We start from the raw sequence: 64677 nt of genomic DNA, 5'->3' as shown, positions 1-64677 counted from the left end.
GAAAGAAACGCAACGTCTGAGCTTGGTGAGTCGTCGAAGGGGCTTCCACCCAAGGAAGAGGTGAGTTTGTCGTCTAACTTAGCGGATAAAGTTGCGATGAAAACAGTGAAGCTGGGACCAATGAGGCTCAAGTTGAGTGAAGTATCAGAGTTAGCCGAGTCATCGACAAGGCTTCCACCTATGGGAAAGGTAGGTGGTGCATCAGACTTTAAAGGAAAAGAAGCGATGCATGTGGGACAGTTGACCAGAGTAAATGCGACGAGCAGGACGGCTCGAGTTAATAAGCGACAGAAGCCGAGGCAAGAATCCCAAAGAAAGGGAAAGGCTAAGGCGACGAGACGAGACCGAGGCGAATCAAGTCAGTGTCATTCAGAAGTCGCAACGAGGGCGTTGCGAGAATGTGTGGGGGAGAATGTCACGGACCGCAGTTCAAAGCCCGTGACAAGCGCACCAAATGCATCCAATGGAGGTCTGTTGCTCAGATGGGGATCATTTGGCCTACGAGAACTGGCCCGATTCAAAGAGCTGTTGGACAGGCCTGTCACATTGAAGCCTGATGGACCCGATAATGAAGATAGGACTAAGTAGTCTTAGAAGTTCTAATTGTACACAACTTCTAATTCTGTAAAGTTAGAGTCCTAATTGAATACAGCTTTTAATTGTAGCCATCGGTTTTGGGGGAGCTCAACTATAAATAGAGAGCCTCCCCCTCATTTGTACTGACTCCTGAATTGTTTCATTATTCTTTGTGAATAAGAATTGAGAGCATTTACTCAAACTTTTCTCTCAAGCGTTCTTGCTTTTGTTCATCTTTCAAAGATCGTTCTTAATTCGTTCTTCCGCTGTTCTTCGTGAAAACTTTAAGGGAATTCTGCTGAATCCTTTATTGTTGCGAGTTGAGCTGACTTAGGCGTTTTTACGGTTGAATCCATTATCGGTGGAAGTTAGGCTGACTTAGGCGTTTTTAAGCCAAGAAACTGCCTAAGGCCGCACGGATGGGTGGGAAAACTCCAGGTTCGTGACACATGCACATAGATAAAAATGAGAACATGCATGCATGCATGCATAATTTACGTGGTTGATTGGTTGTTTTTGCTGTTGGGATAATCATATGTTTGCAGGATAGATGTATAACCGAACTAGTTAAGTCATTGGTTAGTCAATTTAAACGATTAAATTAAAAAATAAATAAATAAAAATATATTAAAAAAATAACTAACCGTAAGTTTAATTGATTTTTTAACTTGTTCAATTAGTTGGTATTGAATTCCGATTTAATCATTTCAGTGTTATTCTCCGAAATGATACTTCAATTAATTTTGATCTGACCAACTAATCCGATTCAATTCAAATATTATTAATGTTTAGTTGTTGAATTTACTATAACTTGGGTAATTAATTCTTCGTTAATACAAGCTGTATAGTACTGCTGTTGATTGTACTCCAAGATACCAAGTTGAACATCATAAAAATCAAATATATAATAATGTTTAGATTTGATCCCATTATTGCGAATTGATCCGCAAATTTATAAATATAGGTTCCTGGCGGATATCTATTGGTGGAATCGTAGCAGATGGTTATGGGTCGTCAACTGCCAACTGCTTTCTTTTCTTGAAAGTAACAGCCCGGAATTCTGCTGTCCCTAAAAAAGATAGCCATACCATTTTTGAATATGATATAATATTGTAGTAGTAGTAGTAGTATCATTATGTGTTCGACTATAAGTTAGGTCTTCCATCTTCAAGCTTCATTATTGTTCGAAAAGAAAATCTTCAATCTTCGTTTAATATTTGAAGGATATATATTTATTTAAACAAGAGTGTAAATTTAAAAAATAAAGTAAAAAGTTAATTTTCAAAAATAAAAATGTTGAATAATATTTAATTACTTGAATGAATCTAAATTATATATATATATATATTTTAGAGTTTGTGTTATCCAAATCCTGTCACTTACTGAAAAAATAAATACAATAAAAACGAAGTGACGTGTAGGGATAAAGCCCCCACGATACGGACCATACAACACAAGTTGAATCAACTATTCTTCTTTTATCTAACTTTGATTAGAACAGGGTTTTTCAACCCTTTAAATAGATGTAGTCAAAACTCCTCTTGTATATCATTCATTTTTTAACATTAGTGAATTTCTCCTATTTTGTCCATAATTTTTTTCCCAAAAATGTTTTCATATAAAATTTGTATGTTCTTATTCTTTTTTCTTTTTTATTGATTTACGATCATTTTACTGCCATTATAAACGTTTATTATTATACTTTTTATTATTAAACAAATTCCAAAAGTTGAAGCAAAAATTGAGGGTTACTCTCAGTCTAAGTAAATACAAAAAAAAAAAATTAACTAAAACTGAAATTAAATTCGATGCGAGCACCTCTGATTTATGCGATGTGCCTTTTTTGGTCATATTGTCTGTAAATATAACACTGTAAATTTCGGTGTGGCAGAGATTGCAAGCTTCCATGCGACTAAAATAAACTTTTGTATGAAATTGTGAACAAATAGTGAATGATCATATTATTATCAATAGATGGCGTCCAATATAATCAATTGATGCTCGGATTTTGTTTCCGTCGTCGTTACTATAACCGATGTTACGTTTTCTAGATTTTAATTAGTCTAAGTTTAATTGTATGTATTAGTTTAATTATTTTTATTATTATTTTATTTTTTAAAAGAATCTATAATATTTTAAAAATAACATGATTAATAAATTAAACCATAACAATATATGTTTAATTTTAATTTTAATTTTTTTATAGTTGATATTAGAATGATTTTGGAATTTAAATTTTTACAAAAAGTACAAAACAACACCCATGAAAAAATAAAATGTTACACCAACTATTTATAATAATGTAAATGAAAAAAATACAATTATTTAAAAATTAAATTGATTCTAAATTATATTAATTTCAAAAGTAGATGAAAATATCATTTATTATAATTAATAGTTACTCTTCATTTTCATTTTCATTTTAATTATAAGCTCGATTCTATTAACTTATTCTTAAAAATTTTTATGTACAGAAGTAGAGATAAGTGGTTACATAAAAATTTAAAATTTCAATCTAAAAATAAAATAAAACAATAATTTAAAAAATTATTTAAAATAATATATAATAATAATTTATAGAAGGTACTTACATCTAAATCTAATCATGGTTTGTGTCACTCGTTCAAGCTCAAAAATTCATTCAAAAAGTAAGAAGGTTTGAGCAAAAATATAGGCCCGAATTATAAATTTGGACAAAAAATAAGGCCTGCTTTCCAAATGAGTCGATCCTTGAGTAAGACTTTTTGGCTCGAGCCCAGCTCAACCCGAATTTGCCTATTTTTTTTTATTTTTATTTGTTGTTGTTTGTTGTCATTTTGTTATTATATTACTAATGTTTTGTTGTTATTGTTCGAATATTATTTAACTCTTATTTTATTGTTAATTTTATTACTATTTTAGAGACATTTGTTTGCTAAGTTTTTGTTACTATCTTAAAAACATTTAATTATTAAATTACAACTATCTTAATATTTAACCATTTTCTGCTACTTTACACTTTAAGAAACCAAATGAAGGACATTTATTTTTTTTGGTAAACTGGAAATTAACCCTATTCAATTCCTATTGTTATTCTTCATTGGACTTATGTTTAAAATATTAAATATATTTTACATATAATCATATTTAAAATATAATTTTACAAAAATAAAAAAATAAAACAACAAATCATTATTGATTCATGTTGTTCGTCTTCATTGAACTAATGTGGACATGAAGTTACCAAAGTATTTTGAGGGGATTGATTCTGTGAAATCAAATGGTGAGCTAATAGTACTGAGAATTACATTTTCATCCTTGTTTGATATTTAAATTCTATTGATTGTTGGTGTAATGGTTAAAAATGGTATCATATTCTTCAGAAAACATCTACAATGAGGGAAATAAATATGCTATCGGCAGTGGATATCCGGTTTAGACAAAAAAAATAATCCGATGTTATATATTAAATAGAATTGGTGGTGCTTAACAGCTAACATATTTTTCGGTCTAACAATATCATTCAGTAATCACATGAATAATTAAACTAAAATTCATTTTCCTTCCCAAAATAAAACTAATATATATTTGAATAATTCTGATACAACTGTTAAATTTAGAACCGCAAAGTTATTAATAGAATTTTTTCTAGTAGGTTTTTCTTTTTTATTGAAAGTGTGTCAAGTACAGTTAAAATACAAATAAAAATATATGTTTAAATAATCGCAAGTATCAAATTATTATAACACATGTTATTTAATGAATCACAAAATAGAATAAAACTATTACAACACGACTAAACTAATAACTAGTTAAGTTAAAACTAAAGTCAATAAACTGAATTAACTAGACTAAACCCATACATAATGATGTCCACGAAACTAACTAAAAATCATACTAAGGCAAGTGCACTTATCAATTAATAGTATAGTTATAGTAAGCACAGATATCATTCCCACGAAGACTAAAAGTACTAGTAATTACTGTCTTTCTATTATTTAACAGATAAATTTGAGTGATTGATTAAAATTAAAATTAACTAAATTAATGAACTACGAACATGGCAATGAACAAAACAAGTAAATAAATGGTTAACAACCAAGAAGCAAAACAATATTTAGGAAAAAAATTCACCTAGATTCCATCTGTCATTATCAATCTAAATTATGCAATTTCTTTACTTAGTATTTTCATCCATATAAATCCTTAAATTATGCTAATATCTCTTTCGAGAGTAAGAGCAACTGACTCTATGTTGATTAATTGAAATTTATTTCTAATTAAAACCCATATTATCGTATTAACTCGTGCTATGGATTCTCCTATTAGATTTATATCGTCCTATTTCTAAGATTGTATATAACTTCACTTAATTATGCAAGATCTACCCTTAAACAAATAACTATTCCTCCTCTTATTTTAGCAAATCAAATATGAATTAATAGTCTAGAAATATGAAACTAATGATTAAGCAGACATAATTGAGAACAATATCTAAGTATTTATTACGTAAAATAAAAATTAGATATTTAAAAAATTAGTTTATACTTGCAAATAAAAACATCACAGAGACAATATAATTGAAAAAAATAAATAAACTCATGATGGCTTACTAAGAAATCAACCAGGAGTATTCAATCTTGATGTAAATATGTTTCAGAATCGGCTTCGATGGTATTTTTTGAGTTGTTTTCTTGAGTATTCTATGACAGATCACTCATATCTTCTTGTTTTTGTCATATATACGTCTTAAAATACCAGAAGAACCTGAAAATTGTGTTTTCCCGCAGTTTAGAGTGTCAATTCGCAAAATCGATACCGCCTGCCACATGGCCGTGTGGCTTACAAGGTCATGTGGAATGAGTCAGCCCATGTGGCTCCTATATCTTACTCTGATTTTTCGGTTTTCACTCTCAAATGCTCTCTTAAGTATAAAGATATGAAATTAAAGAATTAAGAGCATAAAATTCACTATTAACATCAAATAACCACCAAAAAACGAATTAAAAATGAGATCAAAACATAATACTTTTAACACTTATCACATAACAATTACTAATAATAAAATTTCGAGACATAAACATAAAATTACAAATAATAAATCTTAAATTTGATACTTAAAAATCAATAAATCTAATTTAACCAAATCAAAACCTCATTAACTTTTTCTGGGTTGTCATCAATCAAAGTATTGTATATTTATATAAATTCAATACGTGAATAATTTATATTACATGGAACTTAATTTATGTATCAAGTGCTTTAATAATAAATTTTATGGCATGAAATTGAATCTTTGGTTGCAGTGGTGGGCGTGTGAAATGAGCATTACCAAGTGGACTCGAAAGAGAGTGTTATGGTTCCAGTTGCAACACTGCACTTTTTGTTTCAGCAAAGACAGAAACCTCTAGGAGAAACACATACCATATACATTCAGGGAAGAGTACAAATTTCGAATTTCGATGGCCTTTTATGGGGGGGGGGGGAGGGGGGAATTTACATTTCATGTATTTGATGAAAATTTGTATAAAGTAAGATAGTCAACAATTTATTGATAGATAGAACTACTATTTGTATTTTTGTCATCATCGATATTTAGAAAGTATTATAAAACTCTAGTCAATTTATGTTTTATTTTATCCACTAAAAGATAAGTAAATTAGTCATTATATATTAAATTTAAAAAATTAAAATTTTAATTAAATTTTATTATTAAAAATTAATGTAATTAACAGAATAATCAAATAATTACAGTTGATATACCACGTATATCTTATATTGATATCCATGAATTGATTTTTAATAGTAAAAGTTGATGAAATTTTCAACTAAAAATTTAATTGATGCCTCTGTCATTCTTTTGCTTTAAAATTCGCGTGTTTTGAATTCGATACATCATTCTAAGTTATAGGTAAAAAAATGCATCATTTAAAAAAACAGAAAAATTATCATTGAATAAAATTTTAAGAATTAGTTAATACAAATACTGACTTAACTTTGGTTTTTACAAATATACCTACAGTAAATAAGTGTAGTTAGACATATATATGTATATATGAACGTGGCTATAAAATTTTGAATTTTTAGGAGCGGTCCACCTCCCCCACTTTTTATTTTAAAATTTTAAATAAAATCAAATTTTAATGGTTATTGACAATTTTTATAACCTTACTTATGCAAAAATAAATAAATAAATAATACAACCTTATACATATTATTATTTTAACCTTTTAAGTCATCCTTTTCCCAAAATTTTATAAGATAACTTCAAAAATTAAAAGATTAAAGTTACACCATTTAAAAAAAAAGCTTTGCCAAATGAATCAAATTCATTTTATGAGAAATAATTATTGGGAAAATGTGTCCTACCCATTCAATAATTTGGGGTGTTAAAAAGAATGATGATGCCATTGCCTTATCACATGTTGAAGATATCCATACCATACCTTCTACCACTACTTTTCAACCTAATTTATTATTTATTCTGTGCTCTTTTTAGGATTTGTTTTTATAAAATCAAATGACAACTAAGCATATATTAGAAAAATTAATTGGAGAATAATAATATTAGAACTGTTCATAGATAGTATTTTGTATTTTATCTTAGTTACTCAATTATTTTTATTTTTATTTATTCATTTAATTTTTTAAAATTAAATATTTTAATCATTTTTTGTTAGTTAAGTTGAGAGATAGAAAGTTAATGTGAGTTTTTTTTTTTGGCCTATTAACATTTTTAACTTTCTAATATTTACACATCCTAGTAATGTGATATCACATTTAAAAAATCAATAAATTTTATTAAAAAAACAAATGGACCCTCTCTTCACTGATCTTATTAAACTTAGGATCAAGTTAATAGAATATGTAAATATTGGAGTGCTAAATTTGTTACTAAGCCAATAAAAAGTCTCTATCAACTTTCCATCCATTAACTAAAATATTTAATTTCAAAAAATTGAATAATTAAATAAAAATAAAAATAATTAAATAATTAAATAATGGTTATTGTCGTAATTTACCCCTCTTTTCTTTTGTTCACGCGACTTATAACCTCTAAATCCAATACAAGATTTGTATGAATTGAAATGGCATTCAGCCATCCCCTTTAAATAGAATAACTTCAAATTTGAATTTTGTAATTGATTTTGAAAAAGATAAGATTTTATTTACATGCAATCAATTAGTTTTATTTCTAACAAAACATTTGAGAAATATGCTAATTGATATCCAAAAAGTCAACAAAGCGCAATTCAAAACCTCAACTTCTTAATATTATTGGAATAAATTAAATAAATGTCTGTTATATTTTCTTTAACGTACAACAAAGACGTTGCTTCACTCAGATACGCGTTTATAGTTTGAAATATGAACCGCCTACTTATAATTAATGAGTTTTAATTCAATTCAAATAAGCTATTTATTATAAAGTATCAAATTTGACTTTAATAACCTATGAAGTTATTTTTGCAAAGATTTAATAATACGCAATTATAACTAAAATTCATTCAACCTAAAAAATATGTAAATCTACATAAAAAAACAAATTTGGATATAAAAGTTAAATTAAAAAAAAATAGTATAAGAAAGAATCAAATTATGATAGTAAGCATAAATAAAATTTAAACTTAAAGTGGAAATATATATTAATGTTTGAAGTACATAGAAAGGTAAGTTATAAAAATGTACTACTTACACATGGTAAATTTCATTTTATGCTTAAATGGAAAGGTAAAAAAAATTAAGTTTAAAAGATTTTGATTTCTTCATTTAAATTCTTAATCTGTTGACTTTTAATAAAAAGAATAGAATAAAAAAAGGAAACACAAAAATGCCAAATGACTGCTGCCTCATTCCATTTCATTTGTCAGTGATGAGTAAATTATAAACTCCCAACGATGGCAGCCAAGCCGAGCTGAACCAAAGTACGATTGTGTCTAAAATCAAGCATTCCTAAGCTATTGCCACATGTCGGTCGAATTTCAATGGTCAAACACTCGTAAAGTTTTGCAATCTAACGGTTGTGAGCTTCCACCATTAATGGTACCGGCCAAACCAATGTCACATTGATCATGTGATGGGTACCCGCATCCTGAGCTCTGGAACCGTCCGATAAATCACCAAATGTGAAACCAGTGTGTGTACTGTGTACTGAATCAGTGCGAGAAAAGTAGGCCCTTTTTTTATTTTACTTGCCAGCACCTATCCAATAGGATAAAAGTTTTATTGAGAACTGAGAGTGAAAATAGTCTCACCATCCAAAGGAAAAACAAGAGAGACATATATCGGTGAATTAAAAAACCCCCACTCTGTTTAAAAGCGTGGAATCCACTTCCTTTAGCTGATACGATTCATAGAATACGTAAGTAGAGCGATGATTTACGGTCGGGACCCATTCCTTCCATCACTACAGAGTCCAAATATTTACACTCACACGGAGCAATCGAAGTAGTAGCTATCATCAAAATTAACAAATCCCACGCGCTTCCAATCGAGCGTTCAAAACAACAGAACAGGCAAGCAAAAGTTAAAAGAAAAGAAAGACAAGCGCTTCTTTTTTTTTTTTTAATTTTCAGTTTACCAATATGAAGAAAAAATTATTAGAAAATAAAACGCTTTTCCCACCACTACCAGTCGCCAGCAAAGCCATATGCTCACTTATCTCTCTCCTGTTTCTAGTTCAACTCTATTTTTTCTTTTTTCGTTTTTCTTTATTCTCGTGATACCTTAGAAAACCACACTGTTCTCCTTCCGATTTTTCATTTTTTCTTTTATGGGTTCTCACCGGAAAATCGTACTTGGGTCTCACCGGCCGCCTAGAAAAACAAAGCAAATATAGAGCGAAAACCGACTATTTTTCCTCATTTCTTTCTTGTGTTCCATTTTTTCAAGTGAAATCCCAAAATGGTTGTAAATTTTAGCTTTGTTTTTTTAGTTTCGGTCCTGATATTGTGTTTGGGAGTGAACTCAGAGCCAGTTCAAGACAAGCAAGCTCTCCTTGCGTTCCTTTCAAGGACCAGACACTCGAACCGGATCCAATGGAACTCATCAACTTCAGCCTGCGATTGGGTCGGTGTCCAATGCGATGCGAACCGCTCTTTTGTTTATACTCTTAGGCTCCCAGCTGTGGGTCTCGTTGGCTCGATTCCGCCTAACACCATCGGTCGGTTAAACCAACTCCGAGTTTTGAGTCTCCGAACTAACGGTTTATTCGGTGAGATCCCTGCCGACTTCTCCAATTTGACTCTCCTCCGTAGCCTTTATTTGCAAGATAACGCCTTTACAGGCCCGTTCCCACCCAGTTTGACCGGTTTAACTCGTTTGTCACGGCTTGATCTTTCTTCCAATAATTTCACGGGTCCAATCCCTTTTGGGGTCAACAATTTGACTCAGCTGACAGGGTTATTCTTGCAAAACAACAGATTTTCCGGTTCTCTTCCGAGCATTAACTCCGACGGTTTGAATGAGTTCAATGTTGCTAATAACAGCTTAAACGGTTCCATTCCCGATACGCTATCTAAATACCCTTCGTCTTCATTCGCCGGAAACCTTGGCCTTTGCGGTGGTCCACTCCCGCCTTGTAACCCATTTTTCCCTTCGCCGGCCCCATCTCCTTCCGAGCCCATTTCGCCCACAACATCTGGTAAAAAGTCTAGAAACCTTTCCACCGGCGCCATTATTGGTATTGCCGTGGGGTCGGCATTCGCAGTGTTACTATTACTGTTATTCCTCATTCTTTGCCTGCGGAAGCGGCAACGGCAGCCGTCGAAGCAGCAGAAGCCGGTTGCGGCAGGCACAAGGGCGGTTCCGCCGGCGGAGGCGGGAACCTCCTCGTCGAAAGATGATATCACCGGAGCATCAACAGAAGGGGAAAGGAATAAGCTGGTGTTCTTCGAAGGTGGGGTTTATAGCTTCGATCTGGAGGATTTGTTAAGGGCTTCAGCTGAAGTATTGGGAAAAGGTAGTGTCGGAACATCGTACAAGGCGGTGTTAGAAGAAGGGACGACGGTGGTCGTTAAACGGTTAAAAGACGTTGCCGTGAGTAAAAAGGAGTTCGAAATGCAAATGGAAACATTGGGCAAAATCAGGCATGAAAACGTGGTTCCTTTAAGAGCATTTTATTACTCCAAAGATGAAAAATTGCTCGTTTCCGATTTCATGCGCGACGGTAGCTTGTCTGCCCTGCTTCACGGTAACTTTTCTCGGTTTCATTTCATTATTTCATTCTTTTATTTACTTGACTTTTTCTGGGTTTCCCTCCCTTAAACAGCCTAATAATTCATTCAAATTTATGCTTAATATTATTTTTGTGGGGACATTTTGGAATGTTGTTGGGATAATATAATATTTAATTGGTTGAGGTTACAGTGGTGAATTTAATAATGGAAAGGTTCTTAATCATTGAAGAAAATGTTTAAGTTTTCCAATTTAATAACCAGAGTAAAGTCCGGGTTATGGGTTTCTTTGTACAATTCCCCCACTTTCTCTGCAAACATTCTTACAAGAGTATGTATTACGCTTGTAATGGCTGTCTTTTTTGTCTTCATTTGTATTCAACCACCAGCATTGTGACATGCAGTCTCATGATTCATCGATGGATCCACCGACATTATTTCATTGCCCCCCCCCTTTTTTTGCCACTAAATTTGCTCTGCATCCTTGAATTCATACGTTTAAGTGCCAATTATAACGCTTACTGCTTTGTAATAATCAAAACTCTTTTCTGGGTTATTTGTTAACTTTTCAATTCAAGGAAGCTACACGTCTTTTTTGGCTTGTGCTTAGTATTAGGGTTTTGGACATTAGGTTTATTTTGACTAATCATGAAAATTACAGGCTCACGTGGGCAAATTACTTTTTGTTTTTGATAACGATGTGAAGGGTTTTGTGATAATATGCTGCAGGTAGTAGAGGCTCAGGCCGAACTCCGTTAGGTTGGGACAACAGGATGAGAATAGCGTTGAGCACGGCTAGGGGTTTAGCCCATCTCCATGTTTCCGGGAAGGTGGTGCACGGCAACATCAAGGCCTCCAACGTCCTTCTCCGACCAGACCAAGATGCTTGCATCTCTGACTTCGGCCTCAATCCTTTGTTCGGCAACACCACCCCACCTAGTCGTGTTGCAGGCTACCGAGCACCTGAAGTGCTTGAAACCCGAAAAGTTGCTTTCAAGTCTGATGTGTATAGCTTTGGAGTGTTGTTGCTAGAGTTATTAACCGGCAAAGCACCTAATCAAGCATCGTTAGGCGAAGAAGGGATCGATCTTCCTCGTTGGGTCCAATCCGTGGTTCGGGAAGAATGGACGGCCGAAGTTTTCGACGTGGAATTGATGAGATATCACAGCATCGAAGAGGAAATGGTGCAACTATTACAAATCGCGATGACTTGTGTGTCAACGGTGCCAGATCAAAGACCCTCCATGCAAGAAGTGGTACGCATGATTGAAGAAATGAATAGAGTGGAAACAGACGACGGATTACGACAATCATCTGATGATCCTTCGAAAGGATCAGACGGTCAAACTCCTCCCACAGAATCAAGGACCACACCTCGCTCCACCACTCCTTGAGCGTGCGTGATATCAACAACGAAAGGAAAAGAAAAAAAAAAGAAGTAAATCGAAAAAGTGAAAGGAGAGTGTGTGTGGGGATGGGGGTGTTAAAGTGTGCACAAAGCGTAAGTAAAAGAGTGATAAAGTGCGCATTTGATTGGGGGAAGTAATTAATGCTTGCCCCTAAATTTGTGTCTTTTTTTTTTTTGCTATTTTTTTTAAATTTCGTTATCCTGGGGTTTATTCTTTTCCTTAATTTTTAATTTGCAATTATTTTTATAGATGGAGTTGAGAAAAGGGAGGGGGGATTTGAAATGTTTTTGAAAGATGGGGGAGTTCCATGAACTTTTTGGAATTTGACCATTTGATGAATTAGATGATTTTCTTTTTCTTTCTCCTAATCTATTTTACTGCAATGGCCATGTGACAAGCCAATGACGTAGTTGAAAATTCCTTGTAAAAGTGTAAGGAGAAAGTAGAAGTTGAATAGAGCATGTTCAAGTAAAATGAGGAAGAAAAACAAACCATTTTGGTCATTTGGTTATTATTTCTAGAATTTCTCACGCCACAATTTGAATTAAAAAGTAACGAGGTGGATGGTTTCCTTAAATTTCCTTATTGAATATTTTGTCACATAACTTAAATTTTATTTTGATTTTGATTCCGGATAGAAAATTGAAATGTAGGCATTGGTTGGTGCCTCTCCATACGCCCCACATGGAAGCCTATTTAAACGGTCTGAAGCTCATAATAAAACGGGATTAGAAGCGTAGTTAAATGATGGAATGGAGAACCGAACTGGAATCGGAGGGACTAGAGGCATGACACGTGTAGCTTAGAAGTACTAATAATGATGATTGGGCAGATTTGGAGATATGATATTTTCACCGGGGGAGAGAACTTTTGTCTGTTCATGGATTGGCACGCAAAAGCCAAGAGTGGGGAACAGCCTGGCCGGCTGTCCTTTTCTTTTTCCCTAGACAAATGAATAAAAATAAAATAATGGAATTTTTTTTCATTTTTCATCAAAAATGGTTAAACATTATGTTTGACGTGGCTAAGCTGGTAACGTTGATTTGTTTGATCGGACCCACTCAGTCTATCAACTTCATTTTTCCCGCATTCAATTTCGGCCTTGGACAAGCAAATACAAATGGTCAAAAATAGGCAGGGAGGGGGCCAACTGTTTTGGGTTTAATATAAAGAAAAATAATTGGAAGTACGTATCGGAATTCGGGTAATGTGTAGGTATTGGCTGTCCAGCGAATCACAGTAAACACCAAATATTAATCCCAAAACGATTCGTTCCGAATGAATTTTTATTTTTGGAAAATAGAAGTGGGGTAAAGTGGATGTTCAGTTTTGATTAGGATAGTGAATAAAGAGCGATTATATTAATTATTTGTCTCGGCTCGATTTATTTTATTTTGTAAAATTATCATTTTATTTATATATATATTATTAAAAAATTAAAAATATAATAATAAAATATGAAAAATTTATATATTTTATGTTTAAATATATTTTTAAAGAATTATGTTCAAATATTTACTTAACTTTAAAAAAAATTGAAAATATTAAAAATAAAAAGTAAAATTTTCCATGAAGGTAATAATAATTTTTAAAATTATACATTTATAGTAGAATAAGATGAGTGATGGAGCTAACCATACCAATTGTGGAGCGATAATGGGTTAATAATATTTGTCCCTGTCTCGCTTCATTGCCACCTGCCCATTGCTTATCTCTAATGTCTCTATGCTTGTATAATTTATTATTAACTTTTAAAACAAAATAGTATTTAATCTGTCATTTTAATATTTTTTTATAATCACGTGTTTTATCATCTGTAATTTAAGCTTAATCCTATTCAAGTAGGGAATGATATTCAAGTGAAACTCTCTTAAATATGTTGATTTTAAAATTTGAATTTAGTCCAAATATTGCAGGAGAAAAAAATTAACTTTCATTTTAACTATTTTACGAAATTAAACAGTCATTCTTTAATTATATAATTTATATTGGCAAAATCTTAATTGATACATAAAATATTATAATATATGATAGGTGGTTAAAATATAGTATAGGTTCCTGTATTTTTCATAAATTTAAAATTTGGTCCTTTATTTTAATTTTTAAAATTCAAATTTAATTATTAACTGTATTAAATTTATTAGTGTATCATTTTAAAATTAAAAGAAAACTCATTTAATAGCGGTGCAACAAAAAAATGATATTATCATAAAATTGAGTTTAATAAAAATAATATTAACTATTAGATTTAAAAATAAAAGTATAACACGAAGAATTAACCTTGATAGGTAAACAAAGAGGGCAGTTGCCGGAGAAAGCAAAGTTTTTGGTGCACCGAAAGTGTGTAGTTTGCCAAAATAAAAAAGATAGAAAAAGAAAAAAAAAATCTCTAACACATTGTCTGGTTTTTATTGTTTGACCTAATATTCGATTATTCTTAATTAAACCCTACATCAGGTTGTCTTCTCCATACTGTTTTTTCATTTCAAAAAGAAGAAAAAGGATTAATGAAGAAGAATAACAAGGTGTGGGTCACATATGTATGGTGTTTTGAACGAAGTCTTAGCTTGTTATTAAAGGACCCACCCCTATTATATCACATCATCAATATCTTCACTTTTTGTTTTCAATTAAGTCTTGATAACAGAGATCAAACCCTTTAGAATATTAAGTTGTAGTGGTTGAAATTCCCTGGACATAATCAAATTGTATAACACCATGAATGATTATGGCGACAGATCATTTGCATAAGATGCAAGGCTAAGAATATTTTTACATTTCTTTTTCTTTCTTTTTGTAAATTAAAACTAGTCCCATTTATAATCAACAAAAAATTCTTCTTTAAATAATTCATTATCAACTTAATTGAATTAATTTGAATCTTAACATACGCCATCTTCATTAAGAGTGAGCATTCGATCGAATCAAGTTAATTGAATTGACAAGTTTTATTTTATCATCTTAATTCCATTTTAAATTTTTTCGAACCGAGTCGAGTAAAATAAAATTTAAGTCGAGTAGAACCGAGTGAAATTGTTCGAGTATATGTCAAATTAAAATCTTATTACAGTACAACTAATTCCACGTTAGAGCACATAACTATGAAACCATATATATTTGAAAACATTTTCAAAGCCAAAAAAAAATGATAAACTTGAATAATTAATTTATTCATTTAGGTCCAAAATTATTAATTTTTAAAAATTTTAAATTTCTTTATATATTCTTTAGAATTTTTTTTTTGAATTTTTTGTAATTTTTTAAAATACATATTTTGAAATTTAAAAATTATTTTGAATTATTTTTATAATTTTTGTTGAAAGAAAGACCCATTTACTTATTTTTAAGATTGATAGAGACCAAAAGTATATTTACACCAATCTATTATTCAAATTATTTAAATTGTAAAATTTAACTTGACTTGAACTCAAAACTTGTATTACTTATTTAAATTGACTAAAAAAATCAAATAACTTAAATAATTAAATTCAATTAACTTGAAATTTAAATTTATTTTCAAACTTTTTGAATTAAATCAAAATTTGCTCACACTTAATCTCTATTGTTCGAAGAACCAAAGAGATGGAAAAGGACCCTAGCCCCATTGGGCATTAGCAGTTTACATCAATTATTTAGTGGTTCATGAACCTGGATTGATATAATAAAGACACCAAGAAAGCAATAAAAAAAATCAAAACCAGAAAAATAAAATCTGTCTCACTTCTCTAGTTTTATCTGATGATAGTAAAAAAAATTGACCTAAAAAACAAATAAAAAGAATGTTAATATAAATCTTTTTTATCATAAAAACACTTAAAAAAGGAAATAGCCAAATAGGCACTTTTGTTTTTTTTTTTGTTGTTGTTTTTTGGGGGGGGGGGGGCATTGGATTCTTCATTCATCAATGCATATTTACAACACTACTGTTTATCACTTAATTTTACAGGTCATGTTTAGCTTTATTTTACAATGATGAGTAATCCAGGTTGACCTAATCTTCTTTATTTTCCCTCACAAAATACAGTTCAGCTAAACTTTTTTACCCTATTCATTAAGTCCTTTTATGGGTCTTTTAAGGTGCCTTTAATTAGCTCATCTTATTTTTTTCAAAGACCTTTTTTTGGAGTTTGGCCGATAATAATAATGCAAATGTATTATGGTTATCTTAAACCCTAAGCTAACCAGTTTCTTACCTTCTAAGTTCATCTTTGAATCCATATATATATATATATGAAAAGCTGCCATTTGGAAATGGAATTGCTTTTTGCCATTTTACTTGTATGACAGTCAAAAACCATAATCATCCCTTGATTTTTAATGTTAGTTGGATCAGACAAGATGACCTCAATTGTCTCTCAAGGTTTCTAATGTTCTCATAAAATTTTCATTCATTAGACAAAAAAACACCTCCATTGAAATCTCACCAACTTGAAAGGCCTCATATGTTGGATGTAAGTAAGTGAATGCCAATTCATTTAAATCACATCAAAACTAATGAATTAATTGAATAATCATAATAAATATAATAAGGTGAAGTGCACAATCAAAGAAGGTAGTTGCAGAAACAATCTAATTCATAATAAATAGTTAAAATATATAAAAATTACATCTCAAAGTCTATAAGTTTAATGATTGTTAACTACTTTATGGAACATAATTAACTTTAGTTTTGATGTGATGCCTTGTGAAAAGCAACTTGTTCCATTTGTGGGCTTCGCTTGCCCATGAAACATGGGGCAGTGCTAGAGAGGGGTGGTTGCTAATGACGCAAAAAATGCCTTCTTTTTCTTTCACCGAAGACTAAGGACCTGGGGAAAAAAATTTAAATTTGTATAACAGCCTAGTAAACCATTGAATGTTAATCCTCTTCATGCTTTATATCGATTGTTTGAGGTGTTTGAAGAAGCTTACTATAATGTTGTTCCATTGCAGACCACAGGTTGATTGGTCCCCATGGATTTGCATTGGATATTGTACTTTGTGCACATGTGATGTGAGTAGAAAAGTAAAACCAAACGAAGCAAGTGCAGGAAAAAGAGAAAAGAAAAAAGAGAGGAGAAAATACCCTTCATTGGAACCTTGGAAAAGGCATAAACATAAAAGATGGTGCCCGAAGTTTGGGCTTCGGCTATTAGCTGCATGAGAAACCTCAACCGGTAAAAACTACCGGCTTATGTTACTCGGATTCTTCACCTATACTCGTATTTATGTACATCCAAATTTGTATAAGGTGTACACAAATCCCTTTTTAGGTAGAAATTTGGGGAATTTATTATAGTGTAATTACATATGATGCTAAAGTGAGAAAGATAAAAAAATTAATTGCTGATAATGTTCTTCGTTACTACAATAATCAAGCCTAAACTCATGATAAATATAAAAAGAATTTGGTTTTGAATCCAAATTTTGTCATTTTTTTTTCCAGTGCCCTCTTTTAATGGAAGATCCAGAAACTGAAGAAGCATAGCTGCATTATTCAATGTACTGTAATTTTTTCTGAATACAAACAGAACCGCCTCGAGTTTTGTGTCAGTATCTTATACAGATTGATATGAGTTAAGCAGTATTGTCCATTCTTCCAACATGTCTAATGTGTGGAGCTCAAAGCTGTTATCTGGTCCGGTAATTCGGATAAATCAGCATCAACTCATCGGTCCTGGCTGAACATTCTGAACAATTCTTCCTAATGAAGCAAAAAGTACCCGTTTGTTCTTTGCTTCTTTTCGCTCAAACCCCGAGGCGGTGTTGAGTCTCCTTGGAGCACTTCATTTGTTACCGAAAGATCTGATTAGTGCTTAAGAACAGAGTTTTTAAGCACTGGATTTCATATCAATTCCCAACAAAGCCAATGTAGCTTGTATATTCTCAGTATTGGGGTGTGATCCATCACCAGCAATGAAAGAATGAAGTTTTTCACCTATTTGAATCCAACTGCAACCGGGACTCTTCTTCAACCCTTTTTCTTTCATTAAATCCCTTATTTCAGATACGTCATCCCACATTCCTGCAGTAGCATATGCATTTGAAATCGCCACATAATTCCCTGAATTATCTGGTTCCAATTCTAATAAATACTTTGATAAATGCTCCACAAGTTCAATCTCGTTATGCTCTCTGCATTTAGCAATAAGTTGTCCGATTATATGTGCATCTGGTTCATATGGCATTGTGAGAATAAGCCTAAAAGCCTCATCTAAACGACCTGATCGAGAAAGAAGACTAACTACACATCCATAATGCTCCATGCTTGGCGACAAATGATGTTTAGAGGCCATTTCAATGAAAATCTCTAAACCTTCATTTACCAGGCCGGTGTGACTGCACGCAGATAAGACACTTGTAAATGTTATACCATCGGGTTCTATACCAGCTTCCTTGAGATTTTTGTACACCGCAAGAGCTTCTCCGGCTTGACCATGTAATGCATAAGCAGAAATCATTGCATTATAAACAGGCAATTCATTGCTTGAGATATGATCAAACACCCTCTTTGCTCGACTTAAACATCCACATTTAGCATACATGTCAACTAAAGCTGTTGAAACAGAAATCTGTGAACCGAGGTCATGCCGTATAGCGTATCCATGGATTGCTCTTCCATGTTGTAATGATGTCACATTTGTGCAAGCTGAAAGTGCACTACTGATGCTTACGGTATTCGGTTTGATCCCCGATTCTTGCATTTCTTGAAAAACCAGCAATGCCTCGTCGTGAAATCCATTATGAGCCAGGCCAGTGATAAGAGTAGTCCAAGTTATAAGGTTAGGGTGGACGCCAAGCAATTGCATCTGCAAGAAGAACTCTTTAGCTTCGTTTAACTGGGAGTTCCTGATAAATCCTAAAATCACGGAATTCCACGATGCTACATTCGGTGGCACACTCTCTAACTGCATTTGATAAAACAACTTCAAGGCCTCACCACTATGGCCAACATTTGCATAAGCAGCCAACAATGTATTCCATAATATGATATCTTTGTTAGTAGTGGAACTAAATACATGTCCAGCATAATCAATTCTTCCACATTTGGCATACATATCTACAATGCTACTTGCAACAACCACATCAGACTGAAGGCAGTTCCGAATACAATAACAGTGACCCTCTTTTCCAAGCTTTATATTGCTCGAATTCGCAGCTGCGGTCATTATAGATGATAGAGTCACGCAATCAAATCTCAAATTTTCCGATCTCATCAGGTGACACATATCGAGTGCCTTATCGATCAAGCCACATTGCAAGTAACTAGAAATGATCAAATTCCAAGTAACTACATCCTTTTCAAGCATCTTATCGAAAACTAGCTCGGCATCCTCAATCAAACCAACCTTGGAATAGAAATTCAAAACAGAACTACCCAAAATGCTATCCAATTCGAATCCATGTAAGACAGCAATGGCATGTCCCTGTTTTCCCTCACCTATTGCACCTAAATTAGCTGAAGCCGATAAAAAGCTCGATACGGATACCTGACTAGGTTCCACACCATCCATTCTCATCTCATGGAACACCCCGATTGCTTGCTCATTCATCCCATTTTGCATATACCCAACGATCATCGAATTCCAAGCAATTACATTCCTCTCAATCATAGCATCAAACACTTTCCTTGCATCTTCCAAAGCCCCACATTTTCCATACATATCAATCAAACTACTTGCAACAAAGACACACCCATCAAAACCCACTTTCACCACATGCCCATGAACCCCTTTCCCATACCCAAGCCATAACAAAGCACCACAAGCTTTCAATGCATTAGGGACCACGAAATTATCTGGCAAAAACCCATTTTCTTGCATCTCAGAAAACCCCATTAAAGCCTCTTCATTTAACCCAATTCTACACTTGAGTCCTATAATGGCAGCCCAGGAAAACACATTCTTTACCCTCAATCTACTAAACAAATTATTAGCAACATCAAAAGCACCACACTTTGCATAAAAAATAACCAACTTTGTTTCGATATACTCATTTCGTGCAAAGAAAGCACCGTGTTTTAGAACTTGAGCATGAATTTGCTGACCTGTGAAAAGATCTCGTTCATAAACGCAACCCTGAAGGATTTCGCCGTATATTTCAGGTCCAACCGATAGGTTTTTAGAGTCCATTTCAGTGAGTAAGTCAACAGCTTGTTGAATTTGGCCATCTTTGCAAAGCGAAGATATGGTGTGGAAGTAAGATTTATACAAAGTATGATGATTTTTGGTGGTTCCATTGAGTTGTGTAGGATGAATTGGCTCATTTGAATTGAAGGATTTGATTGTTTTTGATAATTTGAAATGAGAAAATTTGGGGGTCGTGAAAGGAAGCGAAGCCATGCAGCAAGTAATGAAGAAGAAGAGTGATTGCCGTAAGGGGAAGCGAGAAGGATGGTTTCATCATTAGAAATCAACGACTCTTTCCTTTCAACAAAAGGCAAAAAAAAGAAAAAAAAGAAGAAGATAAGTTTATCATCCAGCAATCAAAATTGTGATGGATTTGAGCCTTGGGCCCACAAAACATTGGGACCCAATTCTTAGAGAAAATATTTAATTATTATACCATCAAAAGAAAACATGTCATCTCATGGTTATATTTAGTGTTACGAGTAAGTTATATATTAATTTAAAATAGGAATTTTAAAATATTTTTTTATAATGAATAAAATATGAATAATTATGTTTTTTTAATAATTTATATAAAATCTATGCAACTATCTCTTAAAAAATATAATATTAAGATTTGAAAAACCCAATCACTACTTTAAGCGGATATTATTTAGTTTAATTTTAAAGACAAAATCGTAAATGAATCTTCTTTTTAAAAAAAATAATAATAAACTCTATAAATTTCTCTAAATGTCAAGTAATTAAAGTGGAAGATATACTAGGCCGTTTACAACAATGGGTTCATAGAAATCAGCCTACTATCTGCTACAGGCCTTCAATTGAATCCCTTAAGACCCCATACAGGGCCCAATAACCTACTGCCGTAGCTGCAAAGGCAAACCTGGAAGTTATAACGAAAGCTGCCACGAGTGTCAAAGGGAAAACTATAAGATTCAAAGTTGTAAATTTTAGAAATAAAAAAAATTTAAAACTTAGGCAAATGTTCAATAATGATTTATGTTCACTGACACGAACTTAATGAAATATTCAGATTATTGGTTTGAATTGATAGATTTAATTAGTGAAATAAGCTGAGTCTAGAATTAATAATATTATTTTCATTATTATGATTGGTGGTCTGCAATTTTAGTTTCCCTCCCACTCTTACTGCTATTCACGTAAAGAAAGTATTAATGAATAGGGTAGTGAAAAATCATGGATAATAAACATAAATTTTCTAAATTGGATATAATATATTCCTCCTTTTATTACATTTTTCACAATAATTTGGATCTTATTATTTTTAATTATAAAATATAACAGACTGGAATAAAAAGATTATTAAAAAAATTTGATCTACCGATGAACAGATAAGAATGTGGGCGACACATTCAATTAGGTAAGGAATTTTTGGAGTTTTTTAATAATTGAATTAACTGTATTTAGTGTTGACACTTATGAGAACAACAGGTCAAAATTATTTATTATTACATTAAACAAAAAAAAAAACCCAAAATTCCAGTCTTCATCTACACTCTGGTTCCTGCCTTTTGAACTCGTCTTTTAGGTAAGAGGCCGACCAAAGATATTCTAATTCCATTCTCCACTCTCTTGCTTTCGATGCTAATGGCTATTGCTAATTTGTATTTATTTATTTATTTATTTATTTATTTTTCCTATTTTAAATTTACGGTCAAACCCCACTATTTAATAATTTCTATTTAGTAAAGATGAAAAATATATATTTTTGTATTAATATAATAGTTTTAGTATATTATGGAGTATAAACTCTCTTTTTCTTTTCTTTTTTTTTTCTTTACTGCAGCTCTCATCATCCAAAAAAAGTAAATTATTTCAATCAAACAAAACTAAGAAAAGCACAAACTTTTTTTCTTTTTTATGTATACATTAAGATAAGCTTGCATCAAGAATCCAAATAATGCAAATCCCTATACAGCTAGATAGCAATATATAATATTTTTATATAAACAATAAACAAGTTTCTGATGCCAAAGCGAACGACGACGAATCTATCCTATGTGAATTGGGGAATTTATTGGAACATTGAACCACCAATCCCTATTTTGATGATTCCATTTTTTTCAGTCACCAAAAGAAAACACTTACATAATACATTACAACCCGTAAACGTAAACATCACTGCCTTTCCGCAAAGCTAAAGAATCTTTCATATCATATAAAGATATACATGAAAGAAAAAAAAGAAAAAAGAGTTCGTCGTCGTTGTTTCTTTTTCATTCTTTTAATTATTTTCTTCTTTCAAAGTTGTATGGAACTTTGAATTCTTCTATCGAATTTTACTGATAATTCAGTTCAGATTTTTTTTTTCCATTCAGAAGAATTGAATTTATATTTCTTTTCTTCTTTTATTTTGAATTTATTAATATTTTTAAATATTTTTCATATATATATTTTATGTAAAAATATTAATTTTAAAATTATTAATTATGTTGAATAACTTAATAGATTATTATGTTTTATTTTAAAACGAAACTATAAAAAATAAAAGAAAAATACTTAAAATTAGTTTAAAATATTACATACCAAATAGTATGGGTACAATTGATACTGACCCAATTTATTACTAAAACGAAACATTCTGGCTCATTTATAAAATTGATTTATATTTGAACACATCATCCAATATCACATTTATTTGGTTTGTGATTTTTATTCTCTTTCATTAGATTAATTATTTAATTAAGTTGTTTATTTGCATTAATTAGCTAGGCTGTTAGAAGACTAATGATCTCATCTCCAGTATCTAAGAATTGAGTTAAATTATAATTGGTTAAAGTAGTTTAAATAATGACGGATTATTTCAATTATTTTTTGTTAAATCATTTATTAAAAAAATATTAAAATTTCCAAATAAAAAAGAAGAAGAAGCCAAGAACATGCTTGTCACTTTAGATCAAATAGGGAAGAACGAATCGACGAAGAGAAATAAACAAATTCTAAAATTAGACTTTTTCACTTTGTATTAATTAATTAAATAAATTGATTGGTCGAGTTAGTGAACTTAAATTTCACTTACAAGATTTAGATTCGATATTTTGTTGTGGACTGTCTCTATAATTGGTCTTGAATTGCAACATACCTTAATCTTGAAATGGAATATATATTTTTTTTTGCCTAAAAAAACAATTATCTTTTTCTTTATCAAGATTACTTTTTTTTATGGAATACTTTAATTAATTTTTAACCCCTTTTCATTTATTATTTATAAGCTTTGGATCCTACTTTCTTTTTTTTCTTACCAAATACCCAATTGGAAACTTTGCCTTTTAAATTGAAACCCTTGCTCCATAATATATACTCCCCCTTTCTTTTATCACTCTAAATAGTGGTCCTAATTGTACGATAAAAAGTGTATTTCAAGAACAAAAAAATTGTATGATAAAAAGTAGAGGATAGGCTGTTTGCAGATACGCTTTTGCTCAATTAATCCAACAAAGAAACTTAAATCCAGACCATGTGAGCCTGCAATCTCACAGCCAATGCATGTTTCATCTTTAAAATTTTTATTACTCCATATTTCATATATAATATTAACAGCCAAAAGTCGCCCTTAATTTACTAATTGAATTAATTTTAATTTCTTAAAATCATTTTATTTTTTAATAATTAGATTTTGATCATATCTGTTCTTTTTTAACATAATGTCTAGAACTATTCATAATTCCTCTCAACCCATAAATATGAAAATAATGTGCTTCAGTGCACTCGAACCCACGTCTTCCTATACTAACAATAATATTCATGACATTCGAATCAAAACTCAATTGATAAAATAACTAAAATAATTTATTTTATTAGAATAAGTATCTTATTTTTTGAACCGATAAACTTGGAAACAAAATGAGAAGGAACTTTCATTATATAGGTTGACGAGTGAGGGATAAAAATTAGCTATGGAATAGCCGCAAAGGCCGAATAATTTATCCTACATATGCTACATCATATTGTAAAATTTGGAAATTAAAATATCAAACGTAATCCAAATCCAATTGTCTTATTTCTTAGCTAAATTCATTTAGCTATGTATTTGAACTATATGAGGTCCTCCGGTCTTTGATATTTAAACATGATTATTATTATGCATTTAATATACGCATTCAACGTTTATATATATATATATTTGTTAATTTGACTTTAATTTTTTTAAAAAGAATTAAATTATTCGTAACAAAAATATTGATTAAAATATTTTTTTAACAATATTACCATGACAATCTGCGTAACAATCCACTTATATTTTATTTTGACGTGCCACTATTTATCTTATAAGTCATGTTGATAAATAATTTAAAATTGAAAAAGATATAAATAAAAAATTCAAAAAATATATATAAGAAGCTCATTAAAATTCAAAAAAATTACCATGAAGCGCATGTGGATTGCCGCACGAGTTTTCATGTTTGAAAATTTAACGTTTTAGTCCATATTTATGTCAAAGAAAACAACAATCCATTTTTTTTGAAATGTTGATGATCAAATATTACTTTTTTTTTAAGTTAACGACTAAATTTAGCTTAAAAAAATAAAAATTAAATTTAAAAAAAAAACTTTAAAGGCTAAATTTCACGTTATGCATTTAATATATGTTTTGTATTTACTTACGCTTCAATTTTAAAAAAATTAACAATTGATATTTAGTTTATAATTACATGATTGATGTAAAAAATGAAAAGTAGTGCTATGTATAAATTGCAAGTTTGCTAGGCTCACACTTTTCTCTTTTCTTTCTACTGTGACTTGTTACTATTAATTTAAATTGTACATTTTTAATTGAAAAATATGTAATATTATTAATGTCCATTTTTTTTCTAATGTATATAGGTTTATAGAGAGAAAGCCCCCATGGTCTATTGTCGAGTATTATTAATATGGTTTTAGGGAAAAAAGGAGAAGATTGGAAATAAGAAAAATAAAAGTAAGAAAAAGGGAGGGGAATATTCCGGGGGGGGTATATATTTTATATAATATATTATATAGATATTGACACCAGACAAAAGGGATATTCAGACGGACGAAATAAGGGAAATCAGTGACACTTGTCACGAGGAGAATCTCCTTTGCTTTTGCTTTGCTTTGTTTTAGTTTCTTCTACTTTATTTTTTTCCTCATAGAATAAAACATGGAAGAGAGAAAAAAAAAAAAAAAGGCATGGCTTGGACTGGAGTCTTGTACGAGAAGGGACTGATTTGCTTTTAGATTTTTAGAAAGGAACTCACTATCCCAACCCAAACCCATCATTATTATTACCACTACTTTCCTCTTTTTGCTGACAACCCAGTAGTGTTAAGGCTAAGAGAATTCGATGCAGTCAGCAGCAGTCTTTCTTACACTATATTATCAACTTTGCCTTTTTACTTTCATTCAACCAAAAAAAACAAAGGCATTTCTTACTGTTATTCTTCTGGACCGTATTGGGTCGGATCCCTGTCCCTGCATGCATGTTATGGTATCCCATGCACATTATTAATGTATTCATTGTCACATATTTTCAATTCATTTAACCGATACAAGTTGCTGTCAAGAAAAGTGGAGGAACCAGCCAGGATTGTTCTCTATTAAACTAAAATGATCCAACTTCATATATATACCAAAAAATGACTTGAAGAAATTCTCCACTTATTTTCAGACTGTTGGTTGGTGATGATATATGCATATTAAGGAATACTTGAGCTCACTCATATCATATCATATCAATATATAAGAGTGGGATTGGAATTCCGACCCGAACCCGGATCTTCAGCAGTGATTCATATTAGTATTAATATATATAAATAAAGAATAGTTGTGAAGGGAATCTTGTTACCTTCGTAGCCACTTCATTAAAGTGAGTAGCAGAAGAAGATTCCCCGGCTCTTAAGCTGCTTTATAATTCTTTTAGAGGATGGGATTTTGGGGGGGCTTTAAGCTGCCCCCTTGTGGGTTGTGTTCCCTTAATTTAGAGTCGTAGAATTGGAAATAAGATATTCTTTCCTTAGCCCCCAAATATTATATTCTTTTGGGATGAATGTTTGGTTTTTTAGATTAGATATTCTGCACTCAATTTTAGGGCAATTATGCACCTTTTGAAACCATAAAGAAACTTGCTTACTTAATTTCCTGGATTCAGACGATACATCTCTCTCTCTCTTCAGTGTGGTGGGTTAAAAACTAAAATTAATTGCCATAAATTATTGATTCTTTGCATATTTTTTTCAAATTAATTAATCTGTGTAGAATCTCTCTTCTTTTTTTTTCATACTTTATGTTACTCAAAAGAAAGGGAGATAAACATATTATCTCAGGTAATTAATGAAGCCTGTTTGTTACCGTTCACGTGTCCAGCATCCAATTTTGATTGGTGATTGGAAGATTTTTCTGGATCTAAATTAAAGCTGAACAAATGTTGTAATTACCATATATACTACACTAAGCCTATGCAAGGATTCATTATTCTTTTTCTTAAACATGATTAGCTTTTAAATCCCACACCCTTAAATTAAGTTGTGAGTTTATTTCAAATATCCAACCTTTTCTTTTTATAAAGAAGGGAGAAGAATCAAAGGTTAATAAGGTTATTAGTAACAATAAAAAAAAAAGTTGACAGAAATTTTAAAGTACAAACAGTAATAAGAAGAATCATCTTTTGTATTAGATGATTTTGAATTTCGTACACAGGCTAAGCACATGATCCTCTTGTTGTCAGACCTTCTTGATTCCCTTCTCTCTCTCTCTTAATTTTATTTTTAAAGCATTTTTTTTTTTTGCAAGAAGTTACCATCCCCTCTGCTTTATCCCCTTCCCTTATTTAGCTTTTTCTTTCTAAAACCCCACTTTATTCCCCCACCTGGTGGACTCACCCCCTCTAAAAGAGACGATCCCTCCCATCGAATCCCCCTTGTGTTCACAACACAACAGACCTCCCCTTTCTTCCCCTTTTTCTTTCTCTCTTTCAACTCAAAAACCTAGAAAGACTCAAAGCCAATACCTTCATCCTTTGTTTCTTTGCATACAAACAAATCTTATTGTTTTGTTGCTATTATAGCATGACTGGTATTGTTCCAAACAACAGCTTTTCCTGAGAAGAAACAAAATATACACATTTAAGTTTCTTGCTGTTTTGTAAACCCTAAAAAAAGAAAGAAGGAAAAAACATGGCATCACCTACTGGATTAACCCTTGACTGCAAACCCCACAGTTATTCTATGCTATTGAAATCATTTGGAGATCAGCAGATTGATCAAACTCAGAAGCTTGAAGATTTCCTTGGTCGTCTGGAGGAAGAACGCCTTAAGATTGATGCTTTCAAGCGTGAGCTTCCCCTTTGCATGCAACTTCTCACTAATGGTAACCGATCATCATTTCTTTTCTTTTTTTATGGATTCATCTTTAATAAACAGAAAAAAATGTTTAGGATCTATTACTTCATACGTTGGAATTAATGTTACCTTTGATTCTTAACCTTTTTTTGTTTTTTAAAAAAAAAGGGTTTTATAATAGAATCGTCATCGCCTTAAGATCCAAATGACAATAAAGAAATTATATTTTTTTTCCGAGCTACTGGTGGATATTCATGTTCTTTCGGCTGAGGTGTTAATTTCCAAATTCTAATCTTTTTTGTCTTATAGAAGTTAGAGCTTGCTTTCTATTTGTATAATCCAATCCCTTTGAATTTAAAGGGGCCCGATATTTGCGTACATTTTCTAGAGAACTAAAGCATTTATTAATGCTTTTTCTTTTCCTTTTTTCTTCAGCTGTGGAGGCTTCGAGGCAGCAACTACATGCATGCCGAGCAAATCAAGGATCAAGGCCTGTTCTTGAAGAATTCATACCCCTAAAAAATTCAAGCTCAGAGAATTCAGACAAATCGCAAAACATATCTGATAAAGCAAACTGGATGACGAGTGCACAGCTATGGAGCCAAGCGGGAAACGAAACGAAACCACCACAATCCTCAGTTGCGTCCCCTAAAGAAGCTGATATTGGTTTCAATGTTAGTCCCAAGTTGGGGTTAGATACCAAGCAGAGAAATGGAGGAGCTTTCCTTCCATTCTCCAAAGACCGAAATAACCCATGCCCTGGTTCGACTTTACAGCCTCTTCCTGATCTAGCTCTTGCCTCTATGAATGAAGATATGGATGATAAGAAATGCTCGGAGGCTGAAAATGGTTGTCAACGGAGAGAGAATTCAGGCAAAACCAGCAACGGGGGAGCTTTGGTTGAACAAGGGAAAGGAACTAGCTGCAACGCTGCTGAAGGGCAAACGACGAATGGTAACACGAATACAAACACTGGTCAACCTCATAGGAAAGCTAGGCGGTGTTGGTCACCTGATTTGCATAGGAGATTTGTTAATGCTCTCCAAATGCTTGGCGGTTCTCAAGGTATCAACAAAATTCATCTTCTTTTAATCTTTGTTGATTATCAAAATGACCGGTTCTGATATGAGAATATTGTGATGATGATCACATGCAGTTGCTACACCAAAACAGATAAGGGAACTGATGAAGGTTGAAGGTTTGACCAATGATGAAGTGAAAAGCCATCTACAGGTAAACTCGCAGTTTGCACTGATCCATGCAAGAAAGAAGCTTTTGTACTAAACCTGACACAGTACAACATTGCAAAATAATATGCCTGGTAATAACGAATTTTGAGTCTTTTTTTTCTTTTTTTTTTACAGAAATATAGGTTGCATACAAGGAGACCAAGCCCAAGTCCACAAGCACCAGGAGCCCCAGCACCGCAGCTTGTAGTCCTAGGTGGTATCTGGGTTTCACCAGAGTACGCCACTGCTGCAGCAGCTGCCCACGGTGGGGCTCCTACTCTTTATGGCGCTCACCACCCGGTTGCTCCCCATGCACCTCCTCCTCACTTCTGCGCATCACCAGTGCCCCAAGAATTCTACAGTACGACTGCAACGCCCGCTTCAACTCCTCCACCCCAGCTGCACCACCACACCCTCCAGCAGCAGCTCCACATGTACAAGTCCACCTCACAGGCACATAGCTTACCGGAATCCGACGTCAGGGGAGCCGGAGACCGTTCCGAGAGCATTGAAGACGGCAAATCTGAGAGCAGCAGCTGGAAAGGAGAGAGCGGCGAAAACGGCGGCGGAGCTGATCAAAGAAAAGGGCTAGCTGCATTGAGAGAAGACGGAGAAGAAAGCAATGGAAGTGAGATCACTCTCAAGTTCTAAAGAGAATTAGGGTTTAGGGTTAGGTTTCAGGTATTCGATGGAATTCTCTACATAAATCATAATGGTATTATTTTGAAAAAAAAAATAATAGTTAAAGAATTATGTTAAATATGAAGAGAGGGTAAAAAGGGCATAAAGGAAAAGTGAAGCTCTGTTTTGTTCTTTCCTTTCTGTGCTTAAACGTCTATTCGGGAAATCATTGAACTTTGGATATTTGTTTTTGGCGTTATCTTTTAACTTTCTTCTTTTTGCATATCTTGACAGATTTGCCCTTTTAATTTTTAGATAAGGCCTACATGCAGATGAGCCGAAGTTCTCATTGTTGATATAATGGGTTAATATTATATTCGGTACTTAAGTATTTCTTTTAAATTTAGTAATAAATTTCACTTCAATATTTAATTTAGTACCTAAATTACGTAATATAATATAATTCGATAAATGATTGACACGTGTGCTTTAGTAAAAAACATAAATTTTAATTAAGATAAGGAAAAGCTCCACTTAAAAAAAAACTAAACATCAAAATTTAGATATCAAGCAAACATTAAAAGTTTAAAACCAGAGTGAGGTAGCAACTCAATAGTATATCAACCCTTCTCATCAATGAGTAATTTTTTTTTTAAAACTATAACAATTTAAAATATATAAATTTCCTAACAATTTTAAAATACCCATTGATTTTATTATTATTTTTTCAATAGAGGATTATTTTGTTACAACACTTCACTTTGATTGATATTTTTCATTGTTCTTATAAATTAAAGATAAATTTATCACTATATATACTTTAATTAACTCTATTTTGAATTTTGTTATTTTAGTTTTATTTGATTGAATTTTTCCACTAAATTTTAATTTAAAATAAATTAATATTTTTATATTTTTCCTTAATATTTAAAAATAATAAGTTAATTAACATAATATTAAAAGTAAATAAAAATAAAATTTTCAAGTTTTTATTTCATTAAATAAAAATTATAATTTAATTTATTAATTTATAATATTTATAACTTGAATTACTTTTAACTATTAAAATAAAATATTTGAAAGAATTTTTCTTATAAAATTATGTTTTCAAATCATCAAAATTAATATTGAGTGGTAAAATTGAATTAAAACATAAAAATTGATTCTAAAATTTAATAAAAACTCAAAACTTAAATCACATAAAAGTTGAATGACAAATTTACTCATATTTTAAAAATATAATAACAAATATTAATGGTGATAAATTTAAATATTCCCATTAATATTTTTAATAAAAGAGCAAGTGGTTGAAATGTGAGTTGAGATAGTGGAATCATTGGAAATATATTTTGAAAAAGATTATAAATAAATAAAGATAGCAAAATAAATATAATATATTGGAATGGTGAATTAATAAGGCCATATATTTTCCCGAGGAATTTAAAGAAAAAAGAAGCACCGAAAGTGGGTGTTAAACTCCTTTACACCTTATAGTCAGTCCGCGTGTATGAGAGCCAGCTCTTTTGGATCTCTGCCTTTTAATCTTTTATTTCATGTTAATCGATAAGCAATGCCATTATTATTTTTAAAATTATTGAATGAAAGCTCTCTAATAAGGGATAAAATAATTAATTACCTTCAGTTTTTCTTTATGGTGTCGGAGATTTGGAGAAAATACTTGCACCGATAAAGAAGCTTTTACCTTTGATGAGAATATACAAAGACATTTTTCAAAGAAATGTTTATGACTCGGCCTTAAATATATATTATTTTGTTTATTACTTGGCAAATTCTATAATAAATGCAGATGGCCACACAGTTCACAGTATTAGTGGATAAACGGTTGCCTGGTATTGAGAATGTTCTGTTAAGCCTTCCTAGGCAAATTGATACTCCTTTGTCGAACTAATAAAGAAAGATGATAGAAGTTGGGATCTGACTGGTATTGAAAATTGGGTAAGGGATAAGGAGATTCCACTAAATATTGTGCGTAAGTTTAATTGGAGGCTATGAAGGGATCATCAAACATTGAAGTGCTTTTATAGAGGTAAGGTTTTACGGGTGTTGGGTATTTGCGTTTTCCTTTGGAATGTAAGGTGTTTTGTCTGGTTGTTTTGGTGTCAGAACTCCATTTGGTTTTCGGCTGTAAATAATATCATGGAATGACTATTGGCCAAAAAAGTAAATGCAATTGGTCATCATGCATTTGGTCATCCTATAAAATCCTCAGGTTAGGACCTAGGATAAGAGACACGGCTCCCATAAAACAGATTTCGGCTGGGAGACCAGCAGGAAAGCACCAGTCTCATGGGGGCGTGTTGGAGAGGGTTGGACAACAGGCCCTAAGCTTCAAGCTCATTAGAATAAAATAATCCTTTCATTTGTGCATCACCCAATGTTATGAGATTACATTAATAAAGAACACTAGAGCATAACAACATTCTAAAAATTATCAGTATATACATCAAAAAAAAAGAAGCTACTTTAATTGTACTTCACTTCTTTCTCATGCTCTATCTACATAAAGGTTTAAGTACTCCAACCAAAACGTGACACATCAGAGGACTAGTGAACTACTTCCAACACAAATCATGCAATCCCATTTGCCAGACTGCCACCCTTTACACCCCCATCATCTTCACACTCTAGCATTGCTGACTCAACAAGGGTCTGCAAGGTAAAGTTTAGAGTTAGTATAGTGTCTGCCATTGTTTCTTCCATCAATGATTCTATAAACATGATCTTTTATCCTCAGTACGTAAAATACTGAACAATGATCTTTGTCCACCGACAAAACACCACATAGTAAAAGGCGATAGGCATCACTCATACGCAATGCAAGTCTTGTTTAGTTGGGTGGCATATGAATCTTAGCAAAGCAGCAAAATTTGACAAATCAAAAAATTGACACATATGAGAAACTATGATATGGAATTATGTAAGTGTAACAGCTCCATAGCATGTTTTCAACCAGACAAGAGAACAGATAAGAAATGAAAAATGCATATAGATCATGATCAACAGACTGAAGAGGCTGACCTGAAGTTCTTGTTCATAGCTTTTAAGTTTTTCCCTACACTCCTTTATTTGCAGGAAACACTTATGCAGCTGTACATCATTAATTTAACGTTAAATTTTTTTTTGTACCAAGAAAAGATAATAATTTACTTCACCCAAATTGCAGCAGCATATTTTGGAGGATTACCTTGGTTAAATGCATTTTGCGGCGTGACGAAACCTTCTTTGCAGCAATTAGTGCATCTTCCAGATTCTGTATGCAATTAAAAAATTATTTGTGACAAAATCTACCATGCCAAATATAATAAAACAACAGGTAATGTCATTTAGATACCTTAGATTTTTTCTGTAAATCCAAAACAATATGCTGTCTCTCTTCTAACCTCCCTTCCATCAGCGAAATCTGATGAGTCATAAAATGTTACTTGTCTTTTCTTACCGCCATAAAAGGTGGAAATGAAATGCCCAAACAAACCCATCCACAAAAACACTTATGTATTGCAGTGTCTTGGAGGATAGGGGAATAAAACAGACCCTAACAATAGAAGGCTGGTTTGACCCTGTAAAAAGCACCTTGGATACTGACATTCTCACTCTAGTGATTGCCATGGTAGTGCAAGTACAAGAGTGTATATGCACACATAACAAATGCATTAGACTGCACCTAGATGCTATAACATCCATCTTCCACACCAGATTTCTTATAAAAACAATACATAATTCCAAAGATGTAGCAAACCTCTGTTTTAAGTTCTTCTCGGCTCTGAATTGATCTTTCCAGTTCTTTTTTCATCTGAAAATAAAACATAATTAAGAAAAGGAAATAAGGATTACGCAAGTAGGCATTAGATCAAAGTTAAGGTTACCTGGTTGTAATCATCACTTGAATCTGATGAAAGCCGTCCTCTACCATGATCATTGCTCGTTGAACTGAAATTTGAAAATTAATGTAAAAAGACCTCTTATAGAAGTGTGTATTGCTAAACTGAAGAAAGATAATGAAGTTCATCCATAAGGAAGAATTGATAGATTCAACTTGTTACATGTGAACATGAAGACCTTAGACTGAAAGCCATACACATAAAAAGATTTGTTGCAACAGTTCATATGAAGTACATTAGAATCAAAATCAACATAGGGAAGAACTTCATTACCAAACATATGTTGTGATGGAAAACAGAAAACATTAAGTAATCAACCTTCGGCAACCCCGAATGCAAAGAATCCTTGAAAGAAGGAAAGAAAAAAAGAGGGTAAGGTAGTGGATGTGGAGTGGAGTGTTCTTACCCATTCCGTCTCCTTGGTTGTTGCTCCTTGTCCTCATCAACACTTCTACGGTTACCATTGGTTATAGCAGGCTCCCTATCTTGATCCAAATTCAGCTCGTGATCCCTATCCCAATCCTGAATATGGTCCCTGCTTTCTCCTTGCATATGATCATCCACATCTCTGCCATGATCTCTATCCAATGAATATTCCCCAGCTTTATCATGTTCATGATGCTCATATCCTCTTTCTCTTCCAGAATCATAGTCCCGAGACCGATCATGCTCTCCGGATCTATCACTATAACGATCCCGATACCGTTCTCGATCACGATCATGATCTCTTTCTCTGTCACGCCCCCTATCCCACTCACTCCGTCTAGGGCGGTCCCTACTGAAATTTGATCTGCCCCCCCTGGTCGTCACTTCATTAACTCTTACAACCCGACCATCAATAGTCTAGTTACAATTTCAAGTTTCAACAATGTTAAAATCTCTACAAGTTTCAACAGTTGGCATGTTCAACAAGACCAGATCTCTAAAAGTTTCAACATTCATTAACTCTTAAAACAAGCAAGAAAGGAATCATTCCATATCCCATGGAACCAACAAGCAATACATACCCTGCCATTCATATCGTTGATGGCATCATAGGCTGAACGAGGATTTGTAAAAGTAACAAAGCCATAGCATTTCCCTCTAGTTGTATGATCATTAACAATCTGCGAACCAACCACATTGTCAAGCTTTAACGGTTCAGAAAACCCTAATGCCGAACATTACTAAAATTCTAGAAACATTTGAGCAAAATAAGAGATAACAATTCCATCACCCGTAAGTTCTATCCGGCATTCCCAAATTAATTCCCGAAAAATATAACAATTGGATTTCTTTTAAATAGCAAAAAAAAAATTAAAAGAGGTTTCCAACAACTATTTTGCCGCTAAAATCTTTAATTAAATAAATAAAAATTAGCCCAAAATTTTGAGAATAAAAAATTAGAAACCTAAATGCATAAGAAAGTAAGTGAACAGTGATATGCGCGTAGGTGAAAGTCAACGGAAAGAGGAAGACCTTAACAGCGACGACGGCGCCGTAGAGGCTGAAGACACGGCGGATGGAGCTTTCGGTGGCGTCGTAGGGAAGCCCTCCCACATATACCGAACTTTCGTCGTCGATCGTCATTTCCCCACTTTTACTCCAGACCAAAGCTTCAATTTTTAATTTTTTTAAAACGAATCTTTTTTTGCCTGTCACAATGGGTATTGTTTATATATTTCTAAATTATTTTATTTAAAAAAAAATTAAGAGAGAGATGATTGAGGAATGAGATCGTATATCCGGGTCAGGCCTAACTTGATCCAACTTCCAAGCTTGAAGAAATAAATAAAAAGAGGGCTGGGTTAAATGCTTACAAGTTATTAAATTTAATTTTTAATCTTTTAAAAAAATCAAATTTAATAAAGAACATGAACAAATTTTTTTTATGTATTTTAACAGCTAAAATATTTTAATTAAATGAAAAAATAAAAATATAATTGCTGTTTTTTTTTAATTCGAAAGTTTTTTACACTCCTAAAATATAATACATAAAAATGTATTGAGAAAGAGTATATGAAATCATTAAGATTTGAGTATAATTTTTTAAATATGAATTATATACTAAATTAAAGGAGTGTTAATGTTGATCTAGTTGCATTAATTTATGTAGTCCATAATCACAATAGTGGTGGGACCAAAATACACTGTGATTCGAGAAAGGGCATTTTCATATTTATTGGTCCCATAATCACATATAACACTACAAAAATGCATTGCCATTTTGGGCTTGGTTTTGCTGTGAAGAAATTGGGCTAAAGCTTATATGGATTCGAAGCTATACGCACTGGATATTCTTGTTTATCACTGCTGGAATTTTGAGTTATTTTAAGAAGGGTATAGGCATTTTATTTCGTGCAATTTGAAATCTGAATTATGGTTTTTATGTATACTTTAAATTTTGATTTTTATTCAATCATATATATTTATTTTCATATTTAATTAATATAATTATATATAATATATCAACATAAAATAGTGTTAATTCAATCATGTTGTTAATAATTTATGAAAACTGAATCGAATAAAAAAATTATGTATAAAATTTTACAAAATCAAAATTTATATAATGAAATATCACATTAAATCAAAACTTATATATAATTTTTATGTTTATCCTTTTTAAGATTGATATTGTCATACCCAAGTTAATTATATAATGTCAAGCCCGATCCAAATGAACTTAGGCCTATACAGAAAATTTTAGCGATGAGTCGTCTGGATTCTGACTTAAGTGGAGCATGTTCCTTATAAAGCGTTGGTGTGTTATTTGTCTTTTGCCGTTAATTATTTTCCAGGAACATCAAAGGCGTTTGTTTCCTAGCTAGCTGCAGATACTGGAAAGACAGCCTCTGTTGTGATTAAGGTTAATAGGAATTAGAGACAATGGTCTTTTTTCCCCTTCCCTTAGGAGGGGGGCACCCCCACCCTAATAATAATCCTAAAACAGAATTATCCTATCTGTAATGATGTTAGGGTTTGGTGAAGAGTCACCTCATGTTTTGATTTTATAGCAAATCAAAGAAAACCCGTTATTCATGAACTAAAACTCGAAATTTTAATTTACTGGATATTATTTTAAAAAATACATACGAAAGAGTTAAATTCAATTCTTAACATATATAATTATTATCCAAAATTAATATTTAAAAAATAATAAATTATTCATAATTCGACTACAATTGAAATCGAGGATAAAGTAGTAGATCTTGAATTGAAATACTAGTGATAAACACACACCTATCATCCTAGCTTTATTTTTTTTAATAGTTTTATTAGCTTTGGCTCTGTGAAAAAGGTCAAGTTTCACGTATAAAGGAGCAACTATTAGTCTTTAAAAACAGTATAAGGTCTGTCTCAAGTAGCTAGCCCCAAACAGGGCATTGCATGCACTGCAAAAACTGATGAGAAAAAAACATATCGTACGTAGAGACTCCTCAGATATATTTCATTTAAGCTGGTCTACGAGAGAGAGAGAGAGACATATATAGATACAATCAAAACAATGGAGCAAAACAAAGTTATACAAAAAATATGGAATCCCAATATTTACGCTCACAATGTTGCCACAAAACAACAAGAACAGTAGTTTAACAGATCGGGTTTTTGGGGTTTTCTTGTCTCACCACCATGGACAATGATTACAAAATCTATTAAACCAACCAGTACCCCCGTCACCAGTTACCACACAGTGTTTGGCATTTTCCTTGCCTTATCGTTGATAGCAAAAGGAATGTCGGTGGAAAGGGTGGAAAAAATTATATATGTTAAAATGTTTTTTAACCCATCAATTCATGGTTATGGGATGTGTAATGACCCGAACTTTAAGATTATTAAAAAGGTGTATTTTCAGATCACTATTTTTAAAAAATAGATTAGAAAATATTTATTAAAAATATTTATGAAGTTAATCGAGTGATTAATTAGAGTTTTAATTAAGTAAATTTAACTTAATTAAGAGTAGTTAAGAAAAATGACTAAATTAAATAAAGGATAAAAGTTGAATTGTAGATTAAAAGAAAATAAAAAGGGACCAAATAGGAATTATGCCTAATGTATGAATTTAGGCGGCAAAAGATGGAAGAGTCTATGATTTTCTTATATTAATTAATTAATTTATTATTATTGTTATTATTATTTAATTGATATTAAGTTATTATTTTATGAAATAAATTGAAATAAAGACAAATGTGTGATGATAAAATTGTACAAATGTAATATATGTATTTGAACACTTGGAATATAATTGTATATTTACTTAATTTTAGAATAAAAAATATTTATTAATTAAATAATTAAATAATAAGATTTTTGTTTGATAAATAAATTAAATAATGTCAATTGTAATGAATTTATTGGTACAAATGTGAAATATAAGTGTGTACAATTGTAATATTAGTATTTAATATTAAATAAGATATTTATTAATTAAATAATTATATTATGAGATTTTTATGTAATAAATATATTAAATTATGACAAATGTATGGTAAAATTTGTGACATGTGTAATAATATAAAAATGCATACAAGTGTTAAATAAATATTTGTTATTAAATAGATTTTTAAATATAGATATTTTATTTTTATTATTATATTTTATATATATAGTAAATAAATAAAGAAAAAGAGAAAGGAAACCAAGAAAAGAAACAGAATAGGCAAACGAAAAGCAGGGGAAGGAAAGAAAGAAAGAAAGGAGAAAGAAAAGAAAAAGGGAGAATTAGGGTTTGAAGGTTTGGAAGTTTAATAGGTAAGTTAATTTAGCCCTTTTTACTTAATTTTGATGTTTTAAAAGCTTTATAACAAAGTTTTGATGAAATTAAATTAATATTTTGAAAGTTATTAGAATTCTAAATATTGTTCATGTTGAATAAAAAAAATGAATTAGGGGTTAGATTGATAGGAATTCAAGTTAGAAATGAAATAAGGATTGAATTATAAAGTAATTCATAAGTTTTATGTTGAAGGGACTAAATTGATGAAATTTTCGAAATTAGGAAAATATGCTAAAAATTTAATAGTTAAGTATGAGTTTGGACAAAATTTGAATAGAAATGAAGTATCAATTGAGATAGAAAAAGTAAGTGAATTTAGTTAAGATTAAATTGAAATTAAAGTAGAAATTGAATCAAAATTTATTAATTAGATATAAATTAGTAGAGAATTAACGAATATGAATTGTTTTAATTCCCATAGCTAATGTTGTCTCGGGAAATCTCGGCTAAGCAAGGAAAAATGGCAAAGACAACGGGAGTTAGCTCGAGAAAATACGGTTTGTATTTCTATAATCCGAACTCAGTCATTATTTGTTATATTTATATACAGATGACAATTGTTAGTGTTGGAATTATGATATTTTACAATTGAAATGGATTGATTTTGGTATGTGATGAATTTATCAAATTTATATTGATTGAAATCATTTTGATTGAATTTATATTGATTGAAATATATAATATATATATGATTTATGTAAAAATTTGAATATTGAATGAATGTTATATTGAAAAAAAAATTATATTGATTGGAAATATGAGGGAATTGATATGAATATATGTGATTATTAGAATGTTATATTGATGAAAGACTTATTAAATTGAGAAAGTGAATCAAATACCCCATTAATAGTATCGGACCAGATTGGATACAAATGGCATGCCATTGGATTTGTGATGTGATGGGGAGATTTGTAGTTCGGCCGAGAAGATGTTTCTGTTATTATATACTTCGGTTTATCCAAAGAGGCATTTAATGCCTTATTGGTGTGTTTGGGAGGATATGATATACTGGTGTGTTATGGAGGATTTATAATATTCCGGGTGTGTTTGGGTTGGATATTCTGGTGTGTTTGGATTGGATATTCTGGCGTGTTTGGGAGGAATCTGCGTATCTATCAGAGTCTGAGTCTTGTTAATAGCGGTAAATAAGTGAAAAGATAAATCGAGTGAATTTGATTGATTGAGCTATTGGAATGAAATGAGAAATTGAATTGAGAATTGAAATTGAGATATGAGATTGAAAACATGAACCAAAAGGTTCATGAAATGAGTGAAGTTCAAATGGATGATGATTGATGTTAGAATGAATTAAAATGGTATATTGTTAAGAAGTAAAGTGTGAATACAAATGAATTGTGAATATATTGTAAAGAATTTATACGGTAAGCAAATGAAAAGAATTGAGCAAATATGTTGTTGTGTTTGTTATATGGCTTGTATAGAATTTTTATGGTAAGTAAATGAAACTTATCTATAAAATAAATAAATGAATAGTTATATTTGTTATTGTGATTTTAAGTTTAATTGTTATATTATCAAGTGTTTGGATTATAGAAATACCACTGAGTATACCATACTCAGCGTACGGTTTGTTTCCGTGCGCAGGTAAAGTAAAGATAGAACGTTGAATCAGCATCCCAGGCCGATCCCGAATTCAATGAGGTAAAGTGTGTTAATTATGGGTAATGGCATGTACCTAGGATGTCTTATGCGTGCGTCATTTTGAATTTGTAAATGTAAGGATGAAATAAATAAATTTAGGTTTGGTTATGGTATAAAATAGGATTTGACTAATTTGGTATGAATTTGAATTTTTGTGGGACAATGTCAGATTGATTTTGGAATTCCCTATTCTGAATTGGGAAAATCATTAAAAGTTGTATAAAAATAATTATGAGCTATAATTTATATGCTTAGAATCTTTAATGAGTCTATTTTCAAGAGAAATAAACGGAAACATCATCCGAGTCCTATGCTATGAGATAATTAAATTTTAGTAAAAAAGGATCGAAGTTGTCATATAGCAGACCAGGGGTAACTTTGAAGAATAAACTGTACTAATTGGCTATATTAAAAATTCTGAAAATTTTATGGTAGAAAGGTATATGAGTCTAGTTTTAAGAAAAATTAACGGAACTTAATTTGAAGTTTCGTAGCTACAGTTATAAATATTTTAGTGACTGCTGCTCAAGAAGACAACTTTGACATAAACATAAGAAAATAATGGAATTGTGTATAATTATTCTGTAAACTCCGATAATACTCTATAACCCTCTTCTGGTGATGGTTTGGGGTTAAAGAGTGTTACAGGATGTATCACTCGTCCCTTTCTATGTACAAATTGACAAATTTGGGGTTTCATTTTCCTTTTTGGAGGGTCTAATCTAATTCATTAAATAATATATATGCCTTTGAGAAGTAAATCTTCTACATGTAATCTAAATAAAAAAAGGTGCATAATTTTTTCGATTTTTCCACTTATATAATGTAGAGCATCTTGTTTCTCATTGGGTTTAAGGGACTTTATATATGGTGGGACTAGTAAGATTGAATTAGGACAATAATTTGAGTCTTTCTATAGCAAAACTTTTACCACTACTACACCATCACAGCATATATGTCTCAGGTGGGGCTTATTCAAGCTTTTTTATGGATATTTTAGTTTGATGATTTTTTCAATATGAAATGGACATTTAAAAAGAAGGGCAGGTTGAGAGGGTGATTGAAGCATTTATAAAAATTTAATTCCACTCAATGTTGCTACTAAACCCATCAAATAATTCTTCGGGTAATTTTTTTATACATATGGAGAAATTAAGAGAAAAAAAAAATCCTATTGCAGCTTTTTCACGAGGGTAATTGAAATAAGATGTTAAGTATGCTAGCTTCATATTCATCTTAAGGTATGTGTCAACATTAGACACATTGTTGATTTATAAGTTTACTCCTTTTAAAGCAGTACTTCAATAAGTTAATTTATTCTCAGAGCTTTTAGAAAAAAATCACTCATTCAATTTAGATGGAGATATTCTTATACTAATAGAGACCTATGGTATACACTCATGATTATCCTTTACATATTTAGCGGGACTAAATTTATATCCTACCACATCATACTAACGGACAAGGGAATCTTTCCTATTAATACCCTAAAAATATATGGAGAAATGATCGGTTTTTTAGCATTCTAAAATTACTCTAAACAATTGTCTTCTTAATTAAATTAGACTTTTGTCTTTGTTATGCCTTTCAGTTCTTTCGGTGAATCAACCTTCATTGCACCATTTTAATCTCTTTCTGATCTTTCTCCTTTATTGTACACCATATCAACAAAATATATGAAAATTAACCATTTCAGAGGTTTGAGGTTGTCCTTCTCAAGAGCGTTGTCTCTAGTATTCCAATTTAAGATTTTTTTTTTGTTAAGAATACAATTTGACTTACCACCATACGTTATAGCACACCCATGATGTGATAAAAAATCATATACAAAATATATTTATTAAAAGTTAATTTAAGTAAAAATCAGAAAATATGTAGATAAAATGATAATTCACTATGTGCAGAATTTTATATAAAAATCAACATGTTTTTTTATAAAAACTTCAAATGGTAACGTATAAGCCATACATAAACCCCTTTTGTCTTAGGATTTAATTTACAACGCATTGTATGGCTCAACCACACAATTTTCAAGTACTTTAATTTTGGCAGTTTCAGTATTAGATCCCATTTATAATTCTTCATTCAATACCATTTTTCTTGGCTCTGCCGATGATAGTAAAATCCCATTTGTAATCATTTATTACTTTCTTTAATAATTTGTAAACTTTAAGTTTATTATATTTTAATTAACACGTTTAAATGGATTTTCAATTTTTTGTTGAAGTTTACGATATATGAACTCTACCGAATAAATTTTAAATGTTATTTGAATTCTATATAATTTTATTTTAATTATAATTATTTAAAAATATTTTAATTATGATTGTGGTAGGTAAATAACTTGGATTTTTTAAATTTTGTTGACATTTATATCTATACAACTCTTTTACCCAAAATAAACCCTAAACCCTTGTTGAGAATAGAATCCCACCCCGCACCCCCGACTTTCTTTTTCATCATCACCATATCTGACATTTTTTACTTTCTCCGCTTTTTATGTTGCAAAAACTATTGCGTATTTTTCTTTGACCCCGTTAACATTACTAGCTCATCCAAATATTCCTTCAATGTTTTCATTTTTTTTATTGGGATTCATGTTTATCATTTTTAAGTTTAATTTTATCAAGGATTCATGTTTTCTGCTTAAAAGTATTGTGTCTTATTGCATCAATATTTGTTAATAATCAGTACTCCCACATTAATATAATATAATAACATTTTATTTTGACCATCATCACGCTTACACTTACATGTTATATACATATTTTTGGTTCCTAAATTTGACAATTAAGTTCATTTTTGATACTTGTACATTTTTTTTCTATTTTGTTACATGAACTTGACACTTAAGTTTATTTTGATCCTTAAATTTGAAAAAAAGTAAAAATTTGACGTTGGGGCTCAAAGTGTCATATTTAATATTTTAATAAATGAATCAATGGTTAAACATGTCAGACTATCAGTTCTTAATTCAACCAGTTCGGTTGTTGAACTAACAACAATTAAATATAATATTAAAATTTTATAAAAATCTAAAAATTATTAAATCGGTTCAACTATTAATTTTTATCTCGGTTTTTAATTTTTACAAATTTCAAATAACTTTCAAGTCAATTAGTTCAATCTCTTTATTCGATCCATTATATCAATCAATTCTTAGTCCATACGATCCTATCATATTCAATTATACTAATCATATCATCAAACTTTCACAAAATTTAAATACTAAAATCATTAGTAAAAATGTCACGACCAGAAATCCACCCGGCCCCACGCAATTTTCCCTCCCCAACCACTTCTTTTTCTGATTAAACACTTAAGAGACCCAATTTCAGTTAAAAAAATTTCAAGCTAATTCCAATATATATACATACACATATATGTATAACAGTTTGAATCTGAACATGTCTGAATTTTGATAATATTTTGTGAAGCGCAATATCAAACATGTAAATTGTAAAGAGTATGGAATTTTGGACACATCGGTTAAAAACAAACTTGAGGCATAGATTTATTACAATAAGGCCAATGTTTTTTTAGCTCTTGTTTCATGGAATCTGATGTCCTGTTTTAGTCAAAAGGTATTAATGTACGTATATCATGATATATTTATGTAGCAAGTACTAATTTGGTAGCAATCCAGATCTGCTGCATAAAGCAATTTGCGTTATCAAACCTTTTACAGATGGAACAGTACTTCTATATACATACTTACCACTATAAAAGTAGGATCCCCCATTTAAGCAGATCGTGCATGTCTCTATATCGTATATTCATTTTATCAGACATAGCATCGACAAGTTAGTGTGAAGTTTACGATATTGCAAAATGTTCTACAGACAGGGACCTGCCTTATTCTTCGATTTCAGGGTTTTTTTAACCCCTTTTTCTTAGGCAGACTATACTTTGATTTGCAATTAGTTGCTTAATGAAAGAGTTAATTAATATTGAAATTAATTGGGAATTCACGGATTTAGTGTTTTGAAATTTTTGATTGCATAAAGTACGTAAAAATCGAATCGTTTATGGCATGTGATTGGTTGAAACATGTTTCTTTATTTTTAAGAGAACAAACCTTTTTGTTTATACTATCTTCTACATCAATACTATTACTTGTTACATGTATGTTACGCACTAACTGTACAATTGTGAAATTTGAGCATTTAATTTAGGGCATTTGTTCTTTGGGTACGGTGTGCTGTACCCTAAGTTGGTACAACTTTTTTTTCATCTAATTTTCGAACGTAATTTATTTACTGGAAAAAAACAGTTTATTTCACCGAATGTAACATTACATTGTATAAACTTACAATTCATAATAAAATTATATTATTTTTATTTTCAATGTTTTAACCATCCCGTAATTTTACATTTTTAATTAATGTTAAAATGTCGGATTATAAAATGTAAACTCAGTACCATTCATTCTTTAAATTATATTAAATCACGTGCGTAATTTTAAATTTTGAATCAAAATACTCTTCATTTTCATTGTTTTGATAAGTTTCATCCATTTATCTTAAATAAAAGTCAAGTTTAATTTTAAAAATGTCATATATTAAAATTATAATTCATATACTTACCCTAATTATTTATTTACTAATATACTAATTATGATTATTATAATTTATAATTATGGCGGGTGATGAAATATTTTTTTCATAAATTATTATAATTAAAATTTATAAATTTATTTTAATATAATGTATTTATTTATTAATTTATAAATTAAATATGAAATATTATAATTTATCGTCATTTTATGAAAATCAAGATAAAATATTAAAAAAATTAAACTTATTTAATAAAAGCGAATTTTATAACAATGACAATTTAACGGATTGTATTTACCTAAAATTTTATATTATTGTAATTCTATTCTCAAATGTAATTTTATATTTATTGTATCAGGGACAATTTTTGTACAAACTGTTTAGAAATTAAACTTAAAACCTAATCTAATAAATATATATATATATGTATATTCTATAGCTAGGTTTTTTTTAACATTTTTGGTAAGTCTGAGTTTCTAATGATTTCTCCAATCAACAAATAACATACCTTGCTAAATGACACGTGTCTAATTAAGAATATTAAAAATTCTATTAAAATTAATTACATCTTTTTGTCAATTGCTAATAATAATTGGTTAATTTTATGTAGCCAATTATCTCTTATTGTATGAAATTTTGTCTACAATTTATTCGTACTTTTTTTACTCCATAAATAAGAAAATGATACGTTTTAATGTATTTAAACTCACGTCCTCCTACATTCGTAATAATATCTATAATAATCAAAATAAGATTCAATCCACATAAATGCATCTACTTAACTACATGTATAAAATGATTAAAATATAGAAATACGAATGTTGACTTGACTAATTGAAATAAAAGGTGCAAATTTGACTCTACTAAAAACGAAATATATTGATTACCATTCAATGGCCTAAATATTGCTTTTACAATTAAAAAAGCAAAAAGGTCTAAATACATTAAATTACATATAATACTAAATAATATACCAAAAAATATAATACTAAACAATAATTTATAAAGAAAAAAAATATAAAACAATGATATTATCTATTTTTAATAATTTATTATTACATCAATAATTTCATCCACAATTTTAAAATTTTCTTTTAAATTTAATTTTTTTAAATAAAAATTATGATATACCATTAAATTATTGAAAAATACATACAAATAATATCACGTCACCGTTTTTCATGTATTTTATATATAATATTTTTACAAAACCATTTAACATGTTCATTCTTTTTTTATTCACAGGCTGCAATGGAAGGACGTTCCTCTAAAAAAAAAAGCAGTTGATTTCTCCAATGGAAATTCAAATAATTTATATTTTGTTATATAAAAATTGTGTAAATATTTTTATCTCAATTCATTCACATCAACATTATTATTAATTTGATTTAAGCTTTGTATAAAAGAAAAAATAAATAGAAGTGGTGTTAGTTTTTGAGTTAGGTATTGTTTGCCTTTTTTTTATTGTCTATTAATCCTTTTTTTTCTTCGTATTCATTTCATGCGTATTCTCTCTTTTCAATTTATAAATCTATTTTGTGAGTATTTTTGTTATCTTCACAAGTTGTGATGAACATATAATAGTGCCTAACATCGTTAAAACACTACCGACCACCAACAGTTTATTTTAGAAAGTGAGTAGCTCTTCGTTGACTTCTTAGTCTGTTTCTATTTTGAGAGTTCCAGAATAATAAATGATTTCATGAGTCGGTTTGAACTCGTGTTATTAAGTTTTATATTTTTTTTATTTAATAATTTATCACTTTTAGAAGTTTTTGTCTACTCATGTAGTACACATTTTAGTCTTGCTTATGCATGTAGTCTTTGTTTTTACGAGTAATTTTAGGGTTGATTTTGTTACCATTCTCTCTAGTTTGGTGGATACTCGGTTCTTTTACTGATTTATGCCAGCCACTTTAAACTATCTGGGATTGATTTATTTGTTGTATTAAATGCTTGTAATCACACTTGATATGTTATGCTTGAGTTGTGACAGAACCGATTGTCAACGTGCCATAATATTCTATTAATGTTAAAATTAAAACTTTTGTTATGTTGATAAAATTTATCCTTTAATGCGTACATAAGTATTTGTTATTTTTTTCCTCAAATTATAAGGTGTTATGAATTTTTTTTACAGAAAAATAAATAAAAGTAGAAAATATTATGATATAAAAAGAATAAGTAGCAGTAATCTAGTATATAAGAACCTAGAAAGTAGAACCCCAGAACCTGCTTCGTCTCCTTTTTTAAAGCCCCAACTCCTTAGCTTTTGCTTTTACAATTTACACTTCTTTCTCCCTCACATACATCAACTCCTTTTTCACCGGAATCTCAATTTCCGGCCACCCGCCGCCGGAGTCTGATACCCCGCCTCTCTCTTTCTTTACTCATATTATATATATAAAACCTGCAGCATGGAAAAGCAGTGAAAGCCATTGCCTTTGCCCGAGAGACACAGAGATATTAGACCATACTATACTTCTCTCTCTTTTTATCTTGCTTTCACAGTATCAGAGTATGGAATCTCACACCTTTTATTGATTTATTTTTTCTTTATTTTTTTAATTAGTTAAAGTTTAAACGTTAGCTTTTTTGCATTTGGTTTTTTAATATTCAAAACCCCAAGTTTTCTCTTTTGCTGTAATTTATAAATGTAAAAGTTCATCAGTTTTTATCAGTTGCACGCTAGCTTTCATGTTCTAAACTAAAACAAAAAAACAAGATAAAATAATAAAAGCTTAAAAGCTCATTCAATCCATCTCACAAAGCTATTTCCCACACTCTTTATCGTTTAAAGTTCCTTTTCTTAAAGGTGGGGTGTGTTTGTTGATGGATGAAAAGCTGATAATTGATAATAAAAATAGCTACAATAATTTTATTAATCTTTATTATTCCTTTGAAGAATAACCATTTCCCGAAAGTACTCGACTCCCTATGATATATATATTTTCATATATGGTCCTTCCTTCTTCACAGCTTGGCTTTCCTGGTATATTCGTGCTGCTGCTGCTGCTTCGTTTTCCAACAAAGACATTCTTTCTTTTCAACAACAGTTTCAATATTATCATGTAAATTCCATTTACTTCTTGTTTCATCATTACCCGAAATATTAAAAAAAAAAACTCTCTTTCATCTCCTCTTTGAATATTTTCTCCTTTGAACTTTCAAGTTTCCGGTAGGTCAGGGTTTTGCTCTGTATATATATATATTTCGTTTCGGTTCATCGGCCATGCAGCATGAGCACATTAATGATCATGCCCCCCCAGAAAAAGAAAATCTTTTGTTTTCTTCTTTAGATCTTCTTCATATATCGTGGTCTTCAATATTTGTTCTCCTCGTACATTTCACCTTTCAGTTGATCACTTGCCTAAAATACTCACTAAATCCCCAAAAGAATTTACCCACCAATGCCATCAGTCCCGATTGTCACCATTTCATCGCCTTACCCAAAATCCAAATCTTTCTGAATTTTGATATCTGAAACCTACATAGCTTCAGTACAGTAAAGATTTGGCCTATAGTACTAACTAAAACCAAAACCAAACCAAACCCAGTTCTGTCTGTTTTGGATATACGTTATAGGGTAGCTATATAGGTGTATAGCCGCAGCAGTTTGCCTTTGTCACACATATATCAAAGCTGCAGTCCAATATATATTATCTGCTGTTGTGATCTATCTTTCTTTAAGTCATTAAATGAACGAACACTTAAAAATGTGTATATATTCTTAAAATTGCAGAGTATGGAAGCTGGAAAACCCTGGTTGTTGAGAAAGCTGATGAAGAAATAACCGCATTTATTGTTAACGTGATGTTTCTATAAGGAAACGTAAAAAGCAAAAGGTTCGTTACCAGTCTGCCTTCCCCTTCTCCATTAACTGCTTTATTACCCCCATAATATAAAACCTAAAACTATATACACAAATATCATACATTATTTAGAGACTGAGATAAAATGTTGCTTCAAAATTATATTTCTTTTATTATTGCTTAGTTAGGCATTTGGTGTTTGGTTCTCAGCCATATCTTTGTGCAGAAGAGAATGAGGGATATTCTCTCTTTGGTACATAACCATCCACATATATATAAAAAGAAAAAGGGTGTGTGGGGTTTTTGTAGGCTTTCTTTTTTGGTCATATTTCGGTTTGTCCTAAGGGTTTTTATTTATTTATTGGAGATTAATTAGTAGTAAGAAATGGGTATGTTAGTGGTTTATGATGGTGATAACTGATGAGTAGCTTTTTGAGGTATTTTGTCTTTTTCCTTTTTAGTGTTTACCTATTGTTATCATTTCGTGGACATGTTTGTATATGTTTTCAGATCGACAATATTGGCAAAATATCATGTCAATATAGCTCCCAAATCTTAATAAAAATAAATTAACCAATCATAAGTCTAAAATCTCAACATTAGTTTTATTTATACACCATTTAAGATATAAATACGGATTAAATATATAGTAATAAAAGTTTAAAGGTTTTACTATTTTATTCTAAATTATTTTTATAGATTCGGAAATACTTGTGCACATTTCTAAAAAATAAAAATAATATTGCTTCACTTTGCTAGTTTTTTCTTTTTGGAATTTTTTCCTTTTAATTTTTAACATAAAATTGATGATTAAATCAATCATTAGGGGAAAATTCATGAAAAACGTACATAAATAAAATGCTAGTAATAGTCAAATTTTATAATCTACAGATGTGATGTCTGTGGAATAAAATTGGCAGTGCATGTGCTTACTGCCCTGCTGACCTACAATGAAAACCCAAATATATAAAATATATAATAAATCATTTTCCTCTTTAGAATTTTGTTTTCCTAGTTGTTTAAATTTTTAGTTTAATGTTAAGTTATTGTATGCAGTAGAAATCTAGGGTAAAAAATGGTGAGGAGTAATTCTAATTCGAAGTGTCTTATAAATAATAATAAAATTGGTAAGAAATATAACTAAAAAAAAAATTACAATGAATCTGAATTTAATAAAATAATTTTAATAATATTAATAATTAAATTTAAATTTTAAAATATGAAAAATAAAAGGATTGAATTCCTAAAAAAATAAATGCATAAAAATTAAATTTAAATTTACAAAGTGATAAATTTTAACCTTCGCGAAAATCATAATATAATGTGAATTTCTTTGGGGTTTGTTTTTCCTTAAATTATAATCCTTCATGTCATGATTTTTTTGCCATAATGGGCCATCAATTTGAGCCCAAGACTAATCTAATACCGAAGTGGGGAAGTTGGACCATTTCCATTCTTCCACTAAATGGAAAGGGACATATCATTTGATTGTTCTTCATGTCTTGTGATAATCCCATGGTTGGAAGCTATTGAAATTTACCCTCAGCATCCTATTTTCCTAAGCTCAAAAAAGTCCCCCCTTTCTTGCCCTGCAACTTCCCTGCAATGGCCCCCTCTCTGCCATAAAAAATGGTATAGCTGACAAATTACAGCTAAACGTATCCCAATGCATGAAGTAAGAAAAAGAAGAAGAAGAAGACAGATTTCAGAACAATACAATGTGTCCGGTTATTAAACAACAAGGAAAACTACACACAAGTGTAAAGTAAAAAACTTTATCTATATATATATCTACCAGTTTTAATTTTTAAGCCCTTAATTGATTGATTTGATTGAGATCATTAATGTTTTTCTTTTATCCCTTTTTAAGGCGCTGATTTTCCTATCTGTTGTGTTGTCTTGTGTTATGTATATGACTGTGTGGGTTGTCGAGTGGCTTAATGTTTAGTCACTGTTAGTGGGCTTTGGGATGAGTTAAAGTTCCTTTATGCCTTCCCTCCCCTTTGAAAAAATAAAGCAGTTTATACATGCTAGATTACAAGCTGTCCTGCAAAGAAGTTGGAGAAAATGCAGCCTTCAATGCCCATTGCTGGTAAGGGACCACAAGTGCCATAGCTACAGGCTTTCAATGTGGCTATCTATGAATATGTGTAAACTGTGGTCCTTCTTCCACTGTGGATCCCTTTTTTTCTTTTTCCTTTAGAGTTGACTCGTTATCCTAACCATGGAAAAAAAACTGAGTTTGATTCCCCAGGGAGGGAAATAATGAGAAAGTTGGGTTTCATAGATACATGGTATATATACGATGAAAAGCCATAGAGATGAGCCGAAAGCTACCTTCACTTTTTTTTTCTTTTTTTGCATGAACTTTATCAATGGACAAATGGGATTTTGATGCTATCCTTTGTTTCTTTTGTTTAAACTTTCTGAATCTCTGAGCCGTGGATTCTTGCTTTTATGCATGTTTGCATGTCTTTTTTTGGTCATTCTTTTCAAGGGAATATACAGAGCTATATAGGCTAATACGCATTCAAGATTTGTTTGGTGCTATATATATATATGTATGTATATATCCTCTCTTTCTTTTCTTTTTAACTTGCTGCAACGGTTACACTGCTTCGTGTTGTTTGCACTGGTTTCTAAAAAAAAAAATCCCTTGCTAGTAAGATTCTTGCAGGAAACGTGTACAATGTTAAGTCATCACCTTTCAAATTTAGTCTTTTGAGCTATCATTTTGTGTGATTTTCCTCTCGTATTTTGGTGCTGTTTATCCGTCTTTTTTCTTTATCTCTCACTTTCTAGTGTTCATTTACATTATAATATTGTTTGTTCTACAGAAAAAAATATGCCTCACATGCAAATGAGAGACCTGAAGGAGAACTATGTGGTGTCAAAAGAAACTCTAAAGGGGTCTATGAATCAGAAAAAATCATCCCCCCAAATGATGATCAAAAGTGGGGATAGATTTGAAGATGGAAAGAAGGTTTTAGGAAGGAGAAATGGAAGGAGAAGAGGCCGAGGGTATAAAGTAGATAGGTTTCAAGATGGAAAGCTTGAGCCAAACATGGGTTCTACTCCATGCAAGAGCCTTATGTTTCATACAAGGCCTGGTTATGGCCAGTTGGGAACCAAGTGTATCGTTAAAGCTAACCATTTTCTTGCTGAGATACCAGGATCTGACTTGAGTCACTATAGTGTAAGTAAAAAAAAACATATAATAGTAAAACCGGGTTGAATTTGAAATGCTGAGACAGAAATGTTTGTTTGGAACAGGTAGAAATAAACCCAGAAGTTGCTTCTCGTAAACTGGACAAAGCTATAATGACAGAGCTGGTTAAACTATATAGAAACAGTAACTTGGGGACGAAGCTTCCTGTTTATGATGGAAGGAAAAACCTATACACTGCTGGATCACTGCCTTTTACTTCTAAGGTGTTCAATGTAATGTTGGCTGATGAAGATGAAGAAACAGGCAATGTTAGGTAAATTCATTCATGAAAAATAGTTTCATAATACTTTGCATTCTTAATCCAGTTTTATCAATTGCAAACTAATGAAGCTTTTGATGCTAATACGTCTATTTTAATCAGAAAAAGAGATTTTGAAGTGACCATAAAGTTTGTAGCTGTAGCTAGTATGGCACAATTGCGCAACCTTATATCTGGTAAACAAGTTGACACCCCTCAAGGTGCCCTTAATATTATTGACACGGTGTTAAGAGAACTCGCGGCTCAAAGGTACTTATCGGTTGGAAGGTTTCTTTATTCTCCTACTATAAGGAAACCGCAAGCATTAGGTGGTGGTGTAGAATCATGGCGTGGCTTCTACCAGAGTATAAGGCCTACTCAAATGGGATTGTCACTGAATATTGGTAAAACCATCACCATGCTAAGACATTTTCAATTGTTTGAGTGATTGTTTAGCAGCCGGTTTTTACACTAAAATTTGATGTTCTGCTTCTTTTGTGTCAGATATGTCAACGATTGCGTTCATTGAACCATTACCTGTCATTGATTTTGTTGCTCAAATTTTGGGTAAAGATGTTTATTCAAGGCCGATGTCCGATGCAGATCGTGTTAAGGTATATACTGTGTGGCTCATAGTGGACTCACTCTTTGAGATGCATATATATTATCACAGTTCACATTCTTGAAGGTCATATATAGATCCTGTATTTCACATTGGAAGTTTAAATCAATCCTTTTCTAAGAGTCACAAGTTTATCTTTTTTTGCTATCTTCTATAGGTTAAGAAAGCTCTTAGAGGTGTCAAGGTGGAAGTGACTCACAGAGGAAATGTACGCAGAAAGTACCGGGTTTCAGGGCTAACAACTCAGCCAACAAGAGAGCTAATGTATATATCTGTTTATCTTTGATCTTGTCCTCCTATTTCTTAGATTTGAAATGTTTTTCTTTGTTTCTTTAACACTTTATTTTCCTGGAAATGGACTTCTTATGTTTCCCTTTCGTCAGTTTCCCACTTGATGAGCATATGAACATGAAATCAGTGGTTGAGTACTTCCAAGAGATGTATGGATATACCATTAGATATGCACACCTACCTTGCCTTCAAGTAGGAAATGAGAAGAAGGTGAATTATTTGCCTATGGAGGTACGTATTGCCCAATTCTCTTTAAGCTTATCTATGAAAGGATTTAGATTTCCATCCAATGTAATATAAATTTTATCACAGGCTTGCAAGATTGTTGAAGGACAGAGATATACTAAAGGGCTGAATGAAAAACAGATTACTTCTCTGCTGAAAGTTTCATGCCAAAGACCCCATGAACAAGAATTAGATATCTTACAGGTCTCTGATAATTTGCTGTTTTTTCATATAAACAAACAAATACGAAGCCTAGAAGATGTAACCATCTTTCCATTGTCTTTACAGACAGTTCAACAGAATGACTATGATCATGATCCTTATGCAAAAGAGTTCGGCATCAATATAAGCAGCAAGCTTGCATCAATCGACGCTCGGGTTCTTCCTGCACCATGGGTAATTATCGAGGTTACAGTTGGATTCTTTTACATGATCTATTCAATTCAGCTTCTAACTATTCAAAATATTGTTCCTTTTATCCTATTTTGTTTTAAAGCTGAAGTATAGTGACACTGGAAAAGAAAAGGAATACTTGCCCCAAGTTGGTCAGTGGAATATGATGAACAAGGTTAGTCTAGTCTATATCAAAGGAGTGAAATATAACAAGGCTTTCACCACAAATGACATCATTGTATGTCCACTGCATGTTATTTTTATCTAAAGAAACGCAATTCTTTGTTGTTTTGATGCAGAAAGTGATTAATGGAAGCACTGTAAGATACTGGGCTTGTATAAACTTCTCACGAAGTGTTCAAGAGAGCACTGCACATGGTTTTTGTCAAGAGTTGGTTCAAATGTGTCAAATTTCTGGCATGGTGAAGTTTCCTAACCTTTGTTTTCACTAACTAACTAATTTATCTATATAACAGCTTCCAATGGATGCCGTTTGGTGCCTCAACCTTTGATCAATTTGGTCTTTTAAATGCAGGAATTCGATCGAGACCCTGTAATTCCTATCTATTCAGCTAGACCAGATCAAGTTAAGAAGGCACTGAAATATGTATACCATGCTGCTGCAAACAAGCTTGAAGGAAAAGAACTTGAATTACTCATTGCCATTCTTCCAGACAACAATGGATCCTTATATGGTATGTCCCTTCTTGCAACTATATTAATTGTATGAACAAATTTAATCATGATTAGCAGGATAACAATGTACAACAAGACGGAATTGACGAATTGATAGAATACATGTGCTTAGTTTGCTTTGATTTTTGTTTAAAAAAAAATCATCTTTTTCATGCATATGACATGAGATATGGTACTTTTGTTTTCACTAAGAGCAATTATGTGCTGCAACCAGGCGATCTTAAACGAATTTGTGAAACTGATCTGGGTTTGATATCTCAATGCTGCCTCACAAAGCATGTCTTCAAGATTAGCAGACAGTACTTGGCAAATCTCTCGCTTAAAATAAACGTCAAGGTATGTCATAAACTACATGATCTTTTGTCTTAATTAAACATGATATTTATTTACGCTGTTCTTCCATCATTTTTAAGATGGGAGGAAGAAATACTGTGCTCTTGGATGCTTTAAGTTGGAGAATTCCTTTGGTTAGTGATATTCCGACAATAATATTTGGAGCTGATGTAACTCATCCAGAGTCCGGAGAGGACTCTAGTCCGTCGATAGCTGCTGTAAGTAAGTGAAATCCTGTATATTAAGAGCTGATAATATGCCTACTTCTTAGCCTTAATGATTGCTGTAATTCAGGTTGTGGCCTCACAAGACTGGCCAGAAGTGACCAAGTATGCTGGACTTGTATGTGCTCAGCCTCATAGACAAGAACTTATTCAAGATTTATACAAGACCTGGCAGGATCCTCAACGAGGAACAGTTGCTGGAGGCATGATCAGGTTTGTTCATTTAAAATTTTATCAGCATGACTCACTGTAACTCATCATTCAGTTACTTTTTATACTAAGTTTAGCCTGTTGGTCTTCTTGGTCCTCTTCAACATGGTCTTGTAAGAATGAACTGCCTGCTAACTTTTCAGACAATAGTGTTTGGAGTTCTGAACTATTTTTCTGCTCAGTTGTGTCCTATAGTGAATGCATTTTACAATTTTAAGGCTTCAGGTGTGAGTACTGTATATAGGCATATCATATATTTTGAGGGTCATCAAAAATCCCTGGTTGAATATAAGTTGAACACGATTACATCAAGAAACTAAGAGTGAAAGCAACATAACCTGCAACACTTATTTGAGTAAATTTTATAAAATACATGGAAATGCAGGGAGCTCTTACTTGCATTTAAAAAGGCCACTGGACAAAAGCCACTGAGGATAATCTTTTACAGGTACGCTCTAAACTTGATTAGTTTATTTACATTTGATTGGATTAAAAAGTAAAAGCTATTAGGTTATATTTGTTCACGTTGTTTCTAATGTTGTCCAAAATTCATGTAGAGATGGTGTGAGTGAAGGCCAATTCTACCAGGTTCTCTTATACGAACTCGACGCTATAAGAAAGGTTAGTTGGTTATAACATAAAGACATTTCGAACCTGCTTAACTTGTTTATTCTTCTAAGCTTAAACTGTGTTAATGTCCAGGCCTGTGCATCACTGGAACCCACTTACCAACCTCCAGTTACATTCATTGTGGTTCAGAAGAGGCATCATACTAGGTTGTTTGCTAACAATCACAACGACAGAAGCAGCACTGACAAAAGTGGAAATATATTACCCGGTAAATGTTTGTGCTAGCTTCTTGTTCTTGCTGGGTTTCGCAGTTTGCTTATTTAAATGTTAAAGCTCAATATCCACTTGATGTTTCCAAATGTAGGTACTGTGGTGGATTCTAAGATCTGTCATCCTACTGAATTTGATTTCTATCTTTGTAGCCATGCCGGAATCCAGGTATGATGTCATGTCTTAGATTTTAATGCCTTAAATAGCATATAAGATGTGATTATGTTGAAACTGGAAATCGACAGGGAACGAGTCGACCTGCTCATTATCATGTTCTCTGGGATGAAAACAACTTCACAGCAGATGAAATCCAATCACTCACAAACAACCTCTGTTACACGTAAGAATTTCAGTCAACTTGGTTCGATGCTATATCGATCACCTTTGTTGCTGACACAATCACATTAATGGATTCATTTTATTGCAGGTATGCTCGGTGCACGCGATCCGTTTCTGTTGGTATAACTTCTATTCTAAGCTACCACTTGCATGATCACCTCATAGCATGCTTTTGAGTTTGCTAAATTCTCTCTTTCACAATATGCAGTGCCTCCAGCATATTATGCTCATCTAGCAGCCTACCGAGCTCGTTTCTACATTGAACCTGAAGGTTCCGAAACCGCTAAATCACGTTGTACACGCACAACCAATGGTTCATCGGTTCGGCCTTTACCAGCATTAAAAGATAAAGTGAAGAACGTGATGTTTTACTGTTAAAAAACATCAAAGGGAAAGAGTGACCAAAAAAAAAACATATATGTACATGCTTTGTTGTGTTCATAGTGTAGAGAGACTGCCACATCCCTAACTTTTTGAAAGCGCAACAAACAACAGACTGTAACAGTTACTAGCAGATTAAAAATAAAAAAAACCTCAGCTTTTTAGAGCATATATAATCTAAATGCATATGCGTATATGTATACGTATGTGATACGAGATTTCTAAGCTGAAAATTCAACAACATTTAATATTACTGGTCCGAGAGACACAACAAAACAACTGTTGAACAAAAACGATATGTAGCTGTCTTTCAATTCAATGTAAACATCTGACATTTGAACAAATTTAATAATTGAAAGCAATTGATTTGAACTGAAAAGAACTAAACAGTGTCTACCAGAAACATCACACTACTGTCCCTGTCATCTCGTCTCCCAGTTTCACAACCCAAAAAACAGTAAAACAGCGGTCAGTTGCAAATGCTTATACATATATATTTATATGTGTGTGAGAGAGAATCTTCAAATCTTATAACTACCCAAGTCTTGATTTGAAGCAGATTGATGATATAACCGATTAATGGTTTCAAAAATTTGGTATTTGAAGAGGTGAGGTACCACCATCTTTGTATGGTCAACATGATTACTACAAGCTACTGTCATTGCATGTCTTAATCGACAAAGGTTGCTGTTTTTTTTCCTCTCCATTTATGTTGCCACATTCAATCACGTGTATGTTGGATAATTGATTTGATCCTCTTTAGGTCAATGTTAAAGACTTAATCAACTTTTTTTTAACATTTAAACCACGCGAATACGAATTTTACATATATAAAAAACCATAATATTAAATTTAGTGTTTAATATTTACTTTTTTATCAATTTGGTCTTTATTTTTTAACTAAATTTAGCCGTTAAATTTTTAAAAAGAGTTAACTCGTCTTTTTAAATATATTTTTTAACGATATTAGCATGATAATCTATGTATATTTCCTGTTAACATGGCACTATTTATTTTATATAATAGGCTAATAATAATTTTAAAAAATTATAAAAATTTATAAAAATAACATGGGATACATGTGAATTATTATGTTGGCTATTATATTTAAAAATTTTATGCTTTATATGGTATTTCTTTTAAAAAATCAATTGACTCTTTAGAAGGTTAATGACTAAATTTAATTTTGTTTACAAAATTAAAAACTAAATTTAGCTTGAAAAATCAAATCGATAAAAGATATATATTAAAAGTTAAATTTGATATTATAGAATAAAAAATAATAAAGAAATGCTGGAATGGAATCTACACTTCTCAATCCCTTCCTATTCCATTCCCATTTTCATTTATTATTGCTATTAAATCAGTATAAAATTCTCTTTTTATTTACGAGTTTTTTATTCATGTTTAAAAGGACTAAAATACAAAAAAATAAAATAAGTTTATAAAACTTGGAAAATTGAATATTAAATTATTGAAAAATAAAAATAGTGGCGTACATTTATTTATGAGATATTGTTTTCTGAAAATGAGATTTACTGCAACTTATGACTGTATTGAAGTAAAGGTATTCCCTATGCGTTTTATGTGGGACCTTCTAATTTGATGGTGAAATCTTTAATTTAAGATGAGTCAATTTCACTTCAAATTGACCATTTTTTAAATATAAATAAATAAATAAATATAGTATTCAAGAAAATACTAGCTCTCAGCTCAAGTGGGTGAGACAGTAGTACTAGACCTTTTATGTTGGCAAAATTTATTTAAAGAAAAAACATTTATTTTCTAAAAGTAATAGTTAAAAAATAAATTGAATAGTTTTTTTAATAGAAATATTAAAAATTAACTTACAAATTTTAAAAAAAAAACAACTAACTTAGATGAATCTGGAAAGACAAAATAAATAAAAATAATAAGATAAATTACACATATAGTCATTTAATTATAATTTATTTTATTTAAAATAAAAAATAAAAGACTTGCAATTTAAGCATTTAAATTATAAATAGTAAGCTCATGTGGCACTTAAAAAATTTAATATACATAAATATTTTTTTAAAAAATAATAATAAATTTAAAATTTATCGATAAAAAAATTCAGGTCAGAACACGGGTGCTGCTGGTATCAGAGTGTTCTGCAACATCTGCATAATAACCAAAATATGAAAATCATCATTGAATTCTCTTGAAAATGTTCTACCAAAAAGTTTCTCTTGAAATTACCCATAGTAGTAACTATAAAGAACATTATAACCCGTCAACCATTTTGTTCTGTTTTTTCAAAGAAGACATGATCAAAGAACCTATAACAGGAGCTTCGACCATGCTCACTAACAACTTCAGCACCAAACCCGTCAAATGAGGAGCTGCAAAGCACCCCAAAACCAAAAATCATCAAATTCTAAGCCAAAGGGGAGTCAAACATATCAAACATCCCATAAAGAAAAACACATCGAAACACTTATAATTCATGAAAAATGAATACCTTTGATCACTTCATGCTCGTATTTGACGGTGGAAAAATCTAGGTCCTTGGATTGCACCATAACCCTCTTCTTCCCCATCTTTGCTAATGAGCTTTGACTTACCAAAGTACGTCGTGAATTATAAGCTATTGGGTGGCTTTGAATGAGGCATTTTCATAAGAAAAAAAAAATGGGCAATTGCTTGCACAGGGAAAGTTGACGACTTGGAACTTTGAAAGTTGAACGCCTATTGCGTTATGAATGGCGTTTGCCCTCGAAGACAGTGGTTGGAGTTTCCGGCGACGTATCCAAAGCAAAGCAAAACCTCATTTTCAATTTGCTGAAGACGGGGACGGTGGTGGTGGGAGAGGGACGGGGTGGGGGTTTTAATTTTATTTTATTTAATATTAATATTAATATAAAATTTAAATTTAAAATTATATTTTTTCAAAATAGTTGTGTATTTTTATATATTTTTTAAATTTTTTAAAATTACATCATAATAAAGTAAGTTGTAAAATTAAAAAATAAATCTTTTATTATACTTATTTTTTAACTAACATATATTTTAACTTTTGCAATTTTAAAGAGAGCGACTAAAATCATTAAATTATGTAACGTGATACTTATATAGTAAATTTTTTACTTTTAATGTCTAAATAAAATTTTTTATATTTAGGTAACTATGTATATAGTATACTCATAATAATAAGCACTGATGTTGACACGTGGGAAGAAATTAACACGTGAACATGCTGGGAACCAGCAAATGTGGGGCCCAAGTTTTAATGGCCTTGGTTTTGGTCCACTTTGATTCGGAAAGATCCGAATTATTAGGACATGAATGACGAAAAATCCCATTCGGAATTTCACAACAAAGTAGAGAAAATTTTGAGTTGAAGTTTCGAGTTTTATTTCTTGACTATAAACATAAAATTCATCATTCCCTTTTTCAAATGGTAAGTTGCACCTAATATTATTAAATTGTTAGTAGATTTATATTTTGAAATTTTAATTTTAAAAGTTATAAATTAGAAAGGTTTTATTTAAATTATTGGATTGTTATTTTTTTAAAGTTTAGTTAATGAATTTCAAGCGACAGTTCGATGATTGACATAACGAATTAGTATTCATTAACGAATAGAAAGATATATATTTGATCTAAGTCAATCTGAAGATCAATATTTAAGATCAGAAAAAAAAAGTTGTTTAAATTTTATTTAAGAGATTTGTGACATTTAAAGTAATATTTTATAACTTTTTAAAATTGAATGACTAAAACATAAAGTAATCTACCTTTCTAAATTAACAATCCAACTTAGATGAATCTTAACGATGGAGACTAAAACCAAACACCCTTTTTTGAGCTCCAAAGTTTCCAACACAATTAGGACATTACTTTGATTAATGTTATTGTAGTCTAAAAAGCATCTTGCAACTATAGAACTCAAAGACCTAACTGTCCCTGTCTTTGTTTCTATTTTATGATAGAGTTATAAAAAATGGGATTCGAATTTTGATATGTTAAATATTATTTTGTAAGAGTGATTGTACTAAAGCAAACATTAGCATTATTAATGTTATTCAAGTAAGTGGGTGATGTGTGACTGTGAGGGCACAGTGAAGGCAATGGGACATTACAGTCTGCAGGAGAAACACATGTAAGTCTTCCTCTCATTGCCATCTCTGGGTCTCTTCTCACTCATTATTTTGCTTAATTCTTAGCTTTTTGTTTTGAAGAAAAAATTATTTCGATTGGTTTCAGAAAACCCACATGCGTCAATGGCAGCCCCTTCACATGCTACTATTACAATTATATTACATAGATACCTTTCCTTAATTTGGCTTTTCACTTGTTACTGCCAAGAAACATAAACCAGTGCTTAATTACGTTTCACGTGTGGGAGAACTTGCATCAACCATTAGCAAAAGCTTCAGAACTCTAACGTGATGGAAGATTTTTAATTTTATTTTTTGAATGAAAATTAAAACAATTTCTGTTCATGTTTTTTTTTTCAATGGGATTTGTTTAGATACCCCATAAGAATCATCCATCCATATAGTGCCAGAAATGCTAGCAACATTCATCATTATTTCTTTGATCGAAAAATAAGAAAGGGGGGTGGTGGGTGGATGAGAAATTTTGGGTGATGTGTCTGGTCACAAGCAGCACCAGCAACCTGAAAAAGGTATCTGAAGAAATTCCCCAGTTTGGTAAGTATGAGGTACCTCTACCACTGTTATGGAATACGGAATTTAAGACCTCTCATAATTTCACCTTTTTTAAGCCTAATGGCTAATGCTAAGCCTAAGCCTAACCACAATATCTTCTTCGTAACGGCCAATTTGCCTGATTTAAGGAGGATAAACAAGAAAATAGGTAAAAGAAATTGGAAAATCCTAGGAACAGATTTCTCCTGAAGTAAAATCTCATTGAAAATAACATGGATTAATGCTGGAAAAAAGGAAAAATCTTCCCAAAAGTAACCAAATTACCCCAAATTTACAGCGAGGTCTTAGTTGTAACTATTTTATTTACTATTAGCCTGCCCTGCCATTAGGATGACTGATGGAGAGTATCCTATGCTGGGAAATCAGCCGTCCCATCAGATACGGCTTGCCAAGCCGAAGCAGCAATGAGGGGACGACTATGCCAACCTAGAGTCAAACACCCATCATTTTCTTCCACTGAATACCCTTCCGCCGAGAACAACGTCAACAACATGCTAGCTTGCTTATACGCGTTGGACCCCAAATGCAATGGCCTAAATCCGGCTCCACTAAGCCGTGTCCTCCACTTAGATAACGGTTCGTGTCTTTCAACTCGAGCCGACCCTTCACAGCTCACCACGTTAGCGATTTCTCTCTGGATGTATATCTCGGCTAAAGCCTTGTTTGGCTGAACGGTACAAGCCTCTAAAGAATCGAACATGGTTGAATAATAATGAAGAGCTTCGGTAAATCGGTCTAGAAAACCGGGCTGGTTGTGGTTTGCTTCTTGTTCAACGACTGTCATGATTTTCGGGTTTAAGCTCCGGATCCAACTTAAAACCGTTTCGATAGGGGAATTCCGATTCGGATCAGACCCGAGTAAGCGGTGAAGCTGCATGATTGAGTTAACTGCCACCGATTCTTTTGGATTCACTTGAAGCATCCATGGCTTAACGTCTTCAAGCCTGGAAGCCGCGACTCCACGGAAGGCGAAACGAACGTTGACGGAACGAGCCAACTCGGCGAGTCGCAACCCGATTTCGCGAAGCGAGTCACGGCCATCTGGTGATGGTGGTCCAATGCCGGTGAGCCGAAGTAAAGGGGGTCCACCGGGACGTAAGGCAAGGGCTTGTATCAAAGCTGGCCATTGTAAGCCGTGCATCAAATTGAAATCCACCACGTGGACGCAATCGTGACCGTCGAAAGCTTCGAGAATCGCCTGATTAGCAGTGAAGTGTGCGAATTTCAAGTACGGACACGCTTCGTAAAAATGATGATACAAAAGCTCATTCTCATAAGCAGAACCACCGTTGACAGAACCGCCCCCAATTCCTTGGAAAATACGACGGCTCAAAGCATCTATAAAATGTCCAGCAACTTTACCGATACCGCAGACGGTGTTAACACGTGTCAGTAACCCTTGCATGTCTTCGAGACATGAAGTAGCCAATGAGAAGTCTCCACGTTGAACGCACTCCGCACACGTCATCAACATATGGACCAGCCGTATACCGGAATCTTCCTCCATTGCTGGTACAACCGTTAACTGATTATTCAAACTTTGTTGCTCGTAAGAAATATTCTGGTGCACCTGCGGCATATGAGGTTCGGCAGTGGTCCACGCGTCGCTTACCACCGTCTGATTGCTTACAGGATCCATGATGAACTCGGAGGGACAAGTAGGAGGCTGAGTAAGCTCGGACAGCAGCGAGTCAACCCAGGAAGCTAGATCGGAAGGGTTATAGTGGATGGTATCGGAAGCAAGTTGAGACAAATCTGCGGGAGAATTAACCATGGCGGTTTCAAGTCGTTCAAGTCGCTGAGCTACTTTTCGCAGCTCGGATGACCTAACTCTGTATCCAGCTCCGGCTAGAAAACCATCAATATCTTGCTGCGTCTGCTGCCGCTGCTGCAAGGGCGGCGGCTTGGAGGAGGAAGAGGAGGATGAGCTGCCGCTGCAACTCCCCCCTAGCGTGGCGGAGTCGTACAGCACCATGATTCAAATCCCTTTTCTTCGTTTCCCTTAAAAAGAAATTGAAGTTGGGAAATAATCAAATAAGAGAGAGATCTCTAAAACGCCCAGATTTTGGCGAGAAAGAGAGTGAGCGAGTGAGTGTAGGCAGAGAAATGGCTGGAAAAGTGATGTGAAAATATGAAATAATAATAATAATAAATAAAGATATGAGCTTTTAATTTGAAATGAAATAGAGAAAGTGAGAGATTACAGTGAGTGACGTGTTCTTAAAGAGGATGAGGTGTATCTATCTTTTAAGACAACGATTTATGCTGTCACTTTTTTTTTCTTGCATTTTAATTTCATATTTTTATTTATGTTTAAATTAAATGAATTGAATCTTAATTTAATTAGTATATGTATTATTATTAATATAGAAATATATGAATTTAAGTATATTAAAATATATTATTTTTTATTTTAAGAGTTGAAAAAAATTATTTCTATTTCTAGATATTATATAGAAAAATAAATATAATCAATTTTATAGTAAAATTATTAAAAAATAAACAATTGATCAACTATAATTAAAAAAAATTGAGAAGGAAAATTGAAAGTGATGTACAATTTAATGAAGAAGGAAATTATTTAAAAAGAAATGAAGGATACAATGTGTAATGATAGCGTCAATCATGATGATTAAATAATCCTACAAATTTTATAATAATATTAATATCGAAAATGACCTTTTAACCGTATTGAAAGATTGATTAAGAAAATTAGTAATTAAAAGAAAAGATATATTAATCAATATTTTCAAGATTATTAGGATCACATATTATTAATCAATTAGGTGAGAGCTACTTTTGTCTTTCCTGTAGAATTATATGCCACTCCTCTCATCAAGTCATTGATTCCACCTACAAAAATAGTTCATAGTTTAAATCTCTCATTATTAATTTTACCATCGAAATAAAAATAAAAATTATTACGCAGGAGCAAAAGGGGAATATTCGAAACATGATCCATGTGTCAGAACAAAACATTAACACCTGTCTTTGTTTTATTATACAGGCTTAATTTATTTACTCGCCGAATAGTATCTCTCTAATTAATAATTATAATCAAAACAAAAATTATGTAAAAAAACTTTAAAGGTTACTAAAATATTAATAAATTTATGTTTTAATTATTAATTTTGAAAAAATTAAAAAATAGTTATTAAATTATTTAAAAGTTTTCATTTTAGTTATTAAGTTATTTTTGTTGTTGTATGTTATTTTTTATTTTTATTGTTTGCACTAATCGAAAGCTTTCTATCCTTTTTTCTTCTATAGTTCAACTTTTTTTTTTCACGAAATAGATTTAAACATTACAAATTCTTCAACGATGACTGTCAAATCAACTTGAATTCAAGTCATATTCTTCTAGTCGTTGATAGACATTGATCCACCAAATCGATTGTTAAATTATTGATTAAAGCTTGTTAGTTGTACTTTAAAAAAACTTAATACCCTAATGATTTAAATAAAGAATTCTGAATAGTTTAATTATCATTTTATAATTTTTTTAAAATTAATTAACTAAAACGTAAATTTATTAATAATTTAATAACTTTGAGTACACTTTACTCTAATAATTACTAAAAGATTAACAAAATATATAGTCTCAATCTATTGAAGTAGCAAAGGATTAAATTAGTATAGTTTCGGGTATTTTCAATTGCATAAATTAAACAATAAACTAGTATTTTATTGAGATTTCTTATGTACAAGTTGCTTGATTAAAATAATAGGGGGGGGAGGGGGTATTTAGTGTAATTAAAGACAAGGCAAGTGCATTGATCTCATATCCGCAAGCTCAAAAACATTTAATATAAATAGTCCCAAATGAGTCAAAATTAGTGCTTAGACATTTCT

At 31.6% G+C, this 64677-nt stretch overlaps 6 protein-coding genes across 9 annotated transcripts; 3 read left to right on the top strand and 3 right to left on the bottom strand.

The window, feature by feature from the left end:
* Positions 1-9114: 9114 nt before the first annotated feature.
* On the top strand, positions 9115-12501 carry LOC107907241 (probable inactive receptor kinase At2g26730). The gene is made up of 2 exons (XM_016834521.2): positions 9115-10747; positions 11460-12501. Exons 1-2 carry the CDS (start codon positions 9460-9462, stop codon positions 12122-12124), a joined length of 1953 nt encoding a protein of 650 aa, XP_016690010.2. The 5' UTR covers positions 9115-9459; the 3' UTR covers positions 12125-12501.
* A 5092-nt stretch (positions 12502-17593) lies between these two features.
* LOC107907242 (pentatricopeptide repeat-containing protein At5g55740, chloroplastic) lies at positions 17594-20647 on the bottom strand. Its single transcript, XM_016834523.2, has one exon. The coding sequence runs from the start codon at positions 20458-20460 to the stop codon at positions 17950-17952; it is 2511 nt and encodes an 836-aa protein (XP_016690012.2). The 5' UTR covers positions 20461-20647; the 3' UTR covers positions 17594-17949.
* A 6442-nt stretch (positions 20648-27089) lies between these two features.
* On the top strand, positions 27090-29699 carry LOC107907243 (myb family transcription factor EFM). The gene is made up of 4 exons (XM_016834524.2): positions 27090-27594; positions 28002-28631; positions 28723-28799; positions 28931-29699. Exons 1-4 carry the CDS (start codon positions 27402-27404, stop codon positions 29444-29446), a joined length of 1416 nt encoding a protein of 471 aa, XP_016690013.1. The 5' UTR covers positions 27090-27401; the 3' UTR covers positions 29447-29699.
* Positions 29700-31774: 2075 nt separating this feature from the next.
* On the bottom strand, positions 31775-35080 carry LOC107907244 (zinc finger CCCH domain-containing protein 25). Its single transcript, XM_016834525.2, has 9 exons — positions 34774-35080; positions 34323-34421; positions 33722-34158; positions 33301-33364; positions 33174-33227; positions 32769-32837; positions 32622-32687; positions 32456-32524; positions 31775-32086 (listed from the first exon to the last, which is right to left on the bottom strand). Exons 1-9 carry the CDS (start codon positions 34882-34884, stop codon positions 32006-32008), a joined length of 1050 nt encoding a protein of 349 aa, XP_016690014.2. The 5' UTR covers positions 34885-35080; the 3' UTR covers positions 31775-32005.
* An 11457-nt stretch (positions 35081-46537) lies between these two features.
* On the top strand, positions 46538-56297 carry LOC107907245 (protein argonaute PNH1). Of its 4 annotated transcripts, XM_016834528.2 has the most exons (24): positions 46538-46813; positions 47275-47366; positions 48038-48140; positions 50945-51303; positions 51381-51589; positions 51698-51978; positions 52079-52188; positions 52354-52460; positions 52580-52718; positions 52800-52916; positions 53001-53108; positions 53209-53280; positions 53405-53527; positions 53641-53800; positions 54016-54137; positions 54215-54352; positions 54429-54571; positions 54954-55016; positions 55126-55189; positions 55271-55406; positions 55503-55576; positions 55654-55748; positions 55836-55867; positions 55956-56297. In XM_016834528.2, the coding sequence occupies exons 4-24, from the start codon at positions 50953-50955 to the stop codon at positions 56123-56125; spliced, it is 2814 nt and encodes a 937-aa protein (XP_016690017.1). In that variant the 5' UTR covers positions 46538-46813; positions 47275-47366; positions 48038-48140; positions 50945-50952; the 3' UTR covers positions 56126-56297. The 4 variants fall into 4 exon arrangements, with proteins under 4 accessions (XP_016690017.1, XP_040968735.1, XP_016690015.1 ...); XM_041112801.1 differs by lacking the exons at positions 46538-46813; positions 47275-47366; positions 48038-48140 and adding an exon at positions 49854-49872; XM_016834526.2 differs by lacking the exons at positions 46538-46813; positions 47275-47366; positions 48038-48140 and adding an exon at positions 50014-50199.
* Positions 56298-61008: 4711 nt separating this feature from the next.
* On the bottom strand, positions 61009-62956 carry LOC107902836 (DELLA protein SLR1-like). The gene has a single exon (NM_001326923.2). The coding sequence runs from the start codon at positions 62798-62800 to the stop codon at positions 61175-61177; it is 1626 nt and encodes a 541-aa protein (NP_001313852.1). The 5' UTR covers positions 62801-62956; the 3' UTR covers positions 61009-61174.
* Positions 62957-64677: the final 1721 nt, after the last annotated feature.

This window comes from Gossypium hirsutum, chromosome A05, assembly GCF_007990345.1.
Source record: "Gossypium hirsutum isolate 1008001.06 chromosome A05, Gossypium_hirsutum_v2.1, whole genome shotgun sequence".
NCBI lineage: Eukaryota > Viridiplantae > Streptophyta > Magnoliopsida > Malvales > Malvaceae > Gossypium > Gossypium hirsutum.
The sequence above is the reverse complement of the archived record's forward strand: the minus strand, read 5'-3'. Positions and strand labels throughout refer to the sequence as shown.

Excerpts from the sequence above, each read along its gene's own strand:
- LOC107907241 (XM_016834521.2), top strand. The coding sequence starts at position 9,460 with ATGGTTGTAAATTTTAGCTTTGTTTTTTTAGTTTCGGTCCTGATATTG. Across the intron at positions 10,748-11,459 it reads CTTGTCTGCCCTGCTTCACG|GTAGTAGAGGCTCAGGCCGA; the intron begins GTAACTTTTCTC and ends AATATGCTGCAG.
- LOC107907242 (XM_016834523.2), bottom strand. The coding sequence starts at position 20,460 with ATGGCTTCGCTTCCTTTCACGACCCCCAAATTTTCTCATTTCAAATTA.
- LOC107907243 (XM_016834524.2), top strand. The coding sequence starts at position 27,402 with ATGGCATCACCTACTGGATTAACCCTTGACTGCAAACCCCACAGTTAT. Across the intron at positions 27,595-28,001 it reads CATGCAACTTCTCACTAATG|CTGTGGAGGCTTCGAGGCAG; the intron begins GTAACCGATCAT and ends TTTTTTCTTCAG. Across the intron at positions 28,800-28,930 it reads AAGTGAAAAGCCATCTACAG|AAATATAGGTTGCATACAAG; the intron begins GTAAACTCGCAG and ends TTTTTTTTACAG.
- LOC107907244 (XM_016834525.2), bottom strand. The coding sequence starts at position 34,884 with ATGACGATCGACGACGAAAGTTCGGTATATGTGGGAGGGCTTCCCTAC. Across the intron at positions 33,365-33,721 it reads CAACCAAGGAGACGGAATGG|TTCAACGAGCAATGATCATG; the intron begins GTAAGAACACTC and ends TTCAAATTTCAG. Across the intron at positions 32,838-33,173 it reads GAGAAGAACTTAAAACAGAG|ATTTCGCTGATGGAAGGGAG; the intron begins GTTTGCTACATC and ends ATGACTCATCAG.
- LOC107907245 (XM_016834526.2), top strand. The coding sequence starts at position 50,175 with ATGCAGCCTTCAATGCCCATTGCTG. Across the intron at positions 52,917-53,000 it reads AAGAATTAGATATCTTACAG|ACAGTTCAACAGAATGACTA; the intron begins GTCTCTGATAAT and ends TTGTCTTTACAG. Across the intron at positions 54,572-54,953 it reads GTTGCTGGAGGCATGATCAG|GGAGCTCTTACTTGCATTTA; the intron begins GTTTGTTCATTT and ends ATGGAAATGCAG.
- LOC107902836 (NM_001326923.2), bottom strand. The coding sequence starts at position 62,800 with ATGGTGCTGTACGACTCCGCCACGCTAGGGGGGAGTTGCAGCGGCAGC.